Consider the following 72,089-nt stretch of genomic DNA (forward strand, 5'->3'; position numbering starts at 1 on the left):
ACCCTGCCTACAAAAAATAAGTTGACCCCAGCCTGAGCAAAGTATTGGACTGAGTTTTGTGTTAGTAATGAAATCTTATAGCCAGTAAAGTTTTAAGTTTCACTGTGAACCTTTCACTCCATTCTAACTTCATAATTCCTTGAAAGCCTAATGCTGAAATTTTTTTTCCTTATCAGTTTGTGCCTGTGTATGTATATGTAAATAAGTACTCATATAAAATAACAAGTTATATATGTAAACTTTATATATATATAGAATATGAAGGCAAGATTGTGTGCTATTTGTATGAAATAGAAATTATGACATAACTCATGACTGATAAAATCATGAATGCTTTTCTCAAATGAGTGTGAATACAATGTTTCAGCCAAGCAAAGCTGGTACAAGATTAAGAACATTATAATTAGATACTTAAGTGGCAGCTGTAACTAGAAGTTTCACTTCAGTCTAAGCTTTAGCAGTTACAACTTCAGCAATGTATTTATTTCAGCATAGATAAGCAAATATACAGGCCTGTTTTTTGGTGATGAGTTACACTGAGTAAATAACTATCTACTCTATGGGCACTACCATTATATTCATAACCACACAACTTTGTGTCAGTATAGCTCGATTTTATGCTAAAAAAAAAACAGGAAAGAAAGACACAGCCAGCCCACACCTGATTCTTTCTTATAGTAAGCCTCTTTGAGGTTTTTGACAAAGAAAAGGGATTTTAACCTTGTGAAATTACTGATCTCTGCTCTCAGGATTCTGTAAAAAGGCAGTGTAGCAGCTCTAGTCAAGACCTGGTTTAAGAACAGAAGCAGCTAAGTTGTGTTGCCAGTGCTCTTTTACAGTGCTGGAAGAATTAGGCCACACCTGATGTTCAAAACGCTGCAGCTTTAGGTTTCTGAACAGACAGCTGAGCATGTCCAGCACCAAGTGCAAAATGTTCCCAAGTGCCACTTCAGGAGGAGAAATAGGAGTAGCTCATGTTCAGCCCAGCAAAGTTTAGAGGGTGTTGCTCCAGGCACAGGTATAAATGTCACTCTGTCTAATGGGTAGCACCTTGCAAAGCATTGATAGAAAAGCACTTCCTTTTCCAAAGAAACCACAGGACTTGAATGAGCAGATCTCAGACAAAAGACAAGCAGTTGCTGTGTGCAGGGGCAGGGCTGCTGTGTGTGATATATCATGCCTGTGTATATGCAAGGAGATCCAGAGGCAGTCTGAATCATTAGCACAGTGATTTTAAATAAAGTTCATCCCACCTGATTACAGACATCTTATTACATCTGAGCTGAGTTTCTGTAACTGCCTTTTATCATTCTGGGAGAGCTAGCAGTGCTTGTAGAAAGTAATTTATCCGACCTGCTTTATATATCTTCTTTGGAGAAAAAAGAGGGGTGGAACCCTAGAAATTTCAACTTTCTGCTATGGGCTATAAAGTAGTAACTACACAACCATCCATGTGTTGTAGCTATGTATGAAAAACATGTATAAAACATGTGTGCATGCACAGACTCCCATGTCTACAAAAGGTGGCTGCTCAGTTTGTGATGTACCCAGGCTGCTGGTAAAGTTTCCATGGTACAAATCGAGTGACCCCAGCATGGCATATTCATGCATGCATGATATATTCACATTTCTCTCTATTTCAACATTGTTTTTATTCTTATTCCAGCCTTGCCCCTCCCCACAACCAGCTTCTGCCCCTGGAGGTATCCTAATAGTGCAGGAAAGATAACAACAGGGTGAGCTGATCCTTAACCTTGCTTGTTCAGGGAATCACTTTTGTGTGTCACTTTGATCTCCAGCTTAGGCATCCTGTTAACTAAAAGAGGCAAGAGCAGCAGGAGCAAAGGTGGTTTCTGCTCATGAATTTTACTTGAGAAAAAGTTCCCTTCTACTCTAACAACTTCTCCTTTCATGCTTGCCTCTTTTTTGATTCTTAGTTAAACACAGATAAATGTTTCTGTGTTTTAAATCCGAACTTTTGCAAGCATCATGGTAGACAATCATATCCTTATGAAAAACACAGCATGGTTCTAATTAATTTTTTCAAACATCAGTATCTCAGGGCTTCAAAATATTTTTCTTTAGAAATGCTAATCATCAAAATAAAAACAAAATCTCTATGTTCACTGAAGTCTAATTGTTTGCAAAGATTGTAAATCACCACCAGCTAGAAATCTGTTCTTTTTAAGAAGTCCCTTGTTTCCATTTTTGCCACTTTTTATTTGTGGGGGAAGGTATATGGAAGTAATGAACAGTATGTTAGAGGAAAAAAAAGCAACAAGGTTGACAGATTTTTGGGCAAGTTTCAGCTCAATGTGATTTCAAGTGGCAAAGATTTAGAAACCCTCCCAAATCATAGCTGACAGGGAGAGACAAAGCAATATCTGCTGAAATGCATTCACTTTCCCAAAACTTAAATGCTTCACATTGCAAAAATTGCAAAGTACTGTGTTATGCAAAAATTTCCCATTTTACCTTTTGGGATAAGACAGCAGTGCTAGCAGCTAATAATATACCACATCAAAAATACTTTTTTTTAATATGAAACCCTTGTAACATAGCTTGGTCTTAACACCTGGTGTATAGAAACAGCTAGCCTGAGAACAACAAGATCTTAAGAACATGTGGACAAAATCTGCTCATGTGCTGGCATTTTAATTATGCTTGCCCTGACCCTTTTCCAATGTTCTATAAAACAGACCAACAGTATGGGGGGATGGGGAGGAGGAACCCACCTCAGTAGCACCATCTCAGCTAAAACAGATGGGCACCATGATCAAAATACTATTAGCAAATAGAAACAAAACATAAAATAACATTAGAAATTAACAAGGAAGTTGAAGCTGATACTCAAAATAATTGTGTAAAGAGCTGTCACATAGTTCCTCCTAATAACTTCAAGGACACCTTCCTCTGGCTTTTAAGCAGGGTCACAGGCAGTGTTTCAGGCTTTTATAGAGTCAGAGCATTTCTCTTCCCATCCTCCCTGCCAAAGGCGAGCAGGGTGAAATGGATTACAGGGATTACAGCTGCTTGTGATCGAACACACCACGGAATCAGGGGAAGCGCCCTCCGAGGCGATGAATTCCAGCCCCCACATCCAAACCTGAAAACAGCCTGGGTGGAATGATTCCATTTGGAGTCTGAATGGAAGAGCCAAAGCCCAACACAGGCAGGACCCTGCTGATGCCAGGGCACCTCCCCGGGCATGAGCACTATGTGAGGAACCCTGCTGGCACATGCCAAGGACGGGCTGGCGTCACCTTTCTAATGGGGACATTGTACTGCAAGAGGGTATCACATTGCAAATTCTCCAGGGAGACAGCTGAAGCTGCCAAAGAGAATGCGGTTTTTCTTAGTGCTCAAGCACTTCAACAGTCAAAGCTTAATCTTACCACTAATAGCACTGCTTTGTCTTGTTGGCAATATTTTCAAAAACTAATTAAAACAAACTGATAGCAAGTCCACCTGGGATGTGTTTTTGCCTTAGAGTCCTGTTATTTAACAGCTGAATGAGGTTATAGAGATTTCATCTAGGAATATGAAAATCAATAACCAAAGAAACAGCACAGGAAAGGCTTATTTCCTCCAACAGTAACACGAGCTAGCAGTGATGGTGGACAGAGCAGAGCATGGATCCCCTGCACTGAGCCTCCAAACAGCAAGAAAAGCAGCAGGTTAGCCAGTGATCCAAGCCACAGCTGTCCATAACACCTTGTGCAGAGCAGTGGAGAAGAAGGAGTAAGTGCCTGAGCAGTGCTGGGAGGTGCTTGGGGATGATCTGAGGCTCCCTACCAGGACAGGCTGTTGCAGACTATTGCAATGACAATGTGCTTCCAGAGAAGTGCCACTGCAGTGCACGCACTTCCTCTGCCCCCTGCCTTGTGTCAGCAGGAGTGAGGCAGCACCTACTGCCCTGATCCTCAGGGAAAGCACTTACCTGCCCTTGGCACTCTGCTGCACCTCACTCAGAGTGTGAATTCACAGCTGCTGCAGTATTAACATAAAGCCCATAAGCCTGAGCAGAGGAAGGAAGCTGAAGTGGCAGGGACTACGACAGATGTTGCAAAACATTGACTTATTCATAACAGAAAGTCAGGCAATCTTTTGAAAGCCTTTTCTCCCCCTCCTCCCCATTTTTTTAATGTGCTGACTTCAAAGCAATGAATTGTGGCATCTGTAACAGCTACCAAACCGTGCCAGTTGAAGCCAGTAGAGCACAGTCTACAGTGATAGAATGCAAGTCATGCAATTATGAGTTTGCAGTCCTGGTTTTTGAAAAAACATATGGTCTGCAGCAAGGAAGCCAGGATATTTTAAAAGAGCTCCTACAGGGTTTCAAACTTTGATTTTACAGAGGTGTGGGAAAAGAAGCAGACTCTGATATTTAAATACATGTGTTGTAGTTTTGCTTATGGAAGAGAGCTGTGCTGTGCTTTTACATATGCAGGATGTATCCTGAGTTTCTAAGGCACAGGAAGCAACACATAGGTATTTCACACATTTCCTACTTTTGTTAACATTTAGGGAAACAGAGTGCAGTATTAGACCCTTTGTGGACAGCAAAGCAGTGTGAACAGCTTTTTAGAAAGTCTAACATTTCAATGTGACAAAATTCTTAATTATGACAATGAAGCTGTCCATCCAAGTATTCTTAGCCACTGACTATATACTGAAACACTGCTGTGAGGATCCATGAGATCCCATCAGGACTTACAGGCATAAACCTGGTGACAAAATGGTGTCAAACACTCTGACTGAAACACCTGTCAGGTCAAAATGGATGATAAGTACCTGTGCTGTGTCCTTGCCTGTTCACACTGAGGGCTGCCAGAGCTGAAAGGAGAGTCTAGCCAAGCTGTGATACCATGAGCTTCAGTTTGCATGTATTGATGATTTATATGTGCAAATGCCCCTTCAGTTTCCTCATTCCCTCTCAACCATGAAGGCTTCTTCCACCTTTTAAAATACCTGAACATCCAAATTTGGCTTCTGTGTCAGTACCTGTCTCCAGGACATTTTCTTTTAGGTTTGGTACCTATATTTGCTTTAACAGAAAGATAGCTGCTCTGTGGCTTTATCTTATAGGTAGCTACCTACAGCCCTTCAAAAGCCCTTATCACTCTTGAATGTTGAAAAGCTAATCCTGGGCATAAAGCCAGCCTTATATAAAGCATAAAAAAATCAACACTAGGCACTAGCAGAACCATGGTATAGGATGTTCCTGTTTATTACATGAATTATAACTCAGTTTCCACCATCACTTCTTTTATTATCTGCCTTTTAAATGTATTTTATATTTTAAGTATCTATTGCCCAACGCTAAGCTCCCAGGAAGTGTGGGACACCTTCTCTAGCTTTCAACACCAGAAACTATCCCTGTCACATCTGGTTTAAACCTACACCTGACACAAATCAGAGCTCTGACTAGTAACTCCTGCAACAGGTCCAGATTATTTGACTGAGCTGCAGCTGCAGCAAAGCCCTTTGACCTCAAATACAAGGAAAGATATTAAACCTGTTCTGAAAAGTTGACTGGGTTAGCTTCAGAGTGTGAGATCTTAAGTGCATTTTTTTCATGAAGAGGAAAGAAACATCAGTCAGCTCAGAAAACTGGATTTGTTTCTTATCAGCAGCCAGGTGCTGGTGCTTTATGGGACTACCCAAACTCTTTACCACATGGTTGTGTAGGCTTTCACCAATCTCCACTTACTACTCTCCATCTCCACAGTCAGTATCTTCCTACACACATCATACTGGTCACTTAATTCTCTCTGGCTTAGCAGCAGTCATCCTTTATGAAGCTTCTTCAATCCTCTACTCCATGGTCATGGTCTGAGTAATTCAGAAAAAAGTTGTGGAGGAGGGGAGACCCAGCAAAGCAGTTTTCTTTTGAGAAGCTGAAGGCCCAACCACTCTGCTTTCTGTCACACACTTGCTCAGAGATTCTGATGCTGCCTCACCTTTCCTCTGGTCTCTCTGAAATGTTTTCACAAGAGAATGTTGAACAAGTTAACTGCATATTGCTTGGTTACAGGATCACTGAAGAAGGCTGTGATAATGCCTGCTAATACATGAGGTATACATAAAAAATCTATGCAAGTGTAATGCTATTTAGACTCACAGAGAATGTGCAACTATCAAGAATGGGATGGTAATTGCTGAAGCACACAAAGCAGGAGTGTTTCCTAGCAGGAAGATCTGTGGCTTATGAAATCATCCCTTAAAGAAAGTTATCAGCAGCCAGCTCTCAGTCAACTGTAAAGCAAACAAAGTATGTTATTACTGACATAGAAATGACTTTTATCTGATTTTGCCTTGGTCCCCAGGAGCCTCCAGTGTTCACATGGTTTGTACAGAACTGACAGATATCTGTAGTCACTCCCCTATTCATAATGAATCACTAGTTTTAAATTGTGCTTCCCTTCCAAACTGCTCTCTTCCTATTTCTGAACCATCAAAGCCTTAATTCATATGCCTGTGCAAGAGGCCCTCTTGCCTAATGGAGAATATTTGAATGTAGGTGGTAAGTCTCATCCTCTGCACATTGCTGCAGAGGAGGAATGGAAAAAGAATTCACTCAGAAGTGGTTACAGTATGTTCCAAACCATTTTGACATGTTTGGATTCTTGAATCTGGTCTTAAGACTCTGTGCCCGCTTATAGAATAGCAGCTGAAGTTTCCCATTTTGCAGCCTTGGAAAAGACCTGCAAAAGGAGTAATTTGTATTTGATTCAATTTTATGCATCCTACAGTGGTAAGTGAGGAACCTTCTTCACCAGCCATTATGTGCTTAGCAGAGATTTTTGCCCCTCTGGAGAATGAAGCCACTCAGATGAGGTAGTTTACTGAATCCTTTTTGCATTGCATACATTTTGCATGTGTGTAGACAATCTGCATGTAGCAGATCTTGTGCTTATGCAAACTCTCGAGTAGCAAAAACCCAACAAGTCCAGCAACAAAACCAACTAAAACACAGTCCTTCCAGCTGCAAATTTGGTGTGCAGAAGCACACGTGTAGGAGTGCAAATCAACCCCTCATGGCTCCTTTCAACTTCCTTTGAAGTCAGTAGCAAAATTCCCATTGAGTTCAATAAGAGCAAGAGGCAGCCCTCGAACTAGTAAAAAGTCCTCATGAGGCTTTATAAGCTCTTTATACAAAACTTTATTGTAGTTGTATATGAAATACATTTTGACCCCATATCCACACACAAGATTATGTGGCTGGTTGAAAATAATGTGGCACCTCACTCATCCCAGGCTGTGACTGTCACTCAAGCCCTGGCTGTGCAGATGTCTGAGGGATTCCAGGTTACCAAAGCAACTTTTGCTTTTTACAGAGAAGAGCCACTAAAGAGAGGATGAGAGCTCAAGTAGCTCATGTCCAGCTATTCAGGAGCAGGTTAGGTCAAGGCCATTTCTGGCCACCAGATGATCCAGCCTCTCTCATGACAGCAGACACGTGACAAATGTCCCAGCTAATTCTGCTTAGTTTTGTGGTAGTCTTGGACACAGATCATCACAGAGTATTAATACCAAGACTAGAAAACCTGGCACAAGGAGATGGAATTGCATTAGAGCAGCTCCCTTTCACTCTTTTCTGATCATGTCCAAAGAGTGGTGATGGGCAGCTATTCCTCTGCTTGAGGGTGCTCAGCTGTGAATTCTCTAAGGGATCACTCATGTTGCTTCAGCTGTTCCACATTTGTATGAAGTCTCTGCAAATTTGTGAGACAATTTGGGAAAATTATTATACTTGGTACTTTGTCTGGTTTCCAGCTGACTCAGAAACCATGGTCACTGGGCTTAACCAGTACTGACAGGAATAATGTTTTAGCCAAAAAGCCAGCTGCTGAAAGTCTACCCAAAAAATAGGGAAAAGATGGTGATTGGTAAATATAAATACTGTTGGCCCTGGCAGCCGTGGAAGCTTTGAGGTGATGATTTATACCTCTGTTATCTCTCAGTTTGGTGGCACCCAGACTAGGAGATCCATGTAGACCATCAGGAGATACTCTGGGGATTCCAGATGGCTCCATAAAACTCAGAGAGACTCCATAGTCAGCTCTAGAGGAGCAAATCCACTTCTGCACTAATGCTGGGGTCATGAAGAAGAAATGCACAAGCAAATCAACTCAGTCCAGACTGTGTAGCCCTGTACTTCAGCCCTAAAAAAACCAATTATCAGACTGATCCACAATTCATATTCTCATCTTGAAAACATGAGCATTATCTGCCTCATGGGAATTTCTCTACAAAGTAGGCAGTGGGACAGAGACCAGCAAGGCTAGTTCATGGTTGATTCAGCTACAAAAAGATGAATGTTCTGTTGTTTAAAACATTTACATGAAAATAAATTTTCCTGGATTTTTGAAAACTTTCTGATTAAATTGTACCCAAATACTACTGAAGAACTACTTCAGGAAGACAGACACTATCATGTCAGGTATTAAAGTCCTTTGACTATCTGGAACAAAGGTGAATGTTTTGTGGAAAAGTACACATTAGTAGGCTGAATTCATTAAATACTGGTAATTTTAGCTCAGGTTAAAACATCTGAGCCCTCAATGGGTTCAAGGGCACAGTATTAATCAACAAAGAAGGTTTCTAATCAAATTTGGCCTTGGGAAATTCTCTTATATATTCTTTCTGGGTGATTGTTTTTGGGGAGCTTATCTACTATCTTGCTGGGAACAACTATCCACTTTAATAAAGTGCCTAAAATAATGTAATAAACACACAGCTTATATCAATAGCATCATATTTCCCCACATAGTATTTGTGTGTGGTTTAATTAGATGGAAGGATTACAGGAAAAGTTTGTGTCATAATGATTCTTTAAAGCGAAACCATAGATCAAAGTTCATAGCTGCCAAATATACAACTTTCAAAACAAGCTCAAGTGCTGCTATTAATCATGGCTGCTGGGGGATTTGATGACAAAGATTAAACTGCTGTAAAGGATACTGCTGTGCATCAGATTCTTGCAACTGTCATCAAATAGTCTGCCAGCTATTAACAGGTCAGAAGAGTTGTCCAGCACTTACCATGGGTGGCTCTGTCACTGCAGTTGGTGAGGCTTTCTATGCCATGGTGACAACCAGTGACACCCTCCCAGACAGAATTTTGTGGGTTGTTATTTTTTACAGTGTGGCTGAAGCCTTAAGGTCTGCCTGTAGAGCAAAGCAGAGAGGGAAACTGCACGACCTCAGCCTCAAAGCACTGTATCCTCACAGATCCCTTGTGTGGAATATTTTCTGTCTTATTTTTCACATGGAGCACCTTCTCCTAACTACATGTTAAGAGTGCCCACCTGTGGAGCTGAGGTGCTGTAAATTCACTCCTAGTTTATTTCTCAGCAACCACTCTGTGTAGATAAGCCCTCAGAGAGTAGCTCAAGGAGCAGCTTTCATCCCATTTGCAATTATACCAACCCTCTCTCCCTTCCACACTGGATCATGTAATACCCCTGTGGGAAGGTACAGCTCTCACTTACACAGAAACACAACATGAAGGAAGCATGCAAAGCACACTTTGTAGGGTGGGAGCCAGCAGCCTGTGACCCAGCAGCCAGTGCTGCGTGGTGGGTCAGGGATGGTGGGTCAGGGATGGTGTGTAGAGAGTTGTAACCTGCAGACCCACAAAGTGCTGCTGTCACTGCTCATTGAAACCCTGTGCTTGAGAAGGGGCCTTTCTGAGCTCCAGCTCTGAAACTGGTACCACACTCCTGCACGGAGCTGGTGGTGGAACAGATGTGAGTGACAGCCTGACGCAACAAGCAACTGGAGACTCAAATCCAAAACCGCAGATTTGACTACAGTCTTCAAAGTTGAGGGGAGTTACAGATCTGAATCCAAACTTCACAGCTGCAGCCAGCTATAAAACAAACTTATCTGTATAATGGGTTTAATTCAAATTACATCTGAATATCTGCCATCTATGGGAAAGTTTGGAGACACATCTGGCTGGAAATTTTTAAGCATAATCTCATTTTTGGTATTACCATCTTTAAAAAATAAAAACAAAAACAAAACAAAAACAAAAAAACCAAACCAAACAAGAATGCAAGAATGTTAAAACTTAAAATTAATGACATTCAAACAGATTACGTAGTTCAGCTTACCAAAAGCTTTCATTCTACCCAACACTTCACAGATCACTCCTTAATCTAACTGTTCTGTCCTCTACTGAATGGAAGAATGTGGCACCAGAGTGACCATTTTTAGACATTCTTTATGGTATATTTTGATGTCTAAAGGGTCCTTACTCAAAGATCAATCTTCATTTGCCTTAATTTAAATTTTGTTTTCCAAGACTGCTCTCTTTCCACAAAAAAAAATTCTGTGGGACTGGAACCTTCAGTACTACAACCCAGAGATATTTAATCCACTTCTGACCTTCACCAAAATGTTCAGGAAATTAATATACCCAGTTATAGCAAAGTGAAATAATTGTCTGCTTAAATAATTGCTTTTCTATTCACTGTAAGATGCTTTTTAGTCACCACAAGGATAACTGGATTGCACAGGCTTGGCCTGGAATGAGTTCTCCCCAAGATCTGGTCTCTTAACATGGCTTTGGGGACTATTTAACACTTGTGAGGCTACACTTCTGCACAGGATTACTAGAACCATGTAAGTGGCACTTGCTTGCACGTCCTTGTGTGACATTGGCAGCACCCTGCTGGAGCAGTGCAGGTGACCCATAGATCCCACTGCACCAGCGTGGCCTTTATCACACAGCAGCCATCTGGGGGACCTGTCAGAGTCTTTGCAGATGGCTCTGGAAGCACTGGAGTCCATACTGCACTTCAAAGAACACAAAGACTATCTGGGAACTCCCCTGAATTGGGACCAAATTTTCTGCTTTCTGCCATCTTGCATTTAAACATGGCATCTGGTTTTCTTCTTACTGAGAACCGTATACCAAGTATAGTAACCAGGAAAGGGTGGGGAGGTGTTTTCCTTTGGGTTACTGAAAAACATTGCCTGAGGAATGGAAACACTGCTGTGATTGTGATACAACCTCTATTTTTATTACTCTTCTCTGTAAAATACAATAAAAACATTGTGGGGAAATATATAGTCAATTATCTGCAGTGGAAAGGATACACCATCCATCAGCAAGGCTGCTGGGGGATGAAACGAGTCACAGCCTTGTCTTGTCTTTCAGTCTATGGCTCAAAAACTGCAGAACCACAAATTTAAAAACAAAATATGAGAATGTGAAGTGCAAAAACCAGTTATCCATCTGAAAAACATCACAAATGGACAGAAAAACAGCCAAGACCATTATGACTACAGCTGCTGTGTGGGTAAAGCTCTCCAGGACAAGAAGGGGGATGTCTTAGGGTATGGAAATGTGGTATCCATAAAGCTCAAGTCAGTGGCAACATTACCACTGGCCACAGTAGGTCCAAGCTCCCTCCAATGTGCTCTAAATTTATTCTTGGCTCTCTATTACAGCATCTAAACAAAACCAGTGGTGTGCAAATGAACATAAGGGCATGGAATAGTCAAAGTGGCAGCAGCATTGACAAAGCCCAAGTCTGTGCTGAGTGCTTAACATTCACTGCCATGGCCCAGCTTTCAGGTAGACCAAGGATTTTCACACCACACTTTATCCTTCCTGGCTAGCCTTTGATGTCAGCTCTGTTTAGGCTACAGCTCCTGTGAGAGGTGCACTAAGATATGCTTGGATAGGACTACACACTGTGGGTGCCACCACAGCACCTGTGGCATTCCCAAAGTGTGTGGCAGCAGTGCAGGCTCCTTTTGAGAGATCTCCATGTCTCCTGCCACAAAACTGAAGCCCAGGTGCTTCTCTTGAAACTTAGATTCTATCTCCAACATTTAAAAAGGCCTCAAACAAAAAAAAAAAAAAAAAAAAAAAAAGGAAATGTATTCATCTCATGGAAGCCTAATGCTCATTCTGCAGTACTGGAAGATATTGACTATTTAAGTGCCAATAAACCTCTGGAAGTGACACACAAATGAAATTCAGGTGAGTGTTTCTATATGCCCATAGTATTTGACCACATTTACTGATGCTTCTTAAAAACATTTGTTTTATGGACTTCAAGTTCTAAAATCGAGGCAGAAGATTCAGATTCTCATTTTGCTGTAATTGCTCTGTTTAGCCACCAGCTATTTGAGATGGTTTTATGGCCAATCCAGAGTAAGTGGTGAACACATAGGATTTCAAAATTAAGTGGTGACTGCAAAGAACTACTTATTTCTTCAAGTAACAAACACCTTTTCAGAGTTTAAACACAACAGCACTGACAAAAAGCATTTAAAGCAAATTGAATTCTCTAGAAATGTTATTTCTTAATGATGCAAGTCATCACCTCTCAGTGTGTCCCCTTGTCAAGTCAGTGTTTTGAATCAACCACATAACTGAGGAATATGATGGAATATAAGGCAGAGAATGAATTTTCCTGCAGTTTTGCATATATTAAATTGACATTCCTACAATTTTGTGTTAGATACAGTTAGAAGGCAAAAGATCGAATCTTGAGGATCACATTAATGAAGAACTCAACTAATAAATTAATGGTTTTTGTCATCTGAAGTGCAGTCAGCCCCAAAAAGCACTAGCTCATTATGATGAAGTTGCAACCTTTTTAAACACACTTCTATACAGATTATTAGATATATTATCTTTACAAGAAAAATATACCCACATAACTTATGAGCTACTTCTGAGGACAATTTATATTTTTTTATGTTGAACTGCTTAAGGTACAGGCTTATTAGAATTAATGACAACAATGTCCATGACTTTCAAGTTGCTCCAGTTGTCTCTCTGTTGAAGCAGAAGTGAGCCCTCTTAAAGTCTGATGGTGCTATTAAAAAAAAAAAAAAAAAAAAAAAAAAAAAAAAAAAAGACCGTTGTCTTATTAAAAACAGAAGCTTTCATTCTCCCTGGAGGCCTGATATTTATGATTGAGCATTTCATGCCTACTTCTCTTGTCCTAATTCTGGTCATTTGCAACAATGCTGGTGTTAAGTGACTATGAAACCCTAGTCTCTGAAGTAATCAGATTTTCAGGCCCAGTGCCCTACATCACATGGAATCATTTACTGCAGTACAATAGGAAATAAGGCCACTATGCCTAACAGTATTTCTGGAGGGAGAAATGCTGCTCATTGCTGAGTAACAGTATACCCAGATGATTATTGGTTGTAAATTCTGCCTTCAAAATCAATGGCTTCTTGCATTTAGAACTAGCAGAACCAAAGGGCAAATTACCATTAAAAAAATACACAGAGAGAAAAAGTGCAGAGTGCCAAGCTCCTGCTCAAGAAACTGCTCAAATGGAAGGGCTAACTTCTCAGATCCAGCTGATATAGGGCAGCCGAACTGGTCTGCAGCTGGGATGACATGGGCTGTGAGAAGTACCAAAGTTCCACCACTGGCTAAAGACCCTGCAAGCAGCTCAGTCCTTTTCTCCACATAAAAACCTCACAGTTCTGCTTTCAGCCAAGTATCTCCTTATACACATCATCTGTTGGGATGATTCTTTTGCACAGAAATAACAAGAGAGGGTCCAACTGCAGGCAGTTAAAGAATTGTGGGCTTGTTGGAGCTTTAAGTTTCTGAAATTCAGAGCTTACCTTTGAGTCACTGCCTTTGGTCTTAAGCTGTAGTGAAAAAAATGGGCCCAAGCCTCTCAGTTTTCCAAATGTAGTAAAAAGTGTTTGAATACACACTTTAATATATTTTCTGTGGCATTTTTGTAAAATACAGATATATAATTATAGATATAATGCATATATAGCATTTACCATATTGATAAAAAGCTAGTCTTTTCACAATGACAAACCAGTATTTACAATATTATTCAAATTTTAAGGAACAAATAAAACAATATTGTGTGGTTATATGATGAGAATAATTTGAGAAAAAATAAGAGCCCAGTTCTAAAAATTCCCAGACAATAAAGTACATAGTCTTGACAAGAGCACCACCATGAACATCCGTGCACAACCTTTTTTTTTTCCCTCTCCTTATAGGAACATGCATGATTTAGCTCTTCCACATTTCTACCAGTCACAGCTCTTGAGTTGATATGGCTACTTTTGCTTTTTCAAGTACAGATTAATTGTACCATCTTTCCACTTATGTATTTTTCCAACTGCAAATTTCAAAGTTTTGGCTAGAGCAGGAATAACTATACACAAGTTACTTCTTAATTTAAACCAATAAAGCTACAACAATTTGCATAGCTGAAAATTTTCCCATCTTCTACACATCTTAGAAGCATTTCACAAGCCATCAGCATCAGTGTGAATAGCATTTTTAGGGTTGCAGGTCTTTTCTAGGAAGTTTACCTCAAAGGACACTGCACTGCCAAGACCAGCAAGAGAGCTGAAATACACGAATGCTCTTTGTTATTCTCATATATCAACACTCCCCAGACATTCATCTGTAACATACTGTCCACAGCACAGCAAATGTAAAGATGATCTTCATCTTCAATGTACTGACACCCTTTCCTCAGAAGAAGTGCTATTATCACATTTTTCAGAAGAAAAAAAAACTGATAGAGATTGAGTGAACTTAGATTTTCTCAGAAAGGTCACTTAGAAAGTTTAAGACAACAGAGAAGCAAGCCCACATCACCTCAATTGCATCATCTTCTCTTTCTAACTTTGAATGAGAACTTCACACATATCTTTAACAGAAACAAATACATAATCAATAGAAATAAAGCATTTTTTAGGCACAGGCTTAAATATTGCTGTTCTATTCCCAGATAAGAGGAGGTAGCAAGAGGGCTGTTTCTGCATATATTATCTCCATCCCACTGAAGAAATATTAGCTGAAATTAGTCTTTTTAGAAGTGAGAGTGTGTAAGGCAACATGCTGGTTTTGCACATTTGACATTTGGTGAGGAGGGAAGAACTATTTGCCTGAAAAGATATAGAAACACTTGAGACACATGAAAATTCACCTTCACCAAAAAAATCCAACAAACATAGACCTGAGAGACCTTGATCTCCTTCAATGCTGACTGGGGAAGCATTTTTAACTACATCTTTACCCACTTCAGAATGCCTTCACATCACCTGCACAATATAAATGGGGATTTGCATACTCTTGAAGATGACCTGCTCTCTTCTCTCAAGCACTAAAATTAGTTTCACAACCTCTGTGGTTCAGCTCTGACAGGCAGCTGAGAGGCAGCTTTTGAGAAGGACTGATCCATACCTGGGCTGTGCAGGTGCAGATGAGGGCAGAAATTTCACCATGGTAAGAGTCTCCCTGTGTCCTTGTCACTCTGGAGAAGTCTGGTCAGGAGCAGATGGTGATCTACATTTTTACAAGTGCCATTTAGAAACCAGAGGTAAGAATGAAGGAAACCTCTCAAATTCCAGGACAAAACCAGATCAACAGGAAGGCAGCTATGACAATGCTCTGCTTCCAGAAACACTTTTGGGCAAACTGGGTCATCTGCCTAATTGATACAGGTGATGTATTTTTGAAATACTGAGGATGCAGGACCTTTTGCCTTAAAAAAAAAAAAAAAAACAAAAAAAAAAAAAAAAAAACCAAACAAAAAAAAAAAACAAACAACCCCAAAAATTTAAAAAAATAACCGACCAAGCAAACACAAAAGAAAAAAAAATAAACGCCAAATACATCACACACACAAAATAAGTAAAACCAAGAATGGAATTTCTCATCCTGCTCATTATTTTTTTTCCTAAATCAAACTGCATTTTCCTTTAAAAAAGTAAAAATACAAAAACAAAGATACATTAGAATATCCTACTGTCCAGTAAATGTCTTATAGGCAATATTTATGGAGGAAAAAAATGCATCAAGTCCTATCTTTGACAAAAATTAAGCACCCCAATGTTCATTTCATACAAAGGAATGCTGCTTCTAGTGCTGTTGGTTTGAATTATTCCTATCACCACAATTTGAATACACATTATTTGTCTTCAAATATATAATCATAAATCTAGACTAATGCTGAAAAAAAAACAAATCCTATTGAGAATACTGTGCTGTTGATAAGCTAAAAACAGCATATCATGAAAAAGCAAACTTATCTTTCAGTTTACTTTGTAAATAATCCATTAGCTAAACTTCTATTTTAGGCTGGATGCTTGATGCTTAACACAAAGAAGTCCAAATACTCTTTGTATCCCTTATAACAGAGAAGAAACTTGTAAAACGCCTTTGGTGCATCAGCTTATTGTATGTTTTAAAGAAACTCACTAGTGCTATAGGAAATGTAAGTGGGCTTTTTTGTGTTGTTTAATACTCCAAGTGTCACTTCATTCTTTAAAGGGGTTAGAACAGAGGAGGGGGAAAGGGGAGGAAGTCTTACTTAATTTGTTGCATATGTCCCAATGTGTTATACAACTAAGAGTATTATACCAGAAAACTAAAGCAGTCTGCACTGCAGCAAACTCTGTGTAACTCAAAATAGAAGAATATTCTGGCCACAAGCAAGTCAAAATTTCAGTGAAACTTCCTCTGATATTATATATACACACACTTTACAAGCTACATCGAGTGTCCCTTCGTATTCCAAAAGAAATACATCGTAGACACCAAACATACTGTACTTTTACTTAAAGGCTTCATCAAACCATATGTGCAGACACTTGAGAAGACGAGAGTGTCAAGCTTCCTAGGGTCCTAGAGTCAAAGAAATTCTGCTGCCCCCCACTGCTAAGTAAGTGCACTCCTTCCACGGGGGGCAACATCTGCCGATCCGTCATGGTTCCACTTGGCGAGGACCCCAAGAAACTTCCTTGGGAAGAAACGATTTTCTCAGGACTGGCAGCCAGTTTGGGGGACGTGGAAAAGTTATATCCATAGAGCGCACAGGGGCTGTGCAGTCTGAACGTGTTGTAGGAGCCTTGGTGGGTCTGATTAGCGGTGAAGGCATTGCTGGATGGGGAAGGCATGATGTACTGGAGCTGTGGAGACATCCCTGAAATCTGCATGGACAAGCCAGTCTGCGGGCAGCTGAAGGCATCCCCGTCGGTGCCGCTCATGGACATGTTCACAGTCGTGCTGCTCGACACGCCGACGTAGGAGGGAGTCCTGGGCGGCGCGAAGCTCTCGCCGCTCTGGCTCGTGAGCCGGTTGTAGGTTTCGGCCAGGGAGGTGCTGTATCTGTTCAGGGCCAGGCCCGAGCGGGCACAGGCGGTGTAGTCAGCTGGAGCAAGGGTGCACAGCTGGCTCGTGTTGGGACTGAGGTGGAAGGCTGGAGATGAGCAAGGGGAGCCCGGTAAAAGGTGAGGGTGGGTAGATGGCACTCCACTGCCAGATCCCTGCAGTAAAGTAGAGGAACCTGCATTTCCTGGAAGATAACATTACAGTGTAAGAAGCACTTACTGGGAAAGGTCCACTTCCTAGGTGAAAGATCAAGACTTTTGTCTTTTGCAGTAACCCTTGAGAGGAAATCCAACTCATTAATTAAAAACTTCTACATGCACACGCAGGAGAATGCGTGAGTAAACCACATGCAGATTTCTAAAGAAACAACTTGACCAAGAAAGAGAACCTGTACATTTTTACAACCATCACCCAATACTTAGAGCCCCTGCGCCAAAGGTTAACTGCTTCTTGTATGACATGGAAGTTAAGAGGTGGACAAGTGAGTACCACATCACAGGAGGCCTTCTTCAAAATGAGGATTTTTGGCTTGTCTGTGCTCTTTCTACAGTCCAGAATGTGTTTCAAGCACTCTGAGCCTGTTGCTGTCAGAGCACCAGCTGAGGAACCAGCTCCTCAGATCAGATGACAGAGGTTCTCATAGATAACAGCTCCAGGAAAGTTCCCAACTTCAGAACAAAACTTCAGAAGAAAAAATTTCTGACTTCCAACCAAAAAATTCTGAGAACAACTAAAAGACTTCAGAACAACTTCAGGAAAAGTGTAAGCTAAATACTGAGCATAGCTGCTTCATTTCTTGAATGCACAGGTGTGCAGCAAGCTGTTTGCAAATTGTTCATTTACTGATATCAGAACTTTTTATATTATAAATACCAATGCTGAATGCTCCTGAAAAAACACTGCTGGTTATTAGTAAAGCCTTTTCTTAGGACTAAAAGCTTCCTAGCTGGCAAAGAACACTCCCCTTTCTTAAAAGATTGCATCTTCCTGAAAACTGAATGTAGAAAAATTAACTGGAGCCTTTTACAGTCTCCCAGGCAGAAGATGCTTAACAAGGAAGACCTTCTGTTTATGAATCACATTAACAATCAAACAGCTTGATGCTGCAAAGAGAGAAGTGCTCTCAATAAGCTAAGATATTGTCATAATAGGTGAGCTAGTAAAAAGAAAAATACATTATTGACAAACACTGCCTGTTGCTGCTTCTCTGTTAACAGGACACCACAAGCACAAGGCACCATTAGACACTGCCACATTACAGAAATCCTGGTGTAAGACACATTATTCCTTTAATCTCCATCAATGTCTCCCACTACTTGAAGATGGGCACTTTCAACATTCACAACCAGGACAAATTTTAAATGGGGCCTTTTTCAAAGTCTCAAGGTATAGATGACTAAAGATTTTGCCATGATCCCAGTTTACATCCTCAGAATATCAAGAGTAACTTCAACAATCTTCTTAACTTGAGGCAACAGCAGAAAAGGAAATGAGAAGTTCATGGCAGCAATTCCCCTGCTCTCAAACAATGCTCCTACATACAGACAGCCAATAAAGCTGGTCTGTCTCCTAAATGGATAATTAACTGCATCATCAGCTGCCTTTCAGTGTTACACAGTCTGACAAGGTATTTCAGATCCCATGCTATCTTCTCATTAAAGGCCTTTTTGAGACTATCCCTCACCCCCATGCTACACACAAAACTCTACCAACACTCATCCAATGTATCTAAGACTTGGTAAAAAGCTCCTTTCAGTTGCCCATTTCAAGAAGTCATACTCAAGATTTCTCAAAGAAGTGAACTAAGAAGTTGACAAAAGTGATTTCTCGGAATTTCTCGATGTTCTGGATTTTTGCTCTGAAGATGTTTAAAAAACATTGCAATCAATACATTATCAAGAAAGCAGACTGAAGGTTTGTAATTTGGTAGCAGAAAATGTGAAGAATTGGGAACAATATGCCTGATTTAGCTAGGAAAAGGCTGAGAGGTTTTCTATGTGCAGTGGCATACTCAACAAATAAAAGAACTCAGTAAAGAGTACAGAGATTCCACTCTACGTCCAAATGAGCCATTTAAATATTTTTTTCTCATTCTGACACTGCCTTCACAATGGGTAAGTGGAAACAAAGAGGTTTCCAACAAACACTGAGGAGCAGGAAAAAGCAAAATGGAGAGGTGATCCATTTCTTTAAGCTCTAGGATGAAGATAAAGTCTGTTGGCCCGTTTACTGAACAATTTTCAGGTCTTTAAGAATCAAGAAGGAGTTCTAAGAAGAAAACAAATTAAGATTCCTCCTATTTACTCTTTACTTTAGAGATTATTTATTCTCACATTCATTTTTTTCTTTTTTTCTTAAAAACACAAGTAATTCCTACGCTGCAGCTTGGATGTGTACAACAGAAATCATCTCTAAGTGATCTCTACCTTCTGTATCTAGCCAGAGCATAACACTAAGGAATTGGTTATTCAATCCTAAAGTAACTGTCATTCTCCACATGTGATCTGATTTTTCTTTACAATCTAACATTTCTATTGCCACAGTAGTTGAGTTAGCATTAGTTTTTTAACTTAGAATAACTCTGGGGTGGGGGGATGGCTGCACTGTGGTTAGTTGTTTCTGCATTGAGAGTGACACAATTCTGTAAAGTATGATGGGCAAAGCTTCACCTTTCATTTTTGCTTTGAAAGAACACAAAGACATTTGTTACCTTGTTTGGGTATCCCAGGTATGTCTTCAAATGTAAGTGTCCTCAGTGAAGGTCTCCAGAAGGCATAAGACTCTACCAGAGCTTCCAGTCCCATTCTGTTTAGAACAAAAGAATCATGGTGTCATGAGAGCAAGCTGTAATTTGCCACATATCTCTGGATACTCTATCTCAGAAACATATAAAAAAATAGCAACATTTCAGGATTATTTTCAACGTGATTTTGCTTTTTAAAAAAGAGCCTTACAGCCTATGCAAGAGACCAGAGAGACCTGCAGCCACTGGGCTGACAGCACACAGTGTTTTCCAATTCCACAAGCCTTACTCTCTATTTCAATATTCTGGGCCTTTTGTGAGGGCTGTTTGAGTGGGAAGACTTGGCTAAAATTATTTTTAAAGTTTTGCTAGAATGGTAGTTCTTAAAGAGATCATCCCTCTGGCAGTTAAGTTTTAATTGCCAAGTTTAACTGCCAGAGGGATAATCTGCTGTTTCTTCCTAGAAAAAAGGTGATCCACTGACAATTTCCATTAAAACAGGATCCCCAGTCATTACTCATGACCTGGAAAATCACACTTAGAACATGAGCAAGCATAGATGTACAGCTGTTTTACTATTAAAATCATGTATAAAACAATATTGCTTTGCTAAGCAAAATACCTTTAGAAACTAAGTCTTCACTCATTTTCTTGCAACAGTGTCCTGAGAAAATGCAAGTAACTGTACAGACAATGGTGGCAGATGCTATTTAGAAGAATCTCTGTTTCCTGAAAGTAAAGGTCCATTTGTTTTCTGACAGTTATTTGTGAAAAATGCACCTCAGAGGTATATAAACTTAGAAGTATAATTTTGGTGTTATTTTTGGCTTCTGGGCCCCAGAGACCTGGTGAGTGTCAGCACAGGCACACACCAAACACAAGTGCTTGCCTTTGAGCAGCAGTACTTTGTAAGCTTGAATTATGCAAATAGCCCAATTTGAAGCAACCAACATGTTCTGATACTGCTCCTTCCAGCAGGAACACAAATGTCTGTCAGGAAACATTTATATAGCATTTATTAGCTGAACCTGGACTAAAAAGATAGCTTTAATTTTCTGCAGTAATGGTGAATTTTCATTTCTAGTTAAAGTGGAGATAAAAGCCACCTCCTGGAGGAGTGTAGCCAAGGCGATAATTTATACAAGATGCCTTCGAACAATTTCCACATTTTATCACCACCCTAATTTGTGCTATCAAATGCTCAAGTTTATTTAACAAAACAGTTATGTTTTTCCTGAAGTATTTAAAGGGAGAAATTCTGGTCCTTTCCTGAGTAAAAGTTTTTACAGGGTCAGACTTAAGACCCAAGTAAAGAATGAAACTACTCTCAGCACATAAATTCTGTTGCACTATACAAATGCACAGGGAATGTTTTTAAAAGGTGAAACTACTGATTTCTGTAAAATAGCCTCTGGGACTGAACAGGAATGACCTAAAAGGGCTTATTTTTAATTAAATAGAATTACTGCTTACAGCAGTGCAGAGTAAGATAGTGGCATTAAAGCAATATTTAACAGTCATGTATAATTTTACCACAGTAGTTTTTTTAACTTGTTGCAGACTAAAATGCCTCAATGATAAACACACCAGCAAGAACAATGAAGATAACAGAACCTTAACATTTAATTTCAGTGTCTAGTAACAGAGCCAAATAATAATCCACTGAGTACACTGATAGAAATTTTCCTTGACAATTAAAATTCTGAGCTGAATTCCCAAACACACTTTTAACCAGTAATGCAGACTATAAAAAAAAAAAAAAACAGTGATACTGACTTCAGTAAAACAATGTCAATTTGCAACAAATAAAAGTTTGCAGAGTCAATTCTGTAATGAGTATATTTGTAGAGTAGAAGCACTCAGACCTCATCTAAAGGCTGCTTCAAAATATTTTAGAGATGCTGGCTCTTCCTTCAGGACTCACCTTCATAATTAATTTCCATAAAAAATAACTTCCAATCAAAATATCCTGCTTTTTTTTCTAATGCCTGAACCAGACTATTCCTAACAGTCAAACAAAGAAAACCTCTCTGGATATCTGTATTTGTGTGGCTGCAGATGCAGTGCTCTTACATCAATCTCAGGTAACTGCCACATTAAAACCTGTTCAAAACTGGTTTCTGAACAATTATTTCCTTTCTGTTTAAAAGGATATCTTCTCGTTTCATATAACATTAAGTTCACCTAAATTTGCACACTTCAGAGGATCAGGGTTTCACTCTTTTTAGGAGGTGCCATATTTTATAGTTCTGCAAAAAGCAAGCATGGCAGAGACACTGCCTGTGAGAGACCTTTCAAACAGGGCATGTATGGCAACCCTTTCCTTCCTAAAGTACACACAGTATGTTTTGCTTCTTCAGTCACTGCATTTACCTGGAGGCTACTGTTCACTTAATTTCTAACCAGAAGGCTACAAAAGGGGGCAAAATTCCACTTACATCAGTGGCCTCAGAACATGGATACTTATTTCTTGCTAGAAGACAAAATCTCAGACATGTTGGAAAGATACTTACAGTGAATGCCTCTTTCCAACTATCTTATCCCATCTATAAGTATTCATTTTCCAAAACTACTCTCATTTGCTGTCCATATTCAGGTTTTATGTAACTCAGGTATAAGCAAAAAAACAGGCTTTATTGCTCTAGCTTCTGCTAAAAGCAGAAGCTTTTAAAGCAACTATCAAAAGGAAACTCTCTGATCATTCCTACCAGCACAGTCTGCCCCCTTCTCTGTAAGTCCTGGTCATAAATGCAGCAGCTGCAGACACCAAACACAATATGGTCGCTGGAACTGATGTATACTACACACCACAATAAAATACTGGGTGGTTTTTTTGGGGTTTATTTGTGGGGTTTTTTAGCTGAAATGGTTTAACAGACAATTCAAAACAGGCTTACGTAGCTTGCATTAAACAGTCCTCAGATAACATACCTCATCAGCACCAGCAGCCCAGACCAGACCTAAATCTCCATTTTGCACTACTCAGATTTCCCACTGCTATTTTGAAAGAATCACAGACCAAGAAAGAATAGGCAATTAATCAGTCTATCTGCAACAGAAGAGGTGGAAACTAAACTCATTTCAAGGTCTTGTTTCTGTTAGAAAAGGGATTCACTTAGGAAGCAGATCTAAAACTCCTTAGGCTAAACAGACACTTGAACACAAGTCTCCCACTTCCTAGGCAAGTGTACTAAAGGTTACTGCACAAACCAGTTTCACCTCCTTAATGAGGAAAACAGCCATTAACCCATGCTATAAGCCACTTACATGGGAGAGAACCTGAGCTTGCAGTTTGACAATGGTATCTGCAACTTGTGTCTCCAGCCAGGAGAAAGAGGAGATTTCAAGCACAGCCTGAAATCATGGACCTGAGTATACATTAAGTCCATTTGCAGCCTTCATGGTGTATCACTGCTTCCATGGAAAGGCAACTTGAGTACATGGGTCAAGCCAAGTGCCAGTCTGTTCTTGACCCAGACGGTCAGAGGTGTGGCAGTGGGAACTCACCACAGAGAACATTACTGAGAAGTCTGAGTGGTCCCTCAAGGAGTCTGAGTTCTCAAATTAGTTTGTATTCACCTTGAACAGCCTTCACAAGCTGATTCTGCCAGCAGGAACAAGCCCAGCTCCTTCCCAGCACCCACCTGTTACGGCCCGAGTCTCTAAAGCCTTTGGCGAATGGGTTCCGATCAATCTTCAGACGAGTTATCTGTGAATATGATTAAGAGAAGTTATTGCCTGTAAACTCAAGTAAGCAGCACAGAAAACAACTCTCCTGACAGAAAAAAGCTGACAGAGGAAACATCCTCATTTTGTGTGGTTTAGGATGGTTGTCCTGAAGCATAGCAAAATAAGGACCAATCTTCTGATCATTATTTTTGCGCATCCCTGGATGCCAACAGGTGTTTAAAGCTGCCAAATGGCAGGTGGAATTACTGAGAAAAAAACTTCAGGCAAATATCCCTCTTAATTTAAGAGAGTACACTGTCTTACTGCAATAAAATTTAAATTAAATTTTATTTCTGTACTGGTCAAGAAGGAAATGTGAAAAGAGATTATCTCTAGGTTATTATCCTTCATGAAAATAAACTCCAAAACCAAACCAACCAACCAAAGACTCAGCAAAACACACCACACCCCAAACAACTAATTTATTTTAATACACAGGAAAGTCACCAAATACTTATATTTCAGGATTTGCACGGCTCTCCTGCTCTTCTCTTTGTAAAGTTATCAATGCATATGTAATTTCAAAAAATACAGCTGTGATAATTACATGGAATTAATAAAATAACCATGGTGTCATTATGTATGCTAATGCTTAAATTAGAGGTAGGAAGAGCCGAGTGATACAACCTGCAGTTTACTTTTGACTTTTAATCTGTGTGGACACAGATAAGCTGCCGTTAATAATATAAACTGAATGCAGTTAATATAAACAACTGCAACTTTCCTCAGAACTCAGCTTTTCTGTTAAGGTCTTGGGAGCATTAAAAACACAGGAGTCAGGAACAAAAGTACTTTACAAATTCTCTCCAGACACATATCTACATTTAAAGGTACAGAAACACCTTTAGAAATTAGATTGTTTTTTGCCTTGCTCTTCAATGCTGTGTTTATAATCAAGACACCATTAAGCATGCTAATTAGACTGTGTGATCTGCAAAATAGGAATGTTTTTTTACATGCAGCATCTCTGAAGGCTCAGCTATAGTCTCCAGGCACTACAGCAATACTAACAGTGAAAGCTACTTGTAGTAAACAAAGGGTTTTGATAATTCTGTTTTAATAAGTGATATAATGAAAGTATCTGCTTTTCTCCTACCTCTTACCTCTCTGGCCTGCTCTGAAAAGGATGTAAAATGCCAATCAGAAATTCCAATTTACCTGCTGATTTTGGTAAGCTGTGACGGTAGTGAAAACTGTCTCTGGAAAGGAGAAGGCTTTCACCCCTTCTCCTGAAGGGATGGGCTTGACAGGGGACAGATCATCACCACAGTCTTTCCTGATGACGTGCACACGAGGCTGGTATTTATGCATAGAGTGAAGGATAATCTACATGGTCATGGAAGGAAAAAGATAACATTTGTTAGAAAGGGCACCCTGCTGTTTCAGGACTAATAACTTTTTGGAACAGATTATGGTATGTGTTTACCATGCCACTTACTGGAAATAAAATGTTTTCTTTAACCTCTGAAGTTTCTTGTTACAGTAGTTTAATCCCTGTGCATTTATATTATTGCCAACCCTAAGCATTTAAAAAATACTACTCAGGAGCTTCAAATTCAAAGATTGGCTCAATTGAAACTGGCTCAAAAAAAGGAAAAAAAAATTTCAAAGAGAGAAATCATGAGTGAAGTCCAGGTCCCATTTGAATTATGAAAGTTTTTTCACTTTTTTCCACTGGAGTCTGGATTTGACCTAACAGGATTAACAGCAGCAGAAATTTGCCTTTTGTTTTTGGAACCTTCAGGATATGCTATTGGAGCAATTTTTTCCTTATAGGCCAAAGGCTGGCAACAAATCTTGGTTGGAACACAAGCTGAGACTCTCATAGTCTGAAGAAGCATAAACTTAAGAGTAAAGTGATAACAAAACCCAAAACTCTTAAGTGTTAATAACAATTGATTTATAAAATGGAAAACGATTTAAATCAAAAAAAAAACCTCCCAGCATACAAAAACTAAATCATAAAATAAATCATAAAAGAGAAGAGGATGAATTTTTACTGCCTAAATTAAGCACACAAATACCTCTTGGTATTGCACTCCAATTTTAAAGGAGAATGAAAACACAGAATTTTTCCTCCATTTTACTTCACTTCAGCTAACCACTATTAAAATAGAAGATTTCAAGAAAAAAAAATTAAAGTTCAACTATTATTGTTGGAAGCCCTAAGAAATTAGTAACTTGATAAATAAATAGTCCTATGGCTATTGGCCTGTGGAACCACTAATCAACATTCTGGGGAAGCTTTTTAATTTCCTGCTCCTTGAGCAGGCTCAGAATATGCATGTGCTCAAGCACTCAACAGAGCCCCTATGTCAGACATCGTGGAAGTTCATTCACCCAAAGTTCACAGAGGACATTACATTCATTTGGATAAACTGGAGTTTGGCTAGTTTAATGCACTCAATCCTGGCCAGATTACATGACCCTGTTTTGCTAAGGCAAGTTTCTGGATAATCAGGGGTTTTATTAGCCTTTGAGTAAGGCTTTGACAATGACATCACAGGCTCTAATTAATTTGCTCAGGGAGGGCCCTATGGATGTTCTCATATAAAGCCTTTTTTGAGTTTCTGAAATCTTGAACAGAGCAAGATTTTTTATCATGAGAAAGAGTTTTCTCCTTTCCAACACTCCTTTCACTTCTCCAATGGCAAAGATCTACAAAATGAAAACGCAGAGAGGACAGCACATTCCTCACCCTGTTTTCCTGTGAACACCCAGTGGCACCAGGGGAGATACTGGTGCAACAGAAATTACCAAGAAAAAATGTTGCACAGTCCGAATCCTCTGCCATTCTGTGCCTTGCCATTTGTCTGGGTGCCACTGAGCATGCCATGTTCCCTCCCACACAGATTACTTGACCCCATCAGCTCTGTGCTGCAAACCACTGCTGGCCCACACATCAATGATAACCCTGGCAGCTACAAAGAGCCCTGCTCACACATCAGAACAAGTGAAATCAAAGCAGCATGGAGATGAACACCTCCCACTTCTAATCTGGGTGGCTATTACAGCCAAACTGATCCATGTCATCTCCTAAGAGCAACCTGTCTGGCCTCTGTTATGTTCTGATATTTCCTGTGCTGACACACTGTTTTGGCAATGAGAAAATCCATAGCAATAATTTTTTCTTTATTTTGTACCGTGTCTTCTGACAGTGGGATCTTTGCTAGTCATCTGAAGGACTGTGAACTCTAAATAATGCATATCTGCAAAGCCCTTGTGAATTAAAGAGCAACGTATGAAGACAGGACATAAAAGGAGAGGGAAATACAACATCCACTCCAAAAAAAGTCTGGCTCTATTATTCAAAGCATCACCTAAAGCTACTGTGAAGAAAAAGCTAAGGAAAAGGAGATTCCAGCTTTACATTTCACAGTGCTTGCACATTGAAAAGCACCAACAGGGATCTAACAGTTTATCTGCAGAAACAGCAACTTTCCCTTCATGCCCTTAAAATCCAACACCAAAAAATCCCAATCAGAAGTCTCAGTGTGTTCCCAAACATGAACAGGCAATACATTCAACTCACAGCTGAAGAGCCTGCCCCTCTCTACAAAGTCCTCAAAGAACAAGATCAAATCACTTCATGCAGGAATAAACCTCTCACTAAAATAAAATTATACTTTGGCCACAGCAGCTGTCAAAAAATCATGATCAGGTGGGAGACAAGCAAGGAGCCCACAGGCAGGAGGCAGAGCAAAGGCCAGCAGAGCACCTGCAGGCACATAGAGCTGGGATTGCCTTTGCAGCAGTTCTTGAGAGCTGCTGCCACGATGAGGGCTCACAGCTGACCCTGAGCACCACCATGGCATCTCAGCCATCTCAGCACAACAAATGAGAGCCAGATGCTCCTTCACAGGGAGCCACCAATCCTCCAGCAACCTGGCATTGCCAAGACTGCACAGACACCTCCCCACCACCAACACAGTCCTTGCTGCTGCTTTTGCCAAAAATCCTCCTTTATCCTCCCTCCAAAGCACAAGCACTCAGGCTCTTTGAGTTAGGGAAGTGTGCGGGGCTGAGGAGCATGGGTTCCCTCTGTACTAAGACAAAAACTGCAAGTGCAAATACTGATGTTTCGCAGCTTTTCATTGTGACAAGAACATATAACTGCCCACTGACTGTAAGCAGAGCTCTCTGCTCGGAGCCAAGTCTGGGCAGAGTTACAGTCCGCCTCTGCTTCCAGCCTCGCCCCACTTTTAAATGGGGAAAAAAACCCGCCCCAACCACCAAGGAACAATTAACAAACTAACAGCCTCATTTTCACTAAAAGTTAAAAGATGTTCCTCTGCATCAAAAAATGCTCAGTTGAAAAGCATGGAAAATAGCATAAAAAATATTGACTTTTCCCCTCCACTGAAATTCCATTTAAAAACTGCATTGAAATAGAAAACTTAGCCAGCTCTAACCAGCCAGAGGGAGAGACTGCTTTTACAATGCAGCACTCAGTCACAGATGAGAGGGATGAGAGGCACTAACAAAGAGCATCCAGACCATGCACTTCCCAGCGACAACTGCAAAATCCAGGTTTTCTTTTCCTTAGCATCACAACTCAGATGAAATACACAATACACACAGTGTGTGTCTTAATGAGTCTGTAAGAACACAGCACTTCCAAAGCAGGGAATTCACCCTGGAACTCCTTTTGAGATCAGAAACACACAAGGAAAACATGTCCATGCAAATTTTACTTCATCTCCACAGACTGCAAGTGGAACCCATGTATCAAAAATTGCATAGTGGTCACAAAGTCCCACCTGAAATGCTGATGAAAACAGTAGTGGGCAGTACAGAATCTGGAAAGTGCTTGAGCAGAGATGGCAGATCTCCTTCCACAGAATGCTAATCCCAGGGCAACACAATGCAAGGGGAATAAACTGGCTGCCACCAGCTACTACCACAACATAAATACTGTGTAGGAATTCTACCCTAGTGCCTTTTTGCAAATACTGTCTTTATTCTCATGGACAAGGGCCACTTCTCTCAGAGATTCTGAGAGTTAATACTCTAGAATAGGTAAAAGGGCTCTACACTGATATCATGCAAACTCGCTACCTCAACGCCTGCAGGATCAAAACCTACCCCTGGGATTTTCACACAAAAACTCTGTAAAAGCTTACATCTTTGATGAGCACAGGAAGCATAAAGGAACAATCTCAACAAGGACTGAATTGCCAGAACCAGCAAGCAGAGAAAACACTCCCAAGAACAACAGTTGAAGCCCAACACTGCTTGCTGGAAACCTCACCAAGGTTCCAGTCTAAACCACTCTGCCTACACACAAGATGAAAAAAACCCACTTTCTAATAATCTAAAATATACCCCATGCCATACAGGGCCGGGAGAGTCAGAACTTCTGATACAAGAATAAATATTGGAGGGACACTACAGCCTTGACTCACAGCTCTTTTAATTTGCCATCTGTCCCCTGGTACCCTCCTGAGAAAAATGGTTTCTTCCTGCTTATGAGAAACAATTGGTTTTTATATTCATCACAAAATATGATTATTCGTTTTCCATTATTGCTAGAGGCATTCAGAGGCTACATAGCTTTTTCAATACAGCATTCCACACTACCATAGCTTTAAAAGAAAAAATGTACCCATTGGAAGAGACACTTTTCTGCTTTCTGCTTTTGCCTTTTCTGGTAATTATGAATGACATGTTTGCAATTTCCCAGATTTGAGAAATATGAAATTATTTTACAGTCATCCTTCTTTTGTCCTTTTATTTTAATACTTAAATTTCCATTTTGGGGAGGAGGGGCACTGCCATAGCTCTGAATCAGTTCAATGTGTCTCAAATAACTGGACTTGAGCTTTGCTTCCCTCATTTCCAAGCTGAAATACTTAACTAAAGACGAGAAAATTTATATCTCCCTGTACTACAAATAATGGTGCAATGTGTACATTACACAGGTTTCAGTTCAGAGTAAAAACAAAGCTAAAATCTGGGATGGAAAAATACAGTAACACAATTCTCTGCATAGCTGAGGATTTTATCACAGGGCAGTCTGCAACTGCAAATGCACAGGTGGACCACAGTACCCACAGATCATCCCTCTGCACCCACCCAGCACAAAAACCAGCTCACTGCTGGAAAAACAGCATTTCATCCATTTGCATCTGCTTCACTCTCAGAGCCCTTACAATAGACCCAGGATTCAGGGAAAACAACTCCCACTTGAGAGGAGTCACAAATGCACGAATGGTGGGGAAACTAAGGGAACATCATGTGCTAATCTTAACTCAAATGGATACTGCCAAATCTGACACCGTAACTGTAATTCTGGAAAGAAGCAATATAAAACCTCTTTTGCATTATCCTAAGAAAAGCACTGCTAACTTAAGAGATGCAAATACCCACATTTCTTTTAAGTAAGAACAAAATAAAAAATTATTGCCTAAATGGAAGTATTTTTTCTTTGTTATCACATTTAGTAGGTCAGCCACTCTCCTGTATTCCTGCCTCCATTAATAACACTTGCAAACACAAGTAAGGGGGGAAAATCTCAGACTGTGTATTAGCAGAACACCTGGCTCAATATCACAATTACAACCATACTGAAAGATGAGTATGGTATCTTTATGCTCTCTGCCAAGTATATTTTCTTTCACTCCTTTCCTTGAAGGAGAAAGTATCCTGGTTAATAAATTGGGTTGCACTAAGGACAATGGAATCCACATCCTGCCTCAAAATTTTCCTCTAACATCTTAAAACTCTACCTCTTGGAACTTGATGCTCCTTCTGAAAGGACGCCAACATTTGCCATTTATTACAGGGGTTTGTAAAATCAAAGACTTCACCCTGACTAAAAACAATCCTCATTTTTTAATTATTTCTTAAGGTGTCAAGTAAAACTATTTTAGGGATTGTTGGAATGATACTGGCTTACATCTGTCATGTTTCAACAGTTTTGAAGAGAAAAGGAAATATTAACATAACACATTTTGTCACATTAGATAATGTCATAACTAAACAATTTAGAACTTGCAAACAGAACACTCATACTGCATACGTCTTCGCCAGCTTTTTCAGAAGTAATGAGCCTCAGCTGTGAAAGGGTCTTGCTTCATAAGGTATGTAATAAATCATCATCGGAGCAAACCCAGCTCCCATGTTGTTCGTTTTTGACTGCAATTATTAACACCTCACGGGATTTCACACAAACGTCTGGGTTAAGAAAATACTTAAGTGTATTTTTATTCACGTGAAGTTATTGCACACTATTAATGTTTCTCCTAGCCACTTGTGAATTTAAGCGCCCTTTTCAATCGCAGCAGAAGTCACGAGTAACGCGCTCGGTGGGAAATACTGAGAGCAATTCTGCCCCTCTGTATTAGGCAATTTAGCCTTGTAAAGTCTTACTTTGCAGGAGGAGTCCTCTATTTGAGGGGAGAGTAAAACAGCAGGCTCTAATAAGCAGTTAATTATCAGAGCAGAAAGTAAGAAGCTTTTAGATCTGGACAGCAAAGTTCCAAAACAACTCTGAAAAGTCAAGCCTATTTCTGGCACCCAGAAATACGTACGTCAGAGCCTCTCAGGGCTGAGCAACGTGCCTGCACAGAATGCCACCAAAGAGCAAGTACTCACATGCCCTTGGTCATCCAGCTCGTTGTTGGTAAGCTTCAGTTTGTCAAAGCTGATCACTTGTCTCATCCACGTCTCCCCCGAGGCAGGCGAGTCGGGGTGAATGTAAACGCGGGGCGGCACCGGGGAGTCGGCATTACCAGCCACCATCCACTTGGAACTGTGATAAACATACCTGTCAAAAGAAAACAAACACCAACACAATTTATTACACCCACTCAGCATTAATAAATAGGTCCAATGCTTACAGCAAAAAAATCTATCAATTAACAAAATATGAAAAATTCATTTTGCATTAATTAATAAAAATAATTTTTTTTGTTTGTTTCAAAACATAGCCCTGGCACCTGCAAAAATAAGGTTAAAATCCATGCTCTGATCTGACCTTACTCTTCCTAAAAGCAGTCACAGTCTCAACACTAGGTTTCAAAATGAGCTTTATGATGGTCTCAGTTCATTGATTGCTACAGCTCTGCTCTGAAAAGGCATCAGCAAACAGGGAAGAATCTGGTCCTTCCTTTATCAAATTGAGTAGTAATTCCATATTTGGAATCATGTTGACTCTAATATAAGACTCTATAAATAAAGTTATTGAAGGGAAAGAACATTATGATTGAGAAAAAGAATGAAAGTATGTGAAACTATGCTTTTGATATTTCGGTAGACCATATTAATAGGCTTGAATAGTATTGCAAAAAGGCTAAAAAATGAAAACACATAGTCTGTATTTCATGTGATAGGCCAACGCTAACAAGATTATTTAATAACAAAAAATGTGCCTTCTTTGGTTGAAAACCTATTTTGAAGGCAGACACTTCACACATCAGTTTTTAAAGTATTACTTGAAAGTCATTTTTTTCAAGTACAGTAAAAATCCGGCAATTCAACTGCATTTTTAAATTAAAATAAGAACAATTTTATCAAATCATATCTATGCACAATTCAGTTTCTTATTAGAAAAAGACAAGCAACAGAGAGCAGAAAACAAAATCATCCAAAGCAGGTATCTCTCCATACAATTCAGATCAAGCTGCATTGCTAAGACCTAGAATAGTGGTGAAATTCCCTCCTGGAGACAATTTCTCCACCCCAGATCACTGTTGTAACATTTTTCATTTATTTTATATTTCTTGCTTTATACTAAATAAATGTTTTCCTAGGAAAGTAAATAAAGTTATAAATACACATAAATACTAATTTAGTGACAAATAAGCATTTTGAGCTACGGCTTAAGCTTACCAATATTTATAAGGTCAAATCTTGCTAGAAATCGAGACCTAGATGGTTATTTTCACTTGGAAAATAACTATATTATCCTAGATGGATAATTTTCACTTCCATTAGTTTTGCTATCTGCTCTGCCAGCTAAAGATTAGGCTCCATGTGACTGCTGTCATGTTGATGAAATTTAAAGATCTGCAAGAAAGTGTGTGAAGCTGCACGAACAACCGGAGTTGAAATAACAGTCAGCAATAAAAAGCACAGAATAGAATGAGAAGAAGTATCAAGGAAAACATGTAAAACATCAATATTTAGTGGAAAGTTTAAAGGCATGGTTACTAATACATTAATGCAAAAAAAAAAAAAAATCAAGTTTGTCAACTAATACCACCCTTCATACAACTCTTGTTAAGTTACTTCACTTATCCAGGCACCATGTATCACACTGTGGAGACAGTGCAGGTCAGTATGACTGTAATTATTTTAAATTAAATTTTAAAAATTCATAGTTGGTATAACTGCTTTTAATTTTTAGTATTAACATTCTAATTAACTTCGAATTTTTATATTAATTATTCAGACCTTCTAGGAATTATATTTTTAAATTGTTAAGTAAATGCACACATACAACACAAAGAAAAAAGGTTCCATTTGAATTGCACTGCACTGACACAAGGAAAAAGAAGCATTTTTTTCCTCTATGGTAGAGACAGGAAAGACTCCCCTGACTGTATATGCTGGGCATCATCAGCCTGGTATCTGGTACTCCTTGTTAAAAAACTCCAAATCCAAAATGGTCCTAAGAAAGGTCTTATACACCACACGAGAAAATAGCAAAATAGCAGCCAATGAGGTAAGTACAGGAAAAACACAAGGCAGCATTTTCTTAGGAAACAAGGCAGCATTCCTGCAGAACCAACCTTTTAATCTTGGTCTGAAATATTCCTAGTTCTAGAATTAAATCTGCAGCGGTTTCCCCTACATTAGAGTAAGTATAGGTTAAAACACTCAAACCCGCAATTGGTAAGGACCTGATCCTGTCTCGTCTGAGCTACTCTGGCCAGGCTTCCCCCTGGCTACTCTGGAGCATGGGATTGCATCTGCAAAGCAAGACCTTGGAAACTGCTTCAGCTCACAACAGGAACTGCTGCGGGCCCAGTTTTGCAAACATTTCTACAGGACCAGTGGCTTCTGCAGAGCCCAACCAGCTCCCTCAGAACACTGCTACCCCGGAAACACTGAGAGCTTCAGCACAAAATTTCTACGCCTGAATGTTCAAAGAACAACCATTTTTGTTCCTCTCTTCCTTCTCCAGACAATAGTGTCATTAATTCTTTAAATTACAGTAATTAGAAACATTACCTTTTTTGAGTCTTAGCAACCAAATATCTCATTGATAATCAGCTTTTAAATTAAATTATATAATCAATTTGAAGCATGACTTACAAGATATAAGTATTTAAATGAGGTATTCTTGCTATGAATGTTATTAATTAAAGTTAGTATCATTTGGCACTAAAAAAGATACTTTTTCATGTTTGTTTGTTAGAAGGAAATGATTTCCACTGACAGGAGGAGGAATAAAATAACATTTTCTGACTGCACTAGAACTGCATTCTGAAAGCCAAACATGAGTATCTGCCCACAGTACACACTCAATGTGAGGCAAATGCATCATAAAGAGCTTCAACACAAATTTTAGTTGCTTTTGCATACTTGGTACAATATGGTCCTTTAAAATACACTGGGATGAAAACAGGAACCTTTAAGGAGAGTTAAATATGATCTTCTGTTAATTTATGTTGTGCTAATATTTTCTTCCAACAGCCAAGCACCCTATAGCTTGCATCATATGTTTTTTGCCTAAAAGTCACCATACCTGTATCTTTTGTTATCCACTGGCACAATATCCATAGCAATATAATACTGCTGATGTGGGTCTAAACCTGAGATCTTCACTCTCATTGCAGGAAACATCCGCCTGAACATTGGAAAGAGAGAGGTCATTTTTAATCCGAAACAGACTCGGGAATGGTTGTTTAGGAAAAGCAACCTCTTCGTGGGATTTTTCTCGTTCTTCCTTTTAGCCTGCAGAGTCCTTTTGGACGATTATAGTTACATAGCCATGAAATGGCCCATTCGATATGTCAAAACAGATTTCTAAAGTGCATTTACTCGAACAATGCTTCGTATGTTTGGGGATACGCTTTGGGAGTACAGCTATTACCACATCATTTCAACTTTATTGTTAGACAGTAAATCATTTGGGTTTGAGACTTTACTTTAGCAGAACACACATTTAAAGCCCATTTGAGATATTAGTAAGAAATGTATTCCTGGAGATGTGCAAACATCACCTCCACCCAGGAACCCCAAGGCTTACAGAAAGGCAAATTGCCACCAAAGTTTCAAGTGACAGCAGAAAATGGTGTATCGTTGCTGTAGCAGCGAATTAGGAAGCTAAATCCACGGTGATACAATTATAACACCGCAAGGATGCAGTTATAAAAGCCAATGTGCCATGCTCTAACCCAACAATATGGTCTTTATTGACACGGGACTTCCTGTCTGCAACTTACTAAAGGTGAAGTGCGAGAGCTACTCTGTCTTTGAAAGGTATAGTAAAACTTCTTTATTGAAAGCAGAAACGAATCTATGAGCAAATTTCAGGGTAAAAAAATTAAAACGACGAAAACCCGAATGTTCAAGATTTAGATCTTACTGTGGAGAAACGGATTAATTAACCAATAAGGTAGTTTTAACATAAAACTGCCCTCAGCTCTTAGCTTAGCATGCTTTTTATCAGAAAATTTCATTCTTGAAGAAAAAAAATAAGAAAGGAAAAAAATTAAAAAAAAAAAAAAAAAAAAAAAAAAAAAAAAAAGAAAGAATCATCCTAACTGCGAGCTAATAAAATACTCCTCTGCATTTTATAAACTGAAAGTTTTCCACATGGTATTTGCTCCTGTGCTATTATATATACATATCTAAAAGCAATCCATTAAAAGTAGTTAATGGAAACAAAAATCCTATCTCCGCCATTTCTGAATAAGCAGGAGGGTAAAAACACTACTATGTCTAACTAATTTTTGCTGTTATTTCAGTGCACCTGTAAGATAAAACAGAAACTCCCCGACTGGACTCTCTTAAGACAAATGCAGCTTTGTGCTGTTTAAGACTGCGTTTCAATCATTAATAAAGCCTCTCTGAAAATGCAGACGGTAGCATATGGATTCAATAAAATATGTTTTTGTAATTTCTAATAAGTTCAAATACTTTTATACTTCCCAGGTTTTTACCATGTGTATCCCCTGGAAAGGGGAAAAGCTTCCCCCCAGAAGGGCACGGCGCTCCCAGACCTCGCCCTAATGAACAGGAAACCCGAAGCGCCACATGCTCCCGTGCCCATCCAACATTATCGCCATCTACCTGCCTCGTAAATCTGGAGGGTTCCCCGCTTTCGGCCCGCTTTGAAGTGCCCGCCCGCCCCGGGAGCGCGCGGGTGGCGGCCCCGCCGTGCCCGTTACCTTCCCGCCTTGGTGATGATCATCTCGGTGCCGATCTCGTGGAAGCGCTTCCAGAGCTCGGCGCCCTGCAGGTCCACCCGCGGCGCCTGCGGCGTGGGCAGCGGCGAGCCGGGCCGGGAGCCCTTGGGGGAGCCGCCGGGGGAGGCGGGCGGGGAGGCCGCCAGGAAGCTCTCCTCGCAGCCGCCTGCGGAGAGAGCGGAGGAAGCCAGAGCGGCCGGGGCAGCGCGGATTCGCCGTCGAGGGCTCCCTCAGCCCCGGCCGAGCAGCCAGCCCGGCTCCGGGGAGGGGCGACCCGAGCTCCGAGACCGCGGCAGCACGGCCGGGCTGCCAGGGACGAACTGTCCCGGCGCCGTGCGGGGTGCGAGGGCGAAGGCGCATTGCGTCCGACCACGGGCTTCTGTCCCGCAGCGTGAAACTGCGCTCCCCTCCACACACAGCAAATCACGCACAGACGAATATGAAGGCGTTGTGTACATACATACATATATATATCTATGCACACATAATTATATACATAGCTGGATATGCACTTTTACCAGCACACATACAAATGAGCGCCCTATAAAGCGCTTTTGCTGTTCCTCGGAAAAAGGGCTCGGGACAGCCCCCCGCCGTCGCTCCACCGCGCCGCGGCACCGACAGCCCTCCCGGCAGCCGTTCTGCCCCGTCCGGCGTCCGAGGGGCGCCGCGGATGCTCAGCGCCAGGCCAGCGGGAAGGGCGGTGGGTGCCCGCGCAGCGTGGAGAGACACAGGGATAACGGGGAGTCAAAGCGCCGGTCGCGGCGGGGAAAGGGGATCCCGAGCGCAGGCGAGGAGCGGGGCCGCGGGTTGGCACTCACCGGCGGGGCCGCGGGCGGCGCAGCCCAGGTCCATGTCGCCGCAGGTCCTGCCGGCGGCAGCGCCGGGAGAGCTCTTGGCGCAGCAGCCGCTGCCGCCTTCGTCCTCCGCCGCTTCGTCCTCGCCGCCCAGCTTCCGCCGCTTGGGCTGCCGCGGCGGCGGCTGCTGCTGCTGCTGCTGCTTCTCGGCCCCGATGAGAGCCTCCACGGAAAAGGCGTGAGCCTTGAGGCTCATGGTGGTGCCTGGCGAGGACCGCCGCTTGTCGGCCATGCCCTCCACCCTACAGCCCGCGCATCCAGGCGCCCCGCGGCCGCCGGCACCGGCACCCGCGCCCGGCCCGCCGCGCCGGCCGCCCTCCCGTCCTCCCGACCGCGCAGGCAAGGGGCTGGGGCTTTTCCTCGCCTTTCTTTTTAAATCCGAGTTATCAGCCAAGTTTTTTTTTTTTTTTTCTTTTGGGAGGGGGGATTGTTTTGGGGGTTTTTTTTAAGTGGAAAAAAAATCTATTCCTTTCTGCAGATGCGTTCTTTCTCTCCCCCTCCTCCTCCTCCTCCTCCACGTTCTGCCCCGTCTGATGGGCCAGGCAGGGCTGACATGGGTAACAAACGCTCTGCGGACACAAATTAGGGCTTGTAATTGAAATTTGTTGCCTTGATCTGTCAGCACTTCCAGGCAGGAGACCTGTGGGAAGAACTCGCTCATTAGTGTCACTGCGGCGGCGGGGGCCGGGCGGAGCCGCGGGGCGGGGGCGGCGCGGCTCGGCCGCCCGCAGCCCAATCAGCGCCCCCCGGCCCCGCCGCCCCGGCCCCGCCGCCCTTCCAGGGGGCCCCGCCGCGGCCGGGGGGAGCGCCCCGCCGGCCCCGCGCCGCCTCCGCCCAGCCCCGAGCAGCCCCGCGCCCCCGGCTGATGCACCGCAATGAACGCCAAAGGGACACCCCCGCCCCCCGCCCCATCTCCCCCCGAAGAGCGGAGGGAAGGGGGGCTCCCCTGGAAGGCAGCCTTTCGGCCGGGAAAACCGCTCGGACGTTAAAAAATGACGTTGTGCCCTGTTTTGCTGCAAGGAATTAGGAATTATTGCTGTTACTGTTGCGCTCGGAGGTTCGTCGCGTTGTTATTCAAACTCTGGCTGCAGTGAGGTTGCAGCGTATCATCCACAGACTCCGCTAAACCCAGCCCATTAGCGCTGAGGCTGCAATAAAACGAGAATTACACCGATCCTTGTATGAACATCGATGCATCCAGCCGCAGTAACTTTAGTAATAATCATATTCAGGTGCATAAAATAGTTACAGGGACAATCCTCTTTCGTGTCTTTCGTGAGTAAAGCTATTAAAGTTTTGGAATAGATATTCTTTGCTTTGCATATCCAGGGAAATGAAAAAGCTAGTGAGATTTTTGTTGTGTTTGCTTTTGTGTTTAGTTTGTTGGGGGTTTTTTGTTTGTTTTGTTTTATTTTTCCCTCTTGTTGGGACATTTTCCCTTTTTTCTTTTCTTTTTTTCTTTTCCCTTTTTTTTTTTTTTTTTTTTTCCCTCAGAACTAAATGGGGTGACGTGTTCCCTTGAAACAAATAGAAATAGAAACGTTCCAGCTTAAAAGAAATAAAAGTCAATGGGGCAGATTTCACTGTGTAGGAGACTAAGATCTCAAACTCATTCTGTTTTGGGCAACGGAGAGAAGGAAATTCGTGATATAGTTGGCCTGTGTCACAGCCTTGGAGGTCCTGTTTGGGCCGTCGAGTGGCACAGCTGAGATTTCTGATCGTAATCTGAAACGGAAATAGCTGCCATTTAGGAGACGTAACCGTTTCCACTATCGCATTTTACCTACCCGTAAAATGCAAATTTATCGCTAATTTCAATAGCTGTTTCGTCAGAGACTGTGAGGAATGGGCTGATTAATAAATAAACCCTAGAGATAAATTATCCCTTCGAATAAGGTTATCAGCGTTAAAATTGTAAAAGTACTTTCCAGACGTGAAAAATTAGGTATGTGACAGAAAGATAATTAATTCAAGAAAAAAATAAAACAGAAACGGAACCGCCGTAGGAGCACTAACTCACTCCACACTGGAAGAGATGGCAACTTGTCTGAGAAAAACTCGTCACTACGAAAAAAATTGCCCTGTAGTTGCTGTCGTTCTGAATTGATAGGAGAGCAGAAAATGCTTAATGCCTGTCACCGATGAACAGTGCTGCGGAGTTAGTTTATCTTTACATTAAATCTGGGACATATTAACTGTTCCGTGGTCTAAAGTCTGTCTGCTCTGTCTTTCCAGCCGTGATTGAATCTGAAGGAAATCAGATGTGCGAGAGTGATCGAAACGTGCTAAGCTAGAGGATCTTGCAGGAGTTTAAACGCCGTCGCGGTGGAGATGAGATCGATAGAAGAGAGGAAGGAAGGAAATGGATGCTATCTGTCCGAGGGCGCTCCCGCAGCCTCCTCGCCCGCCCGCCCATCTCCGACGGTACCTTCCGCCGCCCCGCTCTGTGCTCCCGCCACCCGCCGGCTCGTACACGCCGCCGCCCTCGGTGCGCCGGCCCCGGCGGGGCCCGCGGGAGCAGGTACCGACCCCGCCGCGGCCCGGGACGAGGAGGGCGCGCTCCGCGGCGGCGGGGCCCGGGTGCGAGCGACGGGGGACGCGGGGCTTTAGGGTGAGGCTGGGCTACTGGAGAAACTCGGCGCGACCGCGGAGTGCGGGGCCGGCCCCGAGAGGCCGCCGGGACCTGCCGGCATAGGGCGAGTTGCCCCGCTCCTCCGCCGGGCTCTCCGCGGAGCTGCGCCGAATGAGCGGCTGCGGCGCGCAGGCAGGCGCGGGGACGAAGCGGCGGGGGTGCCGCGGAGGTCCCGTAGAAGCCTCTTGGCACGGGGTTGTTGATCCTGCCCGTTTTTTATTCTTTTCCCTCCCTCCAGAGCCTGCTGCTGCGCGATCCCGCCGAGGAGACCCTGACCCCTTGCTCCGCACCGCTCCGCACCGCTCCACGCCGCACAGCGGGGTGCGCGTAGCTGCCCGCTCTACGGCGGATGGACGGATCGCCCGGAGTGTTTTTATTTTGAGAGGAATGCCCCTTGTTTTGAGGTTTTTTACTCTTCCCTAGATTTCTGTAGGTTGCTATGTGGCATGTTGTTTTCATTTCTTGAGTTTTTGGAATAACTGCTTGGATTTAAATTTATCGAACAACCTGTTATCCATATGTCTGTCCGATTAATTTTTTATGGGATGATGAAAGAGAGAAGACTCTATATATATAGTGATCTGCTAATGGAATAATATATATATCCAAAACACCTTTCTGGGGTTACTTTTATTTCCGGACTTTAAAACGCAGTCTGGGTTCTTAGGCAATTGGTGAGACAGAGTTTATTTGATGTAGGAGAGTCACATATTTAGACTTCGGAGGTGGGGGGGTTTGGGGGGGGGGAATTGTTTTCCACCAGAAAGATATTTTCCTGTCTTCCCTTCGAAAACCTTGAGTGATATTTACTGGAAGGTTATGGCCACGATCTGCCATTCACAGTGTAATTTTTGCAGATCTTTTCTAACATTGAAGCCGGGCACCAACAGAGAGTGAAATATCTACAGGGTCCTTTTCCCTTCATAGAAGTGGTCACTAAGGAAAACATATTTGTATCATTAGCCTCTTCTTCCCTCCGCCCCCCAAGTGAGCCTAATCGCTTCACCCTAAGGAGACGTGGCGTGCAAAACTGACAGCAAAGAGCTGACGGTGGCTAGTCAGTCAAACATTGTCAACTGCAGAAAAAAATATAGGCGGTGAGAAAGTAGTCTGTAAACCCGGTTTCTGTACATCCCAAGTGCACCTTCGCCCCCGTCCCTCTCCCTTGCCCTTGCTTGCGGCTGAGCGTGTGTCGGGGGCCAATTAGCACTTCCAGCTCTCCTATAACAGGGTGAACAGCAAGCCTAGGGCGACTGTCCCAGGGATACAGAGGATCCTCAGAAGGCTTGAGAGAAGATTAAGTCTGGCTTAAATTTAAAGAAGGCAAGAAAGCCCCGTGGAGCCCTCACGTCCCGCTCCGCTGGGGATCCTCCGGCCGGGCTGCCTTCCCTGCTGCCAGGTGGGCTGCAGCCCGACGGAATAAGTGGCACTAGAGGGGAACGGTGGTCCGGAGCGGTGGCAGGGCTCTTTATTGGTTTCCGATGAGAACGGGCCGGCCCCTGCTCCCGCTTGTGCCTGTCACCTTCGTCGGGCGCAAAACGAGCGCGGCTCACAGCGCGGGGCGCAGGGGATCCCGGCTGATCCCACGGCGGGCCCAGGCTCGCGGTGCCCGGGCGGCCGTGGGCAGACTCCTGGTATTGATCCCGGGGCCTGTCCCGGGCACTCACCGCCTCGTGCGCCCGCCCGACGGGTTTAACCGTGCGGCCGAGCCCGAGCAAGAGGGAGCGGGGTCGGTTTCCCGGCACTTGAGACTCGCCGGGTTCAAACTCATAACTGGGCTGACGGGTCCCAAAACAAGCGGATGACGAGGCCGCTCTGTACCCAGCTTCCAGGACCGCAGAACATGCACATCCCGTTCGGTGCTCCTAGCTCAGGAGCCGGGAAAAGGGAACAGGGGAAGAGAGGGGAAGCCCTCGCGCTCTCCCGGCGCACAGAGCCCTTTGTCGCCTGGAGTGACCCCGCTTTAGCCTGAACCGCGGGGAACCTCGCTGCGGTTGTCGCCGGTCCCGCCGAAGCCAAGCCCAAGCCCAACCTGCCAGGCAGCGCTCAAACAGCCGCCGCGAGTGGGGTTAGGGGAGGGCTCATCGATGCGGCGTGGCAAGTTTTGTTCCCGCTCCAGAACCGCGGGACGGCCGCGCACCGAGGGTGGCGAACGGGTCGGGGCCGGCCCGCCGCAGCCGCCGACGGGACACGCGGTCCGGCGGCAGGAGCGCGTCCCCCCCGAGCCGCGGGCACCGGCCTTTCCCCGAGCCCCTCGGCCCGGCCAGCCTCACCGGGCCCTACCCCCGCAGCCTCAGGTCTCGTTTTAAAACTTAGGGAAAAAAAAAATATATATATAGTCGCTCCCCTGCTGCGGTGTATAAATAAGATCCGCGTACGGAAATAAACGCTCAGCCAACCGACCGGCTTTCCGGACGGGTGAAAATGCTGAGGAACTACATTACAGCATTGAAAACACAGTTTAAAGGCATCCATGTTAAAATTATAAACATTCTGGTGATTGCGTTTTATAGCGCTTATATTACTATCTCAATTCCTAAGTCAACAGCTACGAGTATGAATAATTTTTAAGGAATTCTCCAGTCTTTATTATGCTGCTCCCACTTATATTTATTGTTCGTTTCAGACAAACGATTTTTTAAAATAGCCTTTTCATTACTTCAGTCACAAAATAAGCATTTGCAAACGCTAAATGAGGGTTAAAGAAATCTCTGGGTTCACTTTTTAATTTTTAAAATAAATTTAACTCATATTTCCATTATTTTCTCAGGAAAAAATTAAAATATGTATGGGAAAAAATTAAATCAGGTAGCATTAAATCACTGTAGTTTAGGATAGAGCCACTAACTGGAAATATTTATGTTTGCGGAGCTGGGATTTCGGCAATAAAAAGATACAGTATATCCCCTTTTTATCATAACGCGAGTCTACGAGAACATTTATATCATACCGTTGTAAGAAATGATGTGTAGTTAAACAGCATTTTTTAAGCAGGGTTTGTGTCTTTTTATGGCAACCTTCGGTCTTTAGTCAGGGCTAGTTCTCATATTACATGAAATGTACTTTAAGAAGTACTACCTGCTCCAGCTGTCCAGGAAAAACTGAATTATGGAACTAGGAAACATATGGCAGTTGCATATTGCACGAGTAAGGTACATATGAAAGTTATAAATTTCTTTTTTAAGTAACCATTGTAAACGCATTTTTATAGGTTTCACAGTATGTATTACATCTGTAATTTTAATTTTTGCAATATACCTTTTTAAAGATATCTATGTTTTCTGTACTCTGGGAAAGGAAATGCAAAGCGACGTTTACACGTTAAAAAATGCTGCAAGCAAAACAAACAAGACAGGTAAATAAACGGGAAAGCTGAGCTTCCTTACAATGGAAAGGACACTATGCCATCTATTGGCAAAGCAGTTATTTACAAAGCCAAGGGTACCCAAGCGGGTATTTTCTGTTCTTTCAATATTCCGGAATGTCCCAGTTGCAACTTTCGAGTATTATAACAAATAAATAAAGACATTTCCACGGAGGTCCAGGGAATTTAAAAAAAAAACCATAAATAAAATAAAATAAAATAAAATTAAAATAAAAAGAAGAAGAAAGCAATACAGTTCGTGACTTTATACCTCACAAATTAGGTCATTAACTCACAGGGGATTTTGCAGCTAATTGCGAACTCCCTTCTGCGAGCGCCTGATTAGAAGAGGTTTAACTTCTTCGATTATTTTATTACTGAACAGTGTCAAAGAATTTTTTTTTCTCTTGTCTTTTTTTTTTTTTTTTTCCCCTGCGTTTTTAACGCAAGGTTACTTAAGGACTTTATGGCCACGAAACGGCCCAGCAGGCTGCTTCGGAAGCTGACCTTAGGGTCTCTGCTCAGTCCAAACGCTGTGCGGGTGTGACTGCAGGATCGGGCCTCCTTTTCCGCGCCTCGCAGGGCTCCCCGAAACACGAGTCTGGCCTGCGAGGCGCCCTAAGGCTCTGTGGGACACGGGCGAGGGGCGGCGGGGCGGGAGGTGCGCGGAGCAGCCCCCGCTCCGACGGATCCCGCGGGCAGCGCTTGCTCTCGGCGACAGAAAAGCTTATCCCGCAGGAGAGAGCTACTAGTGCTTTTCCTGCTTCCAGAGAGGCGAGGGAGAAGATGATATTTCACCATGCGATATAAATAAACCGAAATAATCGGACAGATGTGAAGGGAAGAGTCAATTTTTCCTGATCCGAGCGTAGACCATTTTCTGAACGAAAGTCCCTGTCTCTCCGTCTTGGATTGGCTTTCTTCCTTATTCTCTCACTTTCTAAGGACTTGACTTTTTCCCTGCCATGACTAGCCCACTACTGCTCGGAGGGAAACACGAGAGCCCTTTGTTTTAACTTCCAAAGTTGTAATCTCTCTTTCCCTGTCCCGCAGAACCCAGTTTGGCGCTTCTCTCGTAGATGTGTGAGTGGGGGGAGGGCGGGGGAGAGAAATTCCTGGGAGCACCTGTATTTCTCAGCTAGAAAGGTTAATCTTTCCCCACAAACAAAAAGAAAAAAAAAATCCCTAAAATAAAAAAGCACAATCCCCTCAGTCTAAAACCAGACCCCAGAGGACAGGAAAATATAAAATCCAGACCCTGCACTCATATCCTTTTACTGCTCTTCTCGGTGTGAACGTGTGAGTAGATGGTGTTTTACAAAGTTGTCTGAATTTCATGAAAGGCCGTTCCTGTGTTTATATGCGAGGGGAATTGCACTGTCTCTCTGACTGAGACGCACCTTCGCCGATTGGTCTTTACCCGAGCAGTGGGACGCGGCGCCGGGAGCCCGAAGGCTTCGCCTCGCAGCCTCACGCCCGGATTTTCGGATCAGCCCCGCGCATCTCTGCTGCCGAGGGACCGAAAACACGCACTCCAGGGGCAGCACTCGTTTTTTGCTTTTATTTTTCCTTCCCTACAAACATCCCTGAAGCCCAGGCGAGCCGCGGGCTGGCGGCGGCCCACATCTGGGAACGGGGATGGGGCACCGCGCACTCCGGGACCCGCCGCGGCTCCCGCGGTCCCCTGTCCGGGCTGGACCATCCCCACGGCCCGCAAGCGCTCCCTCGGCTTTTTGGGGACAGTCTGCCTGGGAACGGGACACCAAAGAAGCGGCGAGCGAGCGCGTCATAGGAGCTGTCGGAGGAATAGGCAGGCTTTAGGGTTAGAAAGGCATCGGTGAAGGAGAAAACTCAGCTCCATCTAGGCAGCACTTTTTGAAGAAGGCATCAAACAGGCTTCGCTGCCGTGCAGCCCACGCACGTCCCCGTCGCCCGCTGCAGCGAGGTGCCGGCCGAGCCCCTGAGCACGGCCCGATTCACCTTGTACCTGAATGAAGGGATTTGGCTCGGCAAAATTAAATTTCTCCGCAATTAGCCAGACCAAAATGCATTCAGAGTAACATCCAAGAGATCATTTCCCCCGAGTTACCTATCAAGTGTCGCATAAAGATATATGTTTTCAATATATTGTTCTTTCGATGATGTGCTGAAAGGGAGACAGTTATTAAAACTGCGCGAGCACTCTGCTCACAATTAACCGAGGAGCGGGGCGAGGACGAGGCGCTAGTGGGAACTCAAGAAAAGCGGGGCTTTAAAATCGCTGTCCTCTAAATTTGGCGTGGGTAAAATCCCATGACGCCTTTTTAGCAATAAACAAATGCCTCTGTCTACATCCATGCACATATACATAATAACATAAATCTGTATGTATGTCCAAACACATATACACACATACATGTATATCGACTGCACTATTCTATATTAAATGTAGACATGCCTTGCGCTCCAGATTCTTTCAGTCATTCATGTAGATAAATTCAACTATTTCCTTCAGTGTTTTCTTCTTTCACTCTATTCTTTTTTTTTTTCTTCCTTTTCCTACTTTTTCCCCCCTTCCTTTCTCCTTCTTTCTCTTTTCCCAGTGGAAAGCGCACAGTAAGTGTGAAATATACATCATCGCCAGAGGAATTTGTCTTGAAAAGTCCTCTCAGCCCCCTGGTGTTCAAAGACTAAAGGATGATTATTGATTATTGCACTAGATCAGAGCCCGCGTTAAAGGCCAGGAGAACGGAATGGCCGGGCTGTGAGGTACCCGCGCTACCCGCGGCTCTCGGGGCCGCCGCGCTCCCCGCCCGCGGGTGCCGGCAGGAGCCGCGGTGCCGCCCGACGGCTCAAAGCCCTTGGGCACGGCCCGTGCTCGCCCGCGGAGCCCCGCGCAGCTGCTCTGCTCTCCCCAGCCCCGCTCCGGCCGGCTCCTCTCGTCCAGGGCCGGCAGCAAAGCGCCCGTCGCGTCCTGCAGCAGCGCGGCGGTGCCGTCGGAGCTCCGGTGCGAGTGCCCGGGCTGCAGAGACGGGCCTGAGATGTGTGAGTGTGTATATACACATATGCACACACGCATCGAGAGGGCTTCAGCTGGGTGCAAGAGGCCATGCATTTAGAACGATGAGCTCTCTGACATGCTTGGCTGTTCTTACCACACTCATGTACCTGCTCCACGGAAAGTTTCACTCAAGGGGCTGAAGGGAATGCTGAGGTGTGGGACGGAGACTGAGAAACCCACTGGCTGGAGAGCACAGCGGCAGCCTCAGTGCCAGGGTGTGCTGCGGGACGAGATGAACGCCTCAGCATCCCAGTACAAGCACCCCGCTCCAGGGCATGTGAGGGGTATGCCGCATCCCTCCCCTTGCCTGGCCACGGGGCTCTCCCGGGGCTTTGGGTACCCCTGGCCTCTACCGCCCGAGATGCTCCTCGAGATCGGGTCAAACTTCCTCGCATGCCTTGGAAAGGGCGAGGGATTAACTGGCGACTGCGAGCTCTCGAGAGTCATTGCTTTATTGCCCAATGCAAAACAGAGAGAGCATCTTTTGTCCTTACAAATTGACCAGCAGTGAGAAAAGATAATGCTGAACGTGCTTCATCCATCTGGATCGTGATGGTGCTGTTTAGGAGGGGGGTTGTGGACGGCATATAGAAGAGGAGCCTTGGAAAGCACCGTGATCTTGGACATTAATTTACAGCAAATTTTGTCTTGTATATAAACAGAAAATCACGTACATTGTGGAAAACTTCAAAACGCATTTTAAATTTTATTCTTTTTCTCTTCCTTTGGGCTGCAGACGCTTGAATTCATGACAATCAAGAGGATTTTCTTTATGAATAAGAACATCAACAACCCCATTGTGTCCTGTCACAGTATCCTAGTATTTCTACATCCTCTCTGAGGTTCACTTTGAGACTTGGAGGAATGTGATCTGGGAATTAGGTTTTGGACCATTTTGTTTCCATTTTGCAAATGCAAAGATGCTACAGTGGAACACACAGTGGTTTCTATTTCTTCCTCTCTGTAGGCATGTTTAACTCTCATTGACACTGATGTGAGTTATGCACATGTCTAAAGAGGAGAAGGCAGTCTTAGATCTTTTTCTCATCGTTTACATGAGATCAAAAGAAATCAAATAGAGTTAATGAAGGGCCAGATGGTGCTTTATTTGTGCTCTGGAAGAGCACAGTACAAGAGAATGGGAAGGAATATCTATAGTTTAACCTGGCAAAGAGGAGGAAAACTTACTATCTCATTTAATGGGCGCTGAAGCAAGTATGCCATATCTTCAGAAGTGGGAAAGGTTTGCTTGTTTTTTCTCCCTCAGTAGATTTTGGATGCAGGGCTAGGGTTGTTTTTGGAAGGTGCCGATTGAAGGGATTCCAGACTCTGAAATCATTCACATTTTGACTTTTTTGGAAACACAAATTTCTTTGGACCGGGCAATCCTTCAGGTTTTGCTTTTAAGCTGTAGGATATGGGTGCTCCTCTAGTCCATGGAAAATGTGTAATCTAATCTGCTATGAGGAGGCAGGGCTGCAGAAGTAGAAGAGCCTTTGATTTGGATCCTCACTGTGAGCAAGAGTTTGGCAGGAGAAGCACAGGATGCAGTAAACTTTACCAACTGTGCACAGAGAGCAGCTCATATCCCAGAGGATGCAGACAGGGCCAGGACCATCCTGTGCTGTGCCTCTGTGCCATCTCTCAGCCCTTGCACCTGGCTGCTGGGTTTGAAGCTCAAGCTGCTCCCAGGATCTTGAGGGAAGAGACTGTAGCACTAGGCATAGCTAATGACAAATTACCTTTACCCTTGCTGATGGTTGGATTGTCTGGAAAAGGGATGGAAAGCGTGTTTCCTCTGTAGACCTTACACTGATCCTGGCAGGCTCTCTCTGATTTAGAATGCCCTAAAGGGTCCTAATTGGTAAATATGAGGGAAAACAAAAGTTTTACAGAGGATTACCCTGTCTGTGTTGATCTTGTAGGGATGAGTCTGTGGGGGCAGTAGAGGCCATCTTATTACTTGTTCTCTGTACATCCCACCATTGTTTTAATGCATGACTCACCTATTCGAGGATAACTTAGCAGCAGACCACAGATTTCTCAATCGCTCGATGTCCTGTGTTGGTCTTGCATGATATTGTAAAGCCAGTTGACTAAAAAAAGTCACTTTTGTGTTACTCCCTAAGGCTTCTTTTGTTGACAAAGAAGCTCTCTGGATTTGGAAGTCTTTGCAGTGGAACTGAAGGCCTGGAGGCTTTCCTGTTTTAAAAGCAATGGGAAGAGATGCAACTAACATCTGTACATTTGTTTAAGGGTGCCAGAAGTTTTTTGTGTTTATGCTTTCTTCTCAGAAAATTGTGTCAAGACTACTTTAATAGCAGTACAGCCACATCTACTCTTTGCCCCCTGGTACAGACCTAACACTACAGCTCCAGCTGACATTATTTCCACCTGCTTTAAATGTGTTCATGTGCCTCTAATCCTGTGTGCAGCTTCACATTTGTACCCATTTCCTGTATTTTATAGGCACATGTGGTATGTCGAGGTTTGGAAATGTAAGCCCTCATTTTGTGCTGCTAGTTTTTTAACATTCATTTTCCCTGGCTGTACTCACTTACTTAAAAAAAAAAAAAAAAATCCAAAACAAAACAAAACAAAAATCCCCAAAATACAACAAAACAAAAATCACCAAACCAAAACATTTTTTCCCTGTTGAGATTTAAACAAAACTTTGAGAACTTCCTTGCTAGTTTATATATTTAGCACTTTTATTGAGTGAGTGTGCAGTAATTTGGTGGGTTTACTAAGTAACTTGACAGTTAATGGGATACATCTGCAATAGATTCCAAAATAACTGGCTGCTTAGAAATATGGAAAAGACTAGAAATTTCACTCCTTTCTGTTCTTGTAAGAAATTCCTATCTGCTCCAGCTCCACAGAAGTCAAGATTCCATTTAAGTTCCATGTATGTTAAGAGCTGCTACCAACAATAATGAAACTAATTAGAGCTGACTCTTCCAAACTTTCTACTATATTAGAAAAATATTATGAATTTTAATCTAAAGTATTTAAGAATCCAAATGAAAAACACACAAAACTATGCATACACCTGGAGCTACACGGTGGCTTTATGAGGCTCGAGAGCATAAAAAGCCCCTTAGCCACCAAAGAAAGAGCCCAGACTTCATTTTCCATAGACAAATTCAGCTGCTTTGTGTCAGTGACCCCTACTTGTGTGTGTACTCTCTCCTGTGCAAAGGAGAAGTGCAGCAAAGTCAGTAATCCTTCAGCTGGGCCACCATGGACCAGAAGGGCTGGGAACCCTTTGGTGTTAGGGAATGTAGACTCAGTCAATTAGGGATGGAAATGTCTAAGAGGAAAACCCTAACCAGCAATCCCATATCCCTGGGAAAATTTCTGCATTTCCTAGACTGACTTCTTCATGACACAACAGCCAAAACCTATTCCACCCTTTAAAGTGAGGTTGATTTTTAGGGATAGCCCCACTACAGGGAAGCCTATGGTAGTGTGAATCCATAGGAATGATGGGGGAGGAAAACCAAACATTCATGCTGAAGATTCAAATTTTGAGTGGATGTATCTAGAGTCCTGTGGTTCCAGAGGGAATAAGAAAAGGAAAAAGATGAAAGAAACTGAGCAGAGTTACTGTGCCTGAGTAATTTTCTCTGTGAGGGGGTTAGTTGATCTAATATCTTCACTACATCTCAATTAACTTTCATTTACCAAATTTCAGATGGCTTCAGATGGATATTTCATGTTAATGGAGATGAGGAGTTTTGATAAACAGCTGAAATGTCACAATGCCCTTCATGACATTGATGTGTCTAGATTTTTAATGCCTACATCACTTTTCACTTCTTGGAGTTAAAAAGTTTGTAAAAGGAAGACTCTGCTTGGATTCCTTCTGCAGTTTGTGAACAAATTCCCTGTACTGTTTTGCCAAATGTTGTTTAAAGCCACGACATGTGTCTGTTTATTCATTAGAATTCAACAGAAGGGTAGACACATAGTGCTAATGTTTATGTTCCAGTTAAGGAATTCATCTATGTTGCCTCACTTAAAACTATTCTCATCACAGAAAATGTAAGTCCAAAGTTGATTTATCAGGTTTAAATTTAAGAAAACTATATTGTCAGAACAACCACACATTCCTTTTTGCACCACTTTTGAAATCTGTTTCCTATTACCATCTCTGCATCAGACAAATACAACCAAGTTATTTACAGGCTGTGAAAGATACTAAATCTTTTCTGAGTAATATTACACTGGATCACAAATTCTCACTTTTAATAATAATTGACAACAAAGTAAAGCTAAGGATATTCACAATTAGTAACAACAGCACATAATGCTCTCCCAGCGCCTTGTATCTCTAAGACCCAATGCAGACGTAAGCTGCTGAAGTCTCATTAACATTTACTTTGGAAGGATGTTAAGTATTGTTATCTCCTATTTACAGATGGTGAAAGAGGCTCAGTAGGATTGTGACTTGCCTAAAAAAACTCAGAACAGTTTAATTGCAGAAGTAAGACCAGAACTCTCCAGCTCTTGGCTCCTACTTGTGCGAGAGAGCGAAACACATTTTTAAGAGCATCCTGTGACTTAGGAATCCCAGTTCCAGCACACACCAGGGCTTGAGCGGCGCTGGGGCAGTGCAGCTCCTCAGGGGCGCCTTGGGCTCCCGGCTCCCATTAACTTTGAGTGATTTTGGAGCTCTTGAAAACTCCTTTCAGTCCGTGGAGGGAAATGCACAACACCTGTGATTCATAGAAGCGGCGCTGGTGCTGCAGAGCAAAGCGGGAGCGACAGCCAGCTCCACGTGCGGCTCGGTCACATCCAGAAGCTGCAGCGCCGGGTGCTGAGCCTGTGCTCCAGCGCTGGGGAGCCGGGGGAGCCGGCAGCACGCTGCCAGCCCTTCTCACTGACATGATTTTCTCGGGAGCAGAGCCAGGAAAGATCTAAAGACACAGTTCCAGCCCTCTAATAAATTTCAGCTCTGCCTTTGGGAGGAAGCCCTCCTTGCCTGGCCCCTTGTGCCTTGCCCCTACACCTTTAGGAGAAGGGAGCAGCTCAGGTGGATGCACATCCCCGGGCTTTCTTCCTGGCCAGCCTCTGCTGCCAGCTGTGAACGGGAAAACTGGGAGTGGGAAGATGGGCAGGGAGCAGTGGAAATCCCTGCAGAATGTCCCAGCAGTGCATTGGTGTGTGTGTGATGGGAATGTAAGAGTGGGGAACTGCATGCAGCTAGGGAAGCACCCCCTTGGTCAGGAAATGCAAAGTGAGACAGAGCTGGGCAGCAGGGGCAGGCAGATCTGGGGCAGGTGAAAAGGAGCAGGAAGCAGCATCTCTTGTTAGGTGCAAAAGTGCACTGGTGCAAGACATGCAGGTTGTATAATGAAGCAAAGGCCAGGAGAAGTCATCAGCATTCTAATGCCCAAGGACCTGTGACAACCATTTGTGTTGGGATTGGGATTGAAACTGTCTGTGCAGCTCCCACCCCATGCAAGCAGCCTTGCACTACCATGCACATCACAGCCTTTGGAAATGGGAAAGTGACAGGAATTCAGGCTCAAAGTCATCACACATACATGTAGGTATCTGGCAGTGTCTGTGTCTTGCTGTTATCCAATTTGTCAATTTTTCCCTCTGTCAATACCTATGTACAACTGACAGGAAGCCTGGAATTACAGTGGTTAGAGCTGAGGAGGAAAATTTCTTCATCCTCAGGAAAGAGACTGGATGTTACATGAAGCTGATGTTGCTTCCTAAAAACACTGCTGAGAAGTGAAAGAAAACCTTGGATGAGGGGAAGGATGCTGAGGCATGTGCAGGGAGCTGGGCAAGTGCCAGCTCTGGAGAAGGCAGAGCATCCCTGCAGCCTCAGAGGGGGTGCAGCCCTCCTTTGACAGCCAGATACTGAGCCTTGATTTTCATGGCAGGGTTTTAGATTTGCTTCCTTGGCTATGAATTTTGGCCTCAGACAATGCTCAAAGGGATGCAGAAACCATTTACAGTACAGTCTCAAATTTGTGTCTATGTTTAGAAATGCTCAACAGCTTCATCACATTAAAGCATTTTAGGAAGGTGTATAGCTAAGCAAATACTCACTGCTAAGAAGATCTTGAGGTAATTCTGAGCAAGTAAGAAAGGAGTTCCTTATGTGGGAAAGACTACTAGGCCAGAGGACCAACTTTCTGGGCCAAACCCCATTAAATTCAAGGGAAAAAATAACTTTTAGATGGCCTTGTTCCTACACTTAGAAATTTAATTGAATCTGGAATAGACTTTATAGACTGAGGCAGCATGAGATAAATTGTTCACTGCAGTGATGGCAAATGCAAGCAATGAACTGGCCAGCTGGTTCTGTCAGGGGTATAAAGAAAATCTAGTCAGGATAAATCAGGTAAAATATCTAGATGGTGGAATGTCACTCCAGGGGCCAGGATGGGGAAAGGTTAATGGTCTCTGAGAAAAAAAAAAGTTGTTTTTTAATGTCCTTTTTGCTTGAACATGTTCATGTCCCAGAGGCCTATTCTTTACATAATTGTGTTTGCACAAGATGAAGGGGGTACCAGAGCTTTGCCAGCTTCATGTAGCTCATTGCAAAATCCTTGAAAATACAGTTTAAAAATATTTATGCAGCGAAAAAAGCCATTTCACACATTTTGAATCAGCAGCCAGGTTTTAAAATAAACCAATCTGTCCTCAGAAATTAAAAGAAGAAGAAATAAAGATCAAAATTCACAGTTGGTGTAAATTGCCAGACTTTCAGTGAAGTCAATGCAGAGCTGCCAATCTAAACTAACAGAGAAACCAGTCCAGAAACCATGAATGTGATTTTTAAAGTCTTCAAAACAGAGTTTCCAAAACATTACTTGATTGCAGAGTACCTTGCAGAATGACAAAGCATGGGGTCAGTCTCCAGATACCCTAGGACAGAGAATAAATGGCAGCACTAGAGCTGAGGAATGTTAAATCCTTTAACACACAATTTTAAAAGAGCATGTGTCAATCAATAATTGCTTCTCCAATAAAAAATCTGGCACAATAACTAGTGTTTTCTCATGCTAAAATAGTTAAATATTTAACCAAATCCACTAAAGCTAATTGAATACTTTTTTTTTTTTTTTTTTTTTTTTTTTTTTTTAAACCATGCTTGACATAAATGAATGAACAAATGAGCTGTGGGCTCCCATGTCTCTCCAGGAGATCACTTAGCTGAACTGTGGAAAACTTTCTCAGACAGGCTCTGTTTGGTGACATCTCTGTAACAATTTCTTAGGACACTGTACAATTTTTAAAGGTATATCTGAGAGGCAGAAGTTGGGAGCATGCACATCTTCTCTGCCTTTTGGATGTGAAAGGGTGATCCTGGAATCCCAAGAGGGAGCATGAGCCACTTGTTGGTTACCCTAAGCCATTGAAAGTCTGTCTTTCAGAGAAACTGTGACTAGATTATTTTTGTTGAAAAACACGCTGATGTTGATGCATAGATCAGATATTGTCTTAATTCTTCTGCAAGGGCTACTATGACCTCCCCTCTGCTTTATGTTTCATCCTATGACTTTTCTTTCCAGCAGATTTCTTGAGGTTGTGAAAAGGAGTGTGAAAACCTGCCCTCAGCATGAAAGACTGGATGTTTGAAGACAGGCATGGCTAGTCTCCTCCAGCTCAATTCCTTCAGTTCCCCTGCAGGCACATGTCAGTGATGCTGCCATGGCAGGGCACTTTGGCCAAAACCCACAGCTGTGCAACCCAATGGCACCTCATTCCAGGCTCTGGGTGCTGCTATATTAGCATTACTGTCCCACAATAATAACAAGAGTGCATGTTTTATGAGAATTTCCAGAGTGTTGGGAAAAGCAGTCGTGTTGGAAAGGGAGGACTGAGCTTTTGGGCTGAAAGTTGCCCAGTGCAGTTCAAGGCAGGCTCCTCAGACCAGGTCCCTCAGGTGACAGAACCTGGCATAGCCTTGCTGTGTTCATCAGGTCAATCCTGATGCATAAGGATTAAACAAGAGCTGACTGTGCTGAATTTTCTTTTTGTTTACTCCAGTGGTTGCCACCAGGCAGCCCAGAGGCTTTGCAGGCCCCTCTGAGGGCATGGGAAAATCAGTGTGTTTAGCTTTCCTGGGCTGAGCACTGGGCTCAGCTGGAAGTGTGGACCTTGGGGTTAGCCTTACATCACCAGAGGTGGGTGCATAAGCCTATCCTCTGACTTCTGCCAGAGCTAAATTTAAATCCCTGATGGGATTAAATGAGTTCTGTGGCAACACAGTGATGAGTAGGAAAGGGAATGAGAAATTAAAAAAAAAGGAAAAAAAAACCCAAAAACAACAAAAAGGAAAAACAAAGCAGGGAGGAAGAGAACACAGCAAAGACATGTCAAAACTGGAGAAAACAAGACCTATTTGCAGTCAGCAGTTCAGAACATGGCCTGGAGGGGCACCAAAGGCTTTGTGCCCTTGCTCTCAGCTGGGGAATGTCCACCTGCCTTTGGTGAGGAGCTTGCACCAGCCACAGCTGCTTGGCTGAGGAGCAAATTGCTTTCTCAAGCCCCTTAACTCTTCAGAGAAACAAAAATTTTGCTCTTAAGTGTATGTGAGGTGCCTAGAAGAGGCAGGTCCCAGTCACTGAGACCTCTGAGCAAGACAGCTAATACTGAATATTGCTTTCTAGGTCAAGGTCTAACATGGCCATATTGTCCTGGTCAACACTTATTTATGCAATCCTACTTATGCATGAGAGGGCTGAGACACTTAAGCTTTACAGGAAAACATCCAAGGGGAAAGATTTATGTATTTGCCACAAAAAATCCCCACCAATTCTTGTATTAGATGAACTTGGACTGCTTTATATTACAGAAATAAATGTATCCCCATGGAAAATGTGTGCAGATATTTGCATTATTTGTATGGCATTCTGCTATCTGGCTGCATGTGCACTGTATATTTAATGCATGTTTTGCAGTAATATGTTTGTTGCATAATGTTGGATAAAGTCACTAATAGAGATTTAATAGGTGCACAGTATAAAACTCAGCCTTCTAATTTGCCATCATCATTTTATCTTCAGCTATAACTAATAGTTAGTTAATAATAAGAAACATCTCTGTCCCAGTTAGTCTCAAAGGAGTTTATTAAGCAGATCTTCACTTTAAAAAAAGCTGTTCTGATAGCATCCTTGTTTCAGAAGGTGGGGAAAAAAAAGGGGGGAAAAAAGAGAAAAAAGAAAAAAAAAGAGAAAGAGAAAAGGACAATTATTCTGCCAAAATAAATCAATTAGCTCATGGATTGAATGTTTCTTCAGAAACACTTAAAGACAGGGAGTAATGTTCTCCTTTTTCTGGGAGAAAGTTTTAGGACACGAATTCTGTTTCTTGAAGTGTAGATATTATTTGTTCTTTGGCAGCAGTCCTCTCAAAAATGTTGCTGGTGTTGCAAAACTGTAACTATAGGACCAACACTGGACACACAAACAGTTTATAAACTACAGGTTGTGTCACATGCAAAATAGCCAGTTGGATTAATGAATAGTACAGGCTATAGTCCAATGCTGGATTCACAAATAGTCTGGGAACTATAGGTCTGGTGGACAGGTAGATTCAGCATTTAACAGTACCTAGAAACTATAATGTGTAATTTCCCATTTTTAACAAAAGGAGAGTACCTATAATGTTATAGAATATGAGACTAAGGCTAGATAATTTTTTATCAGTTTCTTTCACTGATCCATTATTTTTCTTTTACTGTCATTTCTTACCTTCTAGGAACAAAATACAGAAGAGACACAATAAATGGGAAGCTAACCATGAAAAGCATTCCCAGGAATCTTGATCTAAATACTGAAAAACAAAGATGTTATGAAACAGGAAAAAAAATAGAATATGAATATTATGGTAGGATATTTAACATTTTCTTACTATTTTTTAGACATTATTTAAATTAAAAAATGCCTGAATAGTAAGCTTTCAATTTAAAATTCATTTTCTGATTTAATTTCTCATTTTCTTACCATTGTTATTATCATATAGATAGAATACTTATTCTTCGACTTTGTCTGTTACTCTTAGTGTTATTTATAATTCTGTGTTTTATTATTGTGACTGAAATGTTCTAAGACTCATTAAAATCGTTGTAATATTGAATACAATTTTATTGCATTACATTTGGTTCAGGATACAAATGCTATTAATTTGGAAGGGGATTTCTATACAGTCATCTCATCCACCTCATGAAATCAGTCTTTCTAAGCAGTTTCAGAATTTTTTCCTGGTAATTCTTTACAGTCACCGGTCTGACCAACAAAAAGACTTTGATAATGTACTATGAGACAAATCTTGCAAAGCAAAAGGAATGAGTTTAACTGATTTTTGTGGAGATATTACAAACGTCATCATGATTGAATGAATCTTCTAACAGGAACCAGCTGATTTTATAGTCAAAAGTCCCGATCCTCACTTTGATAAATCTCTTCTTATTTGAATGAAGATTGCAGTATTGGACCCACATGGAACTTGGTCAGAGGCCAATAATGTGCTGTGAATGGAAACATTAGTTTGTGATTAGAAATCTGACTCTATTGTTGTGCAGATTTACTCTAGCTATTGTCCTATTCGAGTGAAAAAGGGCAAGTGAGGTAAAAACCCTTTTCCCCCAATAGGAATTGCTTTTTATCCATGCTCACAAGACCCCTACGTGCTTGTTTCCTGCAATGGCCTGCTGTACATGAATGGCTGTATGCCTCATTTGCACCAAGATGGGAGCAATCTGAAAGTGCACATCCTACTCCTATAAACTCCCCAGGAAGGCTGGGAATCTGGCTCAGATGCTGTCATCAAAATGTGCTTGCTCAGGGCAGTGATTGGTAGGTGCTCCTAAAGTATTCCCACGATCTCTGCAAGGAGGGTAATGCTCAGCTGGAAGATGGTAGGGCTTCCATCCTTGCAGCTCAAAAGGTTCTTCTCAGCCACAGGGTGACTTAGCAGAATTCTGGCTCAAGCTTGAAGAGGATAAAATGTAATTAAACACTCTCCTGAGAGTTATAGGTTAAATATTAAACATTGTGCAAAAGCATTCATGTGTCAGCCCAAAAGCATTCTCTGCTATATGAAGACTGTGGAGAAATAGCTCAACTAATGATATTCACGAGTTTTTCAGTTATTTGTCTCCCATGGAACCAAAATTAGGAAGAGATTCAGCACTGCATCTATACCCAAAGCTTAGATCTCTGAGTTAAATGAGCTCTTGCTCTATACTTCAGGATCAGATACATCTCCACCACTACTTTACAGATACTGCAGTCATTGCTCAGATTGGATCACAAAACACATGGAACTCTGGTAAATGTGAAAATGCCATCAGGTGTCTTTATTCATTATATTATCCAACAACAACTGCAAATAGGCATTTTAGTAGTTTGCCAAATCCTATCAGAATGGTGGGTTTATTGTTGAGTTCTGTGCAAATTGCTTGATTTGGATTTAGAAAGCATGTTGTCTTCATTAATATGTACTTAATTAATAGCAGTGGTGAGTCTCTGGAAAAGCTACTGATGTTTAATAAGCCTTTTGTGCCTGGCTTCTAGAAAGTTTTGTATTAGCAGAAACGTGATAGATCAGATTCAGTCAGAAATGCATTACACATATTTCTTACAAAACAGCTACTGTTGAAATGGAATCTTTATCAAGCAAGAACATAGCTGTGCTCCAAGCTCCATTGCAGGATTAGCATTTACCACTCTGTTTTCAGATGTGTGCTGGAAAAAACATGTGTGTTTTGGCACATATGGGGTCCTTAAGGGGAAAATAAGGTATGTGGTGTGGAGAGCTAGAGAAGGCTGTATTTAGTGGCATCCAAAATAGAAGTCCATTGGGTCAAACTAATCTCAGGTTTATTCTCAGGCAGCTGAGTAACTTGTATTTCTGTCCTGTCACTTCTCCCTCCCCAGTCCCAAAGCTTCATTATGACAAAACTATTAAGAGCATTACACTTCCCCTCTCAAAAGAACCTGGATGCACCTGCATTAGGGTGCCTTCTGTGGGTATTAAATACGAATTCTGAGTTGTCCTCAAGGAAGGACAGGTGTACAAATCCCCAAATGAAACACCCTGGGAAGCAGAATGGAAAGCTTTACATCCTTGCCTCCCTACTACTTGGATTAATGAAGTTGAAAATAATTCAACTCTTAGGAATTTAAGTATTTATTTCTGCCACTTATGTACATTCTAAATTTTAGGACATTCCTTTGACCATATTTACTCCCTGAAGAAGCTTTTGGAAGTGTTATTATGGTTATATTGCAACTGTTTTTCAGAATGAATGAAGTTTTATTATGCAACAAAACTTCGATTTTTTTAAAATAAACAAAATGTTGGTTCTTGGACAAGCAACCTTAATGAATTATAGAGTTGTTGGTTTATTAAACTATTATATTTTTCAAGTTTCCTATACTTCTTTTATGCTGCACATATTTTCATATATTTTCATACAAGATGACAATGACTTCTTGCTTTTCGTAGATCAACATAAGATTATTTTACCCTCCCTGTGTGGTGCTTGCTGTTCTCTCTTCCTCTTCAATTTTGACTCTGTTTAATACTACAAGAGCTAACATATTTCTGATATCACCGTTTAAGCTGAAGAATAGTTGCTCTGCTAGCATAATTCTTATGGGTAGAAAAAGAAGGGGGAAGGTAGCAGTTGTCAAGTGCAATAAAAGTGTGCTACAGAATCTTTGTACTGAAAGGTGATCTATATTATCAAAATCCCTGAGAACTCTGCTTTGCAGTTTAATACATGTAACAAAATTTTTATATATACATATAAATATTTATATTCCAGGCTTTTGTTAGTCTCTATGTAACCTTAACTGTAATGGCGTTTTATGTTTTAATTTCCTTAAAGGAAAGTCTTCTTTGGAAACCATGAATGCTTCAATGTTTTGGAAAGATCTAAATATATGTCAAATATCTGTTGAGACTTGTGATTTTTTTTTTCACTCACTCAGCAATCATTTAATGTATTATTTTGAGAAACAGCACTATATGTACTGTAAATAAAACAGAAAAAAAATATTATCTGATAAGATGAAATAGTTCTGTCTGTTGGTTAATTACCCAAATACTAAAGAAAAGTTAGGCTAATGATTTCCAGACAGTTGTTATGCCATATCATGTTAAAGCAGCTGTTAACCATATGCACTACTGTAGTTCTGCCTATATTAACCATTATGAAATTTTCCTTGGGGAAAAATGCTCACGTGCTTGCAGAGAACCTCTGTGCCCTCTTTTTAAATGAAATAAGTTGGTTATTCTTAGAGCATGGCAAATAATTTGTAACAAATCACTTGGTGATTTTCTCCTGCTTGTGAATGGAGACTGCATTTTCCAAAGCCACCATGCACCCAGGGAGCTGAAGTCTGGTAGCTGCACTAGAGCAGAGGGAGCCCTAGGAGAGCCTCCAAACCCAGCCCTGGTGTCACTGCACCAGTGCAGAAATGATTCTGGTGGCCTCATGGCTTTGGGACACCAGGTCACATTTCTGCATGGCACTGCACCCTGCTCTATCAACCCATCAGATCACCTGAGGCTAAGGCAGGAGCCCTGACACTGCTGCTTTGCACAGGAGTATGGACCTGGGCTGGAATAGGGCTTCATCTGACCCTTTTCCTTTCTGTCTCTTTGAGAGCAAGAGAAATAGCACGATCCATAAATTCCTAGGGGCCTGTGGTGGCAAATATCACATTGATAACCACCAGAGAAACAAGATCTATGGAGAGAGGCCATCTCTTTTATTAGGCTAATATCATTGGCATTAAAGAGATGAGCTTTCAGGTCAAAACCCCATTGTCAGGTCCAAGACAATTGTCAGGTCCTGTTTTGGGACAGCTTATGGATGACAGTTCATTGTTGGGGTTTTTTGTGTATTTTCCCTTCTTGTTCAGAGCATAGGAAGATACCATGTATTCTTTATAAATATTGCCTCATTTTTCTTAAAACATTTAAACTACAACATCATGTACATCTACTACCAGTTTGATGAATACATGCAATTTTATCCCTTCAGACTTGCAGAATAATTTATAATCTTGCATCATCCTAAAGAAGGGTACCTATATTAACTCAGGATGAGATGACATTTACACTTATTTTAGAGATATCTGTCTGAATTTGTTACAGCTGTCTTTGTGTCCTCAGTTGCATTCACCTTCTGTGTGTATTCAGGCAAACATTCAGGAAAATAAATGGAGTTCAAGATGAAAATGGTTTTATTGGATAAAGATCACAGAAATGTTTTGTCTTACAGTACCTACCCGGGTCACAGTGTGAATGATTCACATCTCTTCTCTCTGCCTCCTAATCCCAGATGTTAGAAGAAGCCAGTTGACAGGGATATCATGTAAGACATAAGTCATATTCCTTCTATTCAGTGTGTGCAAACCCTGGGTGTTGCATACCAAAAAGACATGGTGGGCACCAGGAAAGGACGCCAACAGTGGGCAAAATCACATCTTGCAAATAATGGCTGAAGGAATTTAGATTGCTAAGTCTGCAGAAGAATCAACAGGAATTGTGAAAACAACCTTCAGATACATGAGGGTTGCAGCAAGAAGAATGAAAAAAAAATTTCCTTTGTCCTTTGTGCATAAAAAAAGGCAGTAATTTACAGAAGGGATCATTCTCTTAGTTAGCAGAAGAATAAGAATGTTGTTTCTATTGTAGTAAATAACCAACAATTGAAATAGGTTGTTTAGGGAAACTGTGAAGCCAAATTATCAAGAGAAACAAAGAGCAGGTTAGAAAAGCAAAGGGTAGGAATGATGTGCACATAGTTATATGCTCTACCATATTGGAGGAGGATCAGCTAGATAATATCTAAGTGTCCCTTGTAGAGGCCTTTTTCTGACCTTACGAGTGATAAATGTGTGATGATGGAAAAAAAAAAGCACAAAAATATCTCTTCAGTCTAAGTGCTTGACAGTACATATGCAAAGGATTTTTTCCCCTTTAAAAAATTGTCAGTGTTTTTCATCTCAAAACTGACTGTTGTGATACAGTGGTGTTATATAGCACAATTCAGTCACTCTCACAATGATCAGTAACTTAATTTCACAGGTGTATTATTAGATTATAATATAAGTACATTATTGAACAGAAGGAGCCCACTGATTCAGTGCAAAGAAATATCCAGATGACAGGAGCTTCCACTGTGTCCTAGTGGGTATTTCTGAGGCCAAACCATTTCCCTCCACAACCCAACCACTTGCTCAGATGTCTGTTCCTGCTTGTGACAGATCTGAAAAATTAGCCTTTGCGAAGAGACCAAACCTGTTCAGACAATGACAAACAATTTGAAAATAGCTGGTCTGACTGGGTGTCCAAATTGCTGACAGAAAGGAAATGTTCATGTGTGCAATGAGCATGAAAGATGAAAGCTCTTCCCTGGTGCTGTTCTTCCACTGAAGCCCTTACTCTGACCTGTGGCCTCACTAGATGACCTGTGAGCAGAGAACAGGGAGAGTATAAGAAAACAGTTCCTACTAAAGCTTATTTTCTGAAGGAAAATCTACCCAGATGTTGCAGTCATATTTTTTCTTATTGTCTGCTAAAAAATCTGTAAAATGTTAGTAAAGTGATCTGGAAAAACAGTAAATTTTGCCTTTTGGATATATATATATATACATATATATATATATATATATATATATATATATATATATATAGTGCATATTTATGCATTATTCTCTTTATATGTTTGGGTCCACCCAGGGCAAAAACAAGGGTGGGAGAGCTGTGAGTTTCTCACTCACACCCCTCCTTTCTTCAGTGTTCTATGGAGTCCAAAGGCTCTAAGGCCAAGAATTTTGCTTCTGAGTTCTCAACTTTTCTTGCTAGGAGGGAACCCTGTACAGCCTGACTCTTGCCTTCAGCACCTCCTGGCACAGATATCACCTTGCATGTGAAGTATTTCAGACCTAGGAAGAGCTGAAAGTGTGCTGGGATTGCTTCACCCCATGAGCAGCTAGAGTGCTAAACACAATGCAGTTGGCTGGACTAAGAGCTCTATCCTAGTAAAAATAACTCCCAGAACTCTGTCCACATGTCTGTTGGTCCATTAGTCTTGTTTATCTCAGAAACTAGGCAGAGAGTTTTTTCAGATATTTCCCGTGAGCAAAGAGCTTTGTGTGATCAGATTACGTGGTGATACTGTTTTAAATTACCTTGATCCTGCAAAATTATTTGGGTTTTAATCCATTATCATGCCTTTTTCATTGTTTTATCTAAATAAAAGTGTGTTCCAATCCTTTTCATCTCGTTCCTCCAAACTCTTTACCAGTGCAATGGCCTGCTATGGCTGCAGCACAATCCTGGCTGGAATGAGTCCTAATTAGCTGCCAATGATGTCATGTCCATGTCTGTGTTAAAGGCACAGGACTAAGTATTCATCCTTATTTAATGTACTGTAGAAATTCCATTTAGGGATAGCATTAAGACGCTTCAGAGCCAATCTTGTATTTCTCCCGTGGTTGAGACTCTTGGCCTTCAGCCTTCTGACACTACCCCAGTTGTGCTATAATGGTTCAGAAATACACTGCCTGTTGTGTTTTATTGCTCATGTGAAAACTGTCCAATTCCTTGTCAGTTGACAGGGAGGAGCGTTGCAGTGAAGGATTGCACAGCAGTGTGTCTGGGAGCGATGTTATTTCACACCAGCAGCAACCTTTCAGTGTTAGCACAGCAGCCCAGTAGAGCCCTGGTGCTCTTGCCATGGAGCAGAGAGCAAACCCCATTGTAGTCATTCTCTCTGCCAGAGAGACTAATGCATGCTGCCAAATATCTCCCCTCAACACATTTATTGAACGTTAAACCAGCAGAATAGCATTGAATGAAGTCCAGTAATTTTATAGGATATATTTTAGTCACTAGACTTTGAAGACTAGTCCAATGTTAATTATAAAGTTTCTGTGTCTGGATAACATATTGTTAACAGTTATTTTGTAAGTGCTAATGGCAAGATGGAAGATTTCCAATAGTTTTATTGAGGAAGTGGCAATTAAAATGTTGAGCACTGCAACATACATACAAAATAAAAATAATCCTGCATACACAGCACTTTGTGTCTAAAAAAAAAAAAAACAAAAACCCAAACCAGAAAAAAACAGGGATGAATATTTTCTTTTGAAATAAATGCAACCATTTTATTTCTAAAAAGTTTTGCTTTTGGGAAAAAACCCAAATGTTGATTTACTTGCCAACTTCAAATGTCACAAGCCTTGAACAAGTTTGACATTGTTTAAAAGCACATCGTGAAACTATTAGAAAGTTAAGACAAGTTGCTATGTTATGTTTTTCCACACTCAAAGAGCAACAATGTGTTCTCAGTTTGAGTAATTTCTTTTAGATTAAGGGAAACAAAACAAGAAAGAACAAAAGCAAAGTGTTCACAAGAGTGTGTGGAAGTGTCTACACATGACAGTTTTTAATGTGTGAGTGGAAAAAGGTGCTATGTAAGCACTGCTCCATGAGGTCAGCTGGGCACACTGATGCTCCCATGCCTACAAGCAATAACATAAAAAAAAGGACAACCTACAGCTCTGCATCAGCCATCAGTTAGCAGGTTCAACACAGATTTTGCTTTGCAGAGCAAATGGCTGCTACCTGCTGGAAAAGGGAGTTCTGGTGGGATTTAGAGGTGAGATGGAGTGGAGCAGCACAGGGGCTGCCTGCTAGTGTGAAGTTGGTCAGTGTGAGGCACTTAAGCTCTGCAAGGTGAGTAGGAGATGGGTTTCCAGCCATTTGAGTGGGTTTAGATTTTCTTGCAGCATACCTGTTTTAATCTAAACCTGCTGCAGTGGGCAGGTTTTAAGGCCCTTCCTTAAAGCTTTTCCAGACAGCTCTGTTTTCCAGACAGCCTGGTGAGGCTGGATTTCACATCCTCTTCTGGGAGCCAAAAGCTGCTCTGGACTCCCAGGGCATGTCCTCAGCTCCCTTGGCAGACTCAGAATTGGATTTTGGGGCTCCTAGCAGTCCCTGGGCAAGTTGTAGCAGAAGCCATTCATCTTCCTTTAAAGTTCAAAGCTGTGATGCATCAGTGATGTCTGGCTGGACACAGAGGAAATATGCTAATATAGATCTAAAGTAGCTCGATTCTGCTGACCTCCTATGAGAGCCAAATTCTTTTTCAATAAGGTTTTTTAAAAATGCTACCTCTCCTCTGCAGTGCAAACCTGAGTGCATCTTATAGAACATTGAGGGCTCATAATCTCTGAGCACTGGGGCAGTTTGACTTCACTCCTTGTGTGATGCAGCTCTCAGCTACACCTCTCATCCAGCTGTAGTCAGTCTTTTTAGTCCACAGCCCTCTTCCTGATTTTTTCAGGGAATATGCTTATCACCACGAATATAAGGATTCTGGCAGGGGGAGGTTGTCTGTTCCAGTTGCAGTTTCCAGGCCCTTTCAGAGTAGTGTACAACTTCCAGTTGACCTTGGGGCTGAGACCCACTCCATATCTGAAAGGCACCTCAAATCTCTTCCTCAAAATTACCAACCTGTGTGATTTTAGACACTGCATTTAGCCCCAGAGGAGATCCCTGGGCTTGCTGTCAGCAGGGAGTAGGCTAGTCCATAGGGTGTGGTCTGGAGCCTCCTGCCAGCTCCCAGTGACCACCTCCTGCTAGAAAGGTGGCCAGATTTTGCTCCTAAGGGCTCTCTGCCCAAACTGACCCACATGGACTTGAAACTCTCACCTCTGCTTCTGCTATTGTGGGGATCTGCAGGCACATCACCTCTCCAACACATGCTTCCTGAAGAATATCTTTTCACACCTGTTTTAGCACCAGGTTTTGTGAACACTGTCCAGCTTGATGAGTCCTGAGCAAGGAGTGGATGTCCTGGGAGAAGCAGTCAGAGTGTCTCAAAGGACACACTTGAGCTAGTCCCTGGGCTGCAAAAACAGACCAACCAGGACTGACCATTATATGGAAAACCCAGTAGTGATAAAAGAGCACTTTGGAGATCTTCAGCTGTAAAACCTGCCACAGACACTTTTCTTAATCAAACCAAGCTTTATGTATAACTTGATAAAAGATTTATTAGGTGAAGGATAATAAATATGTTGAAATGAAAGGTATAGAAAATAAAAGTAATATACCTGTAAATGGTCTGCTATGCTATACTGAGCTAAACTAAATCAGAGCCTGTCTGGGACAAGTTGCTCTATACGAGGTATTTACCAAAAAAAAAAAAAAAAAAAGAAAAAAAAGAAGCAGGGTAAAATGACTCTGTGTAAGCTCCACAGTAAACAGCAGAATTTTCTGACCACTGTTTCTCCATTTCTCCAGCTGTTTATCCAGGGTGTCTGCTAGCTTAACAGTGGACTTTGAGGTGTTAGGTGGCAGCATTTGTGCTGTTGTTCACAAGAAGTCACAGTCAAACTGCTGCAGCTCAAGATCAAAAGGCAGCAGACTCTGATCAGGAACCAGACCAGAGGGGCAGATGCTGGATATCTTCTGTGAGTGGTTAAATGATCCATCTGGTAACTAATGGGACCCTGACACTGTGAATTACTGTTATTAAGAAAGTTAGGAACACCAGGAGAGAGCACTGAAACTTTCCAGGAAATGGTTGTACTGGTAGTTTTGGTGTGGCCTTAGTAATGATTTAAAGGCAATATGCTTGAAAGCATCCTTGCACATTACACTCTGAAAACTGCCAGGGCTGAACTGCTGAATGAAGAGAGAAGACTCCAAGAGAAAAATTTGCTATTCACAGACAGACTTCTCTACTGACTATGCTAGAATTTTTCACTGAGAATATTTCTGTCAATAGAGAATCATCTTCAGAAAAAAAGTCAGCAGTAATGAACATTTATTTTCATTATTCCATCACCTAAAAATGTCAGCAGTGCTCTCTATACCATCTCTCTTTGTCAAGACAAATCTGTTCTATGTAGGAAGAGCTGTGAAAACACTTCACACCAGGTAAATATTCATGTGTGTGATCCATTAATGCCATTTCTTTATAACTGCACTCTTCAAAGGCAGTATGTAATATCAAATAGACTCACTAGAAAACAGCATGTCATTGCTGATTTGCCTCTGCTCATGGAGAAAAGGTTGAGGATGGGGTTTTTTGTGTGTGTTTGTATATGTTTTGGGTTTTTTCTTTCCATTGGACTCCAGCTTAAAATGAAACAATGCTAGAACAGGGGTCAGGAACTTGGAAGAACTCATTCAAGCAGAACCAGGTACAGCTTGATTCAATATTGATATTTCATATATTCTGAGATTGTGGTTCAAACTGTGAGATAGCAGAACACTGTTTTTATGGCTTTCCATCTGTGAGAAATTATTTCTCAAAGCACTCTGTATGAACAATCTAACAGATATTCATTTTTGAGATCATATATTCTGCTAAGTGGGATCTTTTTGATGCACAATCTGGCTGTGATAGTAATTTTAAAACTAGTGAGAGAATTTTAGAGCCAGATTCATAAAATAAATGTCTTTCACACAAAGTTATTTTCCATGATGCATTAACTCCTTCTTTTGCAGGCATTTGTAGGAAAGTAATATACTCAATATTACATACTCATGGAGCAAAGGAAGAAGGGATCAATGCAATAATCATAAGGAGATGATAAAGTTTATATTTAGCATACATTTTCTTTTAAAATGTTTTCTTGTTTATTTCAGGGCATAAATGCAAATTCTTTAGGTTTGAGAACAGCTAAAACTCTTTGCTGGTACAGCACTAAAAGCATTTTGCATAGATGCTCTTATAAATATGATGCAGTTGTGGCAGATCACATAACCTGGTATTTAAGGCATTTTGGAAATGTTGGAAATCGGTTTCACCTACCCAGAATTCAGGAACCATCTGAGGCTGCCTGTCTTGACAGGTCAGGCTGGATCCTGGAATCTTGTTTTCTGTGGCCATCAGGACACGAGTATGGGCACTGTATCCCACCCCACTGTCTTTGATTTCCCAAACCTGATGAGCAGGAACTGATTTAAAGCAGGAATGACTGGTGGTGCCCTGGGTTACCAACCTGTAGCCACTCTTGCCACATACCTTTGGGCCCACAGTGAGGATTCTTAACCCACACTACAAGTGCCATCATACACTTGGTTTAACCTTGCCACCCTTTTGGTAACAAGAAATCTCTGATGAATTTATAGAAGCCACCTTGCTGACCCACCCAGTTACTTCAGTCACTTATGCCAGGGCTGAATTTGAAACTCTGTGTCAGCTGTTATGCAGAAGAGCATGGAACCTGTAGATAAAACAACTTTTTCTGGCCTTATCATCAATGACCCTGTTGAATTGCAGAGTAGAATTTCATGGAGGTGTTAGTAATTGCTGCATTCACATCACCCTGCATTTGTGGTACTTCTCTGTTTATCTGCTCTAAAGCTTTCATCATCCACCTCTGTAGCCTCTGAGTCTTCTGGTATGAAAGGACAATGACTAATATGTCTCATGATGTATTTTGCTCTTTTTCTTCCCTTGCTGTAGGTACAGCAAGGGAAATTGACTGAAATATCAATTGACAGTTGCCTCTGTTTTCACCCACCTCTGTTCTCTTGTTCTACACCCTTGAAGTTTCATATGTTCAAATTTTGAAAGAGAATAAATCTTGCACATGTTCTAGAGGTGACAAGTGGCTAAATTGAGGATTAGGCTTTCACCTCCCCTAGTAAACTGCTTCTACATTGGGATCTCTTGCAACAAGGGCTATTTTATCTACTGTTTTGGTTTTTGGTAGCTGTATTGACCTGGAAAACTGGAGTTGTCTTAATGGTTCTTGTACATTTTAAAATAAAAGCAAACTATCAACAGCAAAATCTAACAGCAAATATTATATCAAATAGTTAAGAACAAAAGCAATAGTGAATGAAAGGATCAGTTTACAGAAAGGAAACCTTTAATATGCTTATATTGTTACAGGAGACAGTGGCTGTAGTCTTCAGGACCTAGAAGTTCTCCATTGCTGTTGTGTTAAATTCCAATTTTGAAGACTGATGCCTCTCATTCAGAGAAAAAAATAATGATATGGACATACAGGAGATTTAATAGGGGTGTTCTGATAATGGGGTCAATATTCAAATGTTCATTATTTTTCTGTCTGCCTAAAGACTCTAAAGACCCAGTGTGAGCATGGTGAGGGGCCTCAGGGTGTGCCTGGTGTATGCAAACATAAAAATGGCATCAGAGTGTGGGGTATGTGGAAGGGTTGAATATGGGCATGGCATTAAGCCCCAGGTCACCTTCATAATTTAAAACTATGAGATCAGTGAGCTGCCTGAAGGAATGACCCCATCAGACAACAGAAGGGGCTTCCCCTGAAACAGCCCCAACAATGGCAGCATTTCTGGGTACTAGGGCCTCTTTCAGCAGAAGGAAAAGATACATTTTGGGATGCGTGGGGAGACCTTTGATATTTCTCCTTCTCCAGATGACCAGACATCTGGAGGAAATCAGTACAAGTCAGCTTAGATCCAACTGTGAAACCCTTCATATAGATCTCCATTACAGGAATATCTGAAACTTCTAATCTGAAGAGTCTGCATTGCTCAGTCTGAGAACAGAAATGAGCCAGGACAGAACAGCAGCACAGTGAAACAGGCTTTGTAGATCTCAGAAAAGAACAAATAAGATAAAGGGTGTTTTGTAGAAGCATGCAGCTCTGGAGATGTTTGCTCCAGCCCCTAACTCTCCATTACAGAGAATTGCAGAGGTTTGCAAGGGCACAAGTGCAATGTGTGGATCCACTGACATTTTGCAGTGAGGGGTATTAAAAATGGAAAGGAATTAAAAACTCGTATATCAGTTATAGCTTCAAAAAATTTCAGCAGGATAAATACATGCAGAGTCCTTTGCAATGCTGTGCAATGGTTTTTTTGAAATTTATACTCCCTAATGTACTTGTAAGCAGGGGGAGTTCAAACAGCAATCAGCCAAAACTCAATAGGTGCACTCCATCTGAATAGATTTTCCTTATAGTTGCCCTTAAAACAGCATAATTTCTCATATACTTGAAGCTGATTTAAGTGTTGGGTCTGTGCCCATTATTTGTTAAGCCTTCTGTCTTTATTTTATAGCTTCTATGATACAACTGACCAGCTCACAGAAACATCTGTTGCAGGCAAAGAAAAAGAATACTAGAATCCTACCAAGGTTTAGATGATCACTTTGTCCCTTTTCTGCCATCATTTCCTCTGAGGGTGGCCTCAAATGCAGATTATGCTATTCTGAAATGTAGTTGTGCTCATTTTGTAGAGGTGGGAATTTATTGCTCATTTAATCTAAGCTGATCTTTGTTAGCTAAGTGTACAATTAAATTTACAGTATTTGATGGAGATCTGGGTGGCTTATAGCACCAACCTCTCACTTCTAAGCATAGAGTTAAAGTTCAGCCAGAGGTCTTGCATAATATGAGTTTTCAGGGATTTTTGTGTAGTCCCCACTGGAGCGTTATCTACAACACAAACAACTATACATCATTTGGCAATTCAGGACAAAATTTGATTAGGAGACACTCTATTCTAGCTAATTTTAACATATTGAAGAGTGCTCTCCCTTTGCACAGCAGTTATTTCTGGCAAGAGCTGGAATTGTTAATGATGAAGAGGAGATTTGCCATACTACTAGCCTTCGAGCCTATCAAATTTGGCACTTCTCTTAACAAATCTATAGCATGATATTTCACCTAAAACATTTTATTGAAAGGTGACTGATCTAGTGCCAAGGAGATCTGAATCTCTTTCTCAGAAACAATCCTTTGGCTTTCATTATGTTTTATAGGTTTTATTTAACCCAACACTGCCTAGTGCCTTCAATGTCTCATTTTCTAAACACCTTGCAGTGAATGACAGCATTTTATACAACAGTGTCCTTCCTCAGCAAAACTATTGCACATTTTAATAAGGGCTTATTTTGCCTAAGCCTCAGTCAAAGCAAGTTCCTCCTTTAGTAAATGGAATAGGTCCCCCAACCTCTAGTGAGGGACTCCCATACCAACTTCCTGCAAAAATTCCCTCTTCAAGGTTGCCTGTTCACTGAGGTTATAACCTTATCTTAAATGTTGTAAACATTCAAATCCAGTTTAAAAACAGTTCAAAAATCCATGATGTCAAAGAAGACTCTGCTAAGAGAAAGTTTTTCAATGACTCATTCAAATACACATACATTCAAATCAACACAATTCTCCTAAACCATAAAAATTCAGACAGACAATTTTCCTTTTCAAGCATTTGCACAAGGTAAAAAAGTCTATGGAGCATTACACTATGGTAAATTTCTCCCAGTTTCTGATTGCAAAGGAACTTTTTTTGCCAAGTCATAGAGACTGATTTAAGTTGAATTCAACTTCTACTTTGTGAGGAAAAGTGGGAGCAAGATTTTGCTTGGGCAAGTGCAGTTGTAAGGAGACAGAAATCTTTCAACTACTTTAAATTCCTGCACTACTTCTCACCTCTTTTACTAAGCATGAGCTATATGCCAACTTTCTAATGATATTTTGAAGTGTCTTAAATTGGATGTTAAAAACTTGGGACCTGTGAAGTCCTGCAGAACTTCAGTGTCTCTTCCCTGTGCACCTGCTGCTGTAAAAAAGGCAGCCAAAGCCCTCACCCTTCAGCAAAACACTTCCATGCTTTATCCAGTGGTGTTGTTCTCTCTTTTCCTCCATATATTCGAACTTCTTCATTTTACCTTCAAAGTCCTCCTAAATATCAACCTTTAGATATATGACAGTTTATAGCACACATTTAACCATCAGCCTTGCTATCAACTTTTTATATATTTTTTATTTTTTAAACCTGAATTTCTCAGCTTCTTGTGTTAAATATACTACTATTCTTTGAATTAGATGAATGTTTAATTTAGTTTTCTCATGAGAAGTAGTTCATCTTTTTCTGTTGGCTATTAGCCAATCTCTGTAACAAGGCAAATGCAATTTGTTTCCCAAAGTTTTGGTTCTAGGTGTCTTCTTTTCTGTTTCCTCTAATTCTGTCTGCATATATTATCACACTGAACATCATATTTAGATGAACTGCCTAAGATATTCTTGTGTTGGCATGTCATGCCTACCTACATGCTATTCTCAGCTTCTGTCTATTGTCTAATATCTGTCAATTGACAGAATCTCCACAGCCATCACTCCTTCTAAAAGACTAGTCCAATTTTAGAGGAGTTTAAGAGATGGTTCAATGCCTCAGAATTACAAAGTGCTATAAACCATTGAAAATGTGTCTTTCTGAACAGAAGAGGGAGATTTATTTAGTACCTCCACCAAGAAATATGTAAACAGGGATCATCCTGTGGTGGCCATGTGATGTCTGCACTGGAACAGCCACAATACCAAAACACCAGGTTGGTATGGAAGGGCTATAATGGTAGAGGACAGTAGGAAGCTGAGAATGCTGGAAAAGCTGTTAAGGTGCACAGGACAAAGTTTCTGGGAAAAATTAGATTTCTTATATCTACTTTCATGAAACAAAATGTTTACTGTAACTGTCTCTACTAAAAAGCTGTTACTTGCTGTTTTTTGCTTCCCTGACTGTTTCCTTATTTTTATATTCTCCTCACATCTCATTTTCTCCATCTGACTGCTATGTAGTTTCCTACTCATATAGTCATACAAAGTCTAATATATTCTAAACCCGGACATGGCTAATGATTTGTTTTCCTTTTTTATATATAAAAGTGATGGGGGGAGATGGGGAATTCTTAGCTTGTCAAAGAGCCAGATGAGTTTACCAAAGCTGCCCATCCATTCCCAGCCAGCCTGGGAACACTGTATTCAAACAAGCCCTTCCAATATTTCACAGAGCAAATTCCTTGACCATTGAGTTTTACTACCCCACTAAAGAAAAACCACCTCCCTTCCACTGGTTTAATCATCAGCACAAAATTAATTTTATCACCAGTACAAAATTAATTTTACACATTGACAAAATAGAGGGTTTTCTCCTTTTTCTTGCAGCAAAGATACAGAAGACACATAATTGGCTGCAGATGCTGAGACTCATACAACATCATAGTGTAAAGCTTCATTGCATTCAGGTGTCTGACCACTACAAGAGAGCACTTGGAGGTAACTTCTAATTTGTTTTGGTGGTCAACACCATGAAACAAACTTTGGGCCAGATGGCTTGTATACCTCAAAACAGCAAATCTGCCATCTCAGAACTAGAGATTAACCAGATTAGCACATTAGGAAAAACTTTTTAGAAAAAAATGCTTACAATATA

General features: G+C 41.7%; 1 protein-coding gene and 1 long non-coding RNA gene across 2 annotated transcripts; one reads left to right on the forward strand and one right to left on the reverse strand.

The window, feature by feature from the left end:
• Positions 1 to 13,702: 13,702 nt before the first annotated feature.
• Positions 13,703 to 37,436, reverse strand: TBX18 (T-box transcription factor 18). Its single transcript, XM_079327090.1, has 8 exons — positions 36,798 to 37,436; positions 35,959 to 36,142; positions 34,311 to 34,412; positions 31,214 to 31,385; positions 24,776 to 24,943; positions 23,533 to 23,597; positions 19,856 to 19,950; positions 13,703 to 17,329 (listed from the first exon to the last, which is right to left on the reverse strand). The coding sequence occupies exons 1-8, from the start codon at positions 37,063 to 37,065 to the stop codon at positions 16,605 to 16,607; spliced, it is 1,779 nt and encodes a 592-aa protein (XP_079183216.1). The 5' UTR covers positions 37,066 to 37,436; the 3' UTR covers positions 13,703 to 16,604.
• A 297-nt stretch (positions 37,437 to 37,733) lies between these two features.
• Positions 37,734 to 39,978, forward strand: LOC306812605. The gene is made up of 3 exons (XR_013776883.1): positions 37,734 to 37,890; positions 39,069 to 39,354; positions 39,704 to 39,978. It is a non-coding gene; the product is annotated as an uncharacterized lncRNA (long non-coding RNA).
• The last annotated feature ends 32,111 nt before the right edge of the window (positions 39,979 to 72,089 follow it).

This window comes from Erithacus rubecula (genome assembly GCF_903797595.1).
Source record: "Erithacus rubecula genome assembly, chromosome: 2".
Classification (NCBI taxonomy): Eukaryota; Metazoa; Chordata; class Aves; order Passeriformes; family Muscicapidae; genus Erithacus; species Erithacus rubecula.

What these genes read in the sequence shown, in the direction of transcription:
- TBX18 (XM_079327090.1), bottom strand. Translation starts at nt 37,065, where the DNA reads ATGGCCGACAAGCGGCGGTCCTCGCCAGGCACCACCATGAGCCTCAAG. An exon ending in ATCATCACCAAGGCGGGAAG is followed by an intron (nt 34,413 to 35,958) that starts GTAACGGGCACG and finishes TCCAATGTTCAG; the next exon opens with GCGGATGTTTCCTGCAATGA. An exon ending in AGAGACTCGGGCCGTAACAG is followed by an intron (nt 19,951 to 23,532) that starts GTGGGTGCTGGG and finishes TGTTCTAAACAG; the next exon opens with AATGGGACTGGAAGCTCTGG.